This window comes from Vitis riparia, chromosome 3, assembly GCF_004353265.1.
Source record: "Vitis riparia cultivar Riparia Gloire de Montpellier isolate 1030 chromosome 3, EGFV_Vit.rip_1.0, whole genome shotgun sequence".
Classification (NCBI taxonomy): domain Eukaryota; kingdom Viridiplantae; phylum Streptophyta; class Magnoliopsida; order Vitales; family Vitaceae; genus Vitis; species Vitis riparia.
The window spans coordinates 9,801,144-9,873,232 of NC_048433.1; the positions used below are offsets into that span (position 1 = coordinate 9,801,144).

General features: G+C 34.3%; 2 protein-coding genes across 2 annotated transcripts; one reads left to right on the forward strand and one right to left on the reverse strand.

The window, feature by feature from the left end:
• The first annotated feature begins 37,344 nt into the window (after positions 1-37,344).
• On the forward strand, positions 37,345-39,954 carry LOC117911462 (geraniol 8-hydroxylase-like). The gene is made up of 2 exons (XM_034825851.1): positions 37,345-38,652; positions 39,071-39,954. The coding sequence occupies exons 1-2, from the start codon at positions 37,774-37,776 to the stop codon at positions 39,680-39,682; spliced, it is 1,491 nt and encodes a 496-aa protein (XP_034681742.1). The 5' UTR covers positions 37,345-37,773; the 3' UTR covers positions 39,683-39,954.
• An 11,922-nt stretch (positions 39,955-51,876) lies between these two features.
• On the reverse strand, positions 51,877-56,247 carry LOC117911541 (HVA22-like protein a). The gene is made up of 8 exons (XM_034825947.1): positions 56,055-56,247; positions 55,866-55,892; positions 55,573-55,695; positions 54,518-54,767; positions 54,148-54,222; positions 53,804-53,890; positions 53,616-53,696; positions 51,877-52,602 (listed from the first exon to the last, which is right to left on the reverse strand). Exons 1-8 carry the CDS (start codon positions 56,108-56,110, stop codon positions 52,279-52,281), a joined length of 1,023 nt encoding a protein of 340 aa, XP_034681838.1. The 5' UTR covers positions 56,111-56,247; the 3' UTR covers positions 51,877-52,278.
• Positions 56,248-72,089: the final 15,842 nt, after the last annotated feature.

A 72,089-nucleotide genomic window follows, 5' to 3' on the forward strand; every position in this document is an offset into this window, starting at 1 on the left:
CATATACTCTCATACACAATGCACATAAGAAGATCCCTCATCCAATGAAAGAAGTTCCACCAGTTAAAAAGTCATATGAGATGCAACAAAAAAAGGTATGCGTCAATTTGAAAAGGAGAACATGGAAACTAAAATTATTTTGCTCTAATGGCTCGAGAAGTGAATGAATTTAAAGAGAATGATAAGGAATATCCAACAAAAGTATATAATATCCTCAATGGTTTTTTTTTATTTACTTGTGCATGAAAGTATGTCCTCTTATGCATGACATATAACTTACCACAAGCTTGTTGATGACACACAATTATTTTAAGAACCATCAACATTTTTTACAACATCGAGAAATCTTTCAAAGTTTGGTACTCGTTTTGCATGAAATTGAAAAATTTTAAGAGATTTTGAAATCCTATCTTATGGTAATAAAGAATTAGCGAAGAAAAAAAGGGTGGAAGATATTACTCATAATTTCAATTGATTGTTGAGAAATGGTAGACGACATCACTCATGATTTCAATTGACCGTAGAGAAAGGATGGAAGACATTACTCATGATTTCAATTGACCATAGAGAAATCACTAAAACTTGAGATTAAGTTTTTTTTCCAAGTTGGGAAGAATTAGTAAGGATGTGCATTAGTGTTAGTTGGAGTTAAATTAGGATTAACATTTATTTGAGTCAAATTAGAAGTAGCTAATTAGGTTATAAAACAATTAGAATTAAAGTCATAATAGGTTATTAGAATCTTAATAAACTTTGGATTTCTTAAAGAAACATACAAAAAAGGTTAATTGATATAACCAAAGTATTGATCGATGATTACTAATATTACATTTCTTGCATACTTTGTAATTTTTAATGGTAAGATTCTATTGATTTTCTTTTAGGTAAGACTCTTAGAAGGTCTTATTGTGACTCTAAAGGTCTATTTGATTGTTGTTTTTGAAAACTATTTTGAAAAATAATTTTTAAGAAATTTTTTTAGTGTTTTCACAAAAAAAAAATAAAAATAAAAAATAAAAATTGTATTTTCATAACTGAATTCTGGAAAACAGTTTTTGTTATAAAAAAAACATGTTTAGTTAAATTAATAAAAAAGTTTTTTAGAACAAGTAAAATGAAAAAAATGTTTGGAAGTTGTTTTTTTAAACTAAGTGTTTTCTTTAGTTAATTTTATTTTATAAATATAAATAATTTTTATATTTACTCTTCATTAAAATTTAAAGAAATTGTACCAATTTTTAAAGTTATTTGCATGATTTTCAATTTCTTTAAATAATTGTAAATAATGAAAATACATCAAAGGTATATTAGATGTCTCAATAGAGATATGTCAATGGGGACATTCTCAATGTGCAACACATTATTCAAAGTCATGGTTTTGATCATTAACTACATCATTTTCCATGTCTATGATATAGGGTAAAATGCAGAATATGATAATTAAAAAGTTCAAAAAATTATAAAAATATTATTAAATAAAAATAATTATAATTATATAAGTTTAATCATTAAATTTATATCATATTATTAAATCAACATCATGATACAATATCATTAAATTCACATTATTGGGTAACATCATACCATTAGCATATAAAATAATATGTCATTACATATAAAATAATATATTACCAATTCTCTTATTCAAGTTATACAATGTCATTAGAATTTATATAATACACCCCTCTCCCTCCCCCCCCCCCCCCCCCCCCCCCCCCCCACACACACACACACATATCTTTTTTTTTTCTCTCTCTCTCTATAATAATAATAATAATAATAATAAATTTGGCTTTATTTAATATTCATATTGAACATATAAAATAATAAACTATTATTATATAAAATAATACATCGTCGGTTGCTTGCTTGCTTCTCATTCCCCGTTCACAAGCACGATAAGGGCATGCCCACAAAACCCAGATGCAAAGAAGAGATGGGCACACGAATCACCCACATAGAGAGAGAAAGGAGAAGGCAAAATGCATTGATCTTTAATCTCATCGCCAATAAGAGGAATCAGATGCCTCTAACCACAACGACACTATTGGAACCAAGGAATTGTTCTCGATTGGTTGATTATTCGGATTTGTTCATTCTTCATCTTCATCTCATGGGTATTGAAAGGTTTCCTTTTTGAGAGAATCTATGATTTTTCAGAGTTTTTTCTATTCTTTTCTTAGATATTTTTCTTGTTTTTTCCAAAAAAAAAAAAATCTTTGTTTTTTGAGAGATTTTTCTCTTCTTTTTTTTTTTCAAGGATTTTTCTTACTATTTTCAAATATATTTCTTTGTTTTTAAGAGATTTTTCTATATTTTTGTTGTTGGTGGAGATGATCACGATGTAAATTGAAGGTGGAACACTTGAGAACACGAAAAAAAAGAAAAGAAAAACAAGCCCCTTCTTTAGTTCTCTAAATAGTGCAAAAATAGGAAAAACAAGTCAAAGATGTTATCTAAAAATAGGATTTTAAGAACACGGAGAACACCAAGAACAAAACATTACTTAGGTTACCAAACATGTTTTGTGGTGTTTTTTATTCTTGAGAATAGAAAACAATTTTGGGAAACAGTTCCCAAACAGACCTAAGGTTCTATATCTTATTCTCTTTATCTTCTTTTTCTATATTTTATTTTGTTACCATAAACTTTATACCTTATTCCACTCTTTAAACCCTAACAGATAAAAGTCCTAGGCAACCATCCTAGAGTTGTTTTACATCAGAACTTCTTTCAAACAAAAACTAAAATAAAATGACTAAAATTAAATAAATCTTATTATATGTTTATATCATGATTATCACAAACAATGAAGATGAGGTTACCACTAGTTCGTGGGCTCTCTAATGAAAGAATATACATTGCGTCAAAAAGTAAAGGTATCATGAATGCAGGAATTTGAGGCTAAGAGTAAGGAAGAAATCAACCTAAATTAGGTAAACACTTAGAAATGAAAATTGCCAATTCGAATGCTTAAAAAGAAAAATATTGCAACGAATTAATCATTACTAAAGAAAGCATATTCATTCTCATTTAGATTGTTTATAGAAGAGAGCTAAAACTTGCAAAATTCAAGATTTAAGGAAAACTCTCTTTACAAGTGTGCCTTCTACATATCATTATGGTAAACTGTAAATACACCAACTTAAAATGGAAAAACCCTTCTTTATTTTCTCATAAATACAACTTCCATTGTGTGTGTGTGTGTAAGAGAGATAGAGAGCTCAAGAAAAGTGCATAAAAGTCAAATTTAAGACCAACTAACAAATACATTACATATAAAGCATCCCATGGAAGATTATGAATGCACTATAGATGAAGCACAAATATACAATAGTAAATAAAATTAGAGAACAATTGTTGAGAATGGTGAGGTTTCCAAAAAAGAATTCACCCAATGTCTTAGTGTGATCCTTCCTTATAGAAGCAATGCCACAAACAATAGGTTCTTTGATCTACTTGAGTTTTATCACCAAATTCCATGACAACAAAATTCATTCTCAACTTAATTTTCTACAATTGGTTCAAAAACAAGCCAAGGAGAAGAATATAATTTTTTGTATCTTTTTAAGCTTTTGTTGGATAATGATTAACTCCTCATTAGTCAATCTAGGTGACTTTGTGGGTAGATATATACCACATTTTTTAAATCCTTCTTTCCCCCAAGACCAATTTTCATAATAGCAACTTCCACCTCCAAATGGAAACTATTTTCACTGTCACACACACACACACACACACACACACACACACATATATATATATATATATATGAAACAACAAAGAACAATAAAATTAAAGTCACACTCATAGAATTCTTAAGAAAAGAGAACACTAGTGGCACATTCATACCCAGTTTAAAGTGTCACAAAGCTTAAATAAGGTACAATAGCAATTACAAAATACCTAACACACCTCTTCACAAGTAAATATTTTGAATGCCAATACAGTGAGGAATTGGGATAATGAAGGCATCAACGAGTCATTGGTGACATTTTTTGGAAAAAGCTTGCAACATTCATAATCTACTACAACATGTAATTGTCACTCTCATTCCTTCATAACCTGCATCATTCCCTAAAATAACTCCAAATTAGTTTTCACTTCAATTATGGAAAATTTATCTTTTCCACTTTCAATCCATTTTCATTTTAAAGCTATTACGAAGTATTTGAAACCTAAATTAAACATTTGTTCACAAACATTGTATTCCCAGTAAGAAGAGGAGGCCTCATGGTCTTGGAGTTATATGGAATCCAAAGTTTTTTAGGCTTCTTATGGCCAAGAATAGTCCACGGTTCAAGTTCATTCATAGATATAACATTCTTTCAACAACTCCAATTTGTTCAATACTAATCCTCGAGGATGTTTTTCACTTCCCCTAATAGAGTTTGTTGCCTAGTAGTGATAACCACAAGACAGTGACATCCTCTTAGTTAAATCAACTTAACTCAAGTTAATAACAAAAACTCATTTATATGGTGAACTCATTGAGTGACTGTGTGTCTCAGTTTGATAGAGTTCAACAATTGTAGAAACAAATATAAATGACACACAAGCATCATTGGAATAAAAAGATATATATGTTGCAAATTACCCAACCTTCTCAGCTTTGATTGATAACTTCTCTTTGTCAGTGACAATTTCATTATTGACTTCAACAATTTTAGCTTCAATTGGATATTGCTTTGCCATTCTCTTACTTGTCTTAGCCCAAAAGCATCTGAAACACTGTTGACATTTTGAGCATACTCTTCAACTAATAAATTCTTAGCCTTCCTCTTGATGATATATTTTCAATGCAAAATACCAGTTCTACTACTTGAGAACTTTCACATACATACAAGAAACTCTTAAATAATGCAAATTAATACTTACATGAACACCTCTTTTGGTTGCTGAGAGGATGGAGGAATAGAAAAAATAAAAATGAAATTGGAACTTTAGAGTTCTAACTTCGGAGTTCTACCATCTTTGAAAGTAGATAAAGCATAATAAAGCATCATTGAGAATATAAAATGAGATACTAATGGCTTTATTGTCCAAGAAAGATTTCAATGTGGACATAAGATCATGTTTACATAAAATGACAATATAAGTGGTAGCATAGTGTCATTGATTTGGAAGCGCAGAATACAAACCTCATAAGATTTATGAAACTCTGAAACCTTAATAGCACGTTATTCAAGTTCTATCTTTGTGAACTTGGATTTTCTTGACTTTAATTTCATGACTTTCTTTAACAAATGTCTTGTTCACCTTTCCATTTCCTCTCATCAAGGTGGCCACTTAACAATGTAAAATAATGATTGCGCCCACATGAATCCACAACCCAAGGTTTTCTATTCCATTCCCTCCATTTTATTAAACAATAAAAGAAAAGCATTAAATTAAAGGCGAAAATCGAGGAACACAAAATGTAGAATACCTTTATTAGATTTGCCGCCATTATTCTTATATCCCCATAAGTATAGCCAACAATACTAGGGTGTGGCTTTCGAAAGGTATCCACAGAACCCTTAAAAAAGAAGTTCATCTCAAATGATTATCTCTCTTCATCAGTATAGCCAACAACACTAGGGTGTTGCTTTTGAAAGTTATCCACAAAACCCTTAGAGAAGAAGTTCATCTCAAATGATTATCTCTCTTCATCCGTAAATCTAGAATGACTTCTATTCCATGCAGATGGATGGACAATTTAGAGAGTATAAAACTAACAAGGTGAAAAAGAAAAACACAAACTCAAATATGAAAATAAATTCCAAGAAATTTACAAAACAAAGCCTTAGATGGGAAAACTGTAAGAGAATATACAAGAATTATTCACAATATCAAAATGTTGGTCACTTACAGCAGGACTATAAATATCTTGCTCTTGTTGAGCACTAGTCAAAATGACAAGTTTTGACTTTTCAATATTCGATATGAAGCACTAGAAGCGGAAATAAACATTAGCACCCAATTAAAAGAACTCAATATCAACTACTATATTTAAAAATGACATTATCATAAATTTCATAAAGAAGTAGAGAGTTCTTTTTCTTAAAAAGATTTTGCAAATGATTTTGCAACATAGATATATATATATATATAAAATAAAAAATAAAAATAGAAAGAGATCAACAAGAAAATGCTCCAACATGAGAAATAAAAAAATTAAGCTATGAAAAAGAAAACAACCCATAGACAATAGACAAAATAAAAGATAACCAACAAAAGAACAACCACTTTGATATAACTTCCAGGAACCCAGATCCATTGTGCAACCCTATATGACTAGTATAAAAAGAAGCCACTAGTTTAAGAATGGTCTACGTAAACAACAAATAAATAAATTTTAAGAATGCAAAAGTATATACATTTCTCTAAAGAATGACTAAAACAATGCAGGATGTGCAAGGTCAATTACCAGTCCTTTCAAACCATGTCAACAATTGGGAACATATTCACTTAATAAATAAAAAGATTCCAACTCTACTGTCAAGAGTTGTCCTTCACTATAATGATCTGATGCAGTCCTTCAATGAGAATGTTATTTCATCAAAATAACAAGCACCAAATAATGAGAAATTTTTATCATCATTCATAAATCCACCATAATGCATAATCATCACTCTCATTCCTTCATAGTTTGCAACAATTCCCAAAATGAGTATCTTCTATTTTTGAATCTTTCATGCATTCTCAATCATAGAGAATGTGTTCCTATAAAATCCAAAATAGGACATTTGAATTAAACTTACAAAGATAAGCATGCAAAATCATATGAAAATAAATATAACTAATTACCCAACTTTACAATGAGCAATGGAAGGTTGATCTCTAGTGAATTAGATATTGAGTTGGGTATCCAATCCTTCCATGGTTCCCAATTCCATGAGCATAGATCGTTTCTTCCCTATGCTCAAAGTTGCCTAAATCGATAATGAAAACACTTTACTAAATTGGCAGCAGCGTCCCAATAAGACACACATGGAGTACCTTGGAGGATTTGTTGACACAATATTAAACTCCTCAAAGAAAAGAATGTTGAAAGGAAAAAATGGTAGATTTTTAAAGGATTTTGATGCAATGCCACCCAATCAAAGATTGGTACATCACCAACATGGTCTTGAAAAACTCATGATAGGGAATCCACATTTGGAAGAAAATTAATGATGTTGGACCTAATACTCTATACAAGATTAAATTTACAAAGACTGGGTGAGACTCTAGAAACCTTTGATCTTCCCGTAATCTTTTTAGGGCAAGATACATGATTTTGAAGCTCAAGAAGTCAGGAGTTCAATGCTTTAAATGGTGCATAAATCAAAGTTGAAAAACAAAAAAGTTATGACCATTTGAAAACAACTGGTTGTTGAAAGACAATTTCAAATTTGAATGGTGATTTTGAAATTTCAACTTATGATTTTGAAATTCATTTCAAAATTACCTCAATTTGGAAATCACAAGCTATCATTTTGGGATTTCACCTCCTTTATCTCAAGAATTGCATCTTTGGTACTCCACCAACCTTAAGTGGGCCATGCACAACTAAAAATCAAGATTTAGTATTTTTGTTTAGTTATTTTTAGGTAATTATTTGGAAAATAAGTAGATAGGAGCATGCTATGTGTTAGTTTTTTACTTTTCTATAAAACCTCCAATTTTAAATTTTGGAAAGGAGAATAATTAGAGATTTCTTGACGATACTCAAGAGAAATGAAGACATTAAAGGTTTTTCTTGGTTCTTTCTCTTTTATATGATTCAACATAGCATTATTTTAATTTTTAAAAATAAAAAATAATTATTTATTATTCTTTTATAGCTTATTTATATGAGAACATGCCATAAGAGGTTAAAAGGCCATCTTGGGATGAAATATGAAAATATAGGGTTAGATGAAAAAGAAAAGAATGTGTGAAGTTGGACTAATAATGGAATGAAAATAAAGGTTAAGACACTAGTATATATTCAGATCAAAATACCCTTTAAAGTTAGTTTGACTTAATAGATATACAATCACACAATCCTTGATACTAAGGATTCTTGATAATTTTTTAATTGTAGTTATTAGAGACTCAACATTGTTATCTATCCTAAGGTAAATCTACACAGAATGGTAAAAATTTAAAAATTCGAAACTTAAACTTAGATTTTATATTTATTCATGTATTAGGTAATTCAAAATGAAATAAAATAATAAAAGTTATAATACAGGTATGGAACTTAAGTTGATCTAATTAAGTTATATAACCTTGTTTAACCTAATGATTTATACTAAAGTTGTATTGTGGAACCCCCAATCTTGATGAATTGCATTAAGAATCATCGATCATTCTACAATTTTATTAGGTTTGTTTTAGAAAATCATTATTCATATTTTATTCTGAATATTTAAATTAGGTTTTTTTTTTACCTTTAAGAAATAATTAATCCTTCTAATCTAAAAACAATTGAATATATAGAGTTTATCTTAAAGGACAACAACTCAGAATACTATATAGTTATGATAACCTTATATATGGTTTTTCAGGTTATCATATATTTAAGCTTTAATATTTTAATTAAAGTAGAGATTTGTGGTCATTAATACCTACCACAATCAAACAACATTTATTATTTTACAACCTAAAACAAAACATAGAAACTTTCATCCTCAAACAAAGAGATTTGTGGTCATTAATACCTACCACTCCTTAGTAACTCTCATCTATTTTATTTTCATAATATATATTTTTAAAATTTTATTTTCTTAAAGAAGTGTATAGGGTGACCTTATATTAAAGATAATCTACTGTTTTGTTTTTTTTTTCTTTTTCTCTTTTCCGAATCTTTTATGAATTAGATCCAATCTCTATTCCATGGAGTGAAGCAATTCAATTGAAAAAAAAAATTCCGAAATTTATGCCAGACTCTTCGATAGGAAAATTGGTGATATATTGAGCAAATTGAGTGCCAAAAAAAAAAAAAAGATAATTTGGTTTTCATGACTGGACAGATCCCGACTGATATCTCGCACTTTCCTTTCTTAATATGCAAAGACCAAATATAATCCCATATATTATGACTGCATATCTCCATGATTCTATCCTCCAATCAAGGATTTTTAGTCACAATTACCATACCCATATTATAGGATTGTATACTTATACCATTGTAAACTATGTACATAAATCATTCAATATTTTCAATCTGGTTGCTACATTTTCATGGTAGTAAAGCTTATGTAGCTCCAACGAACATCCACCAATTTTTTCCAACCATGTTAGAAGACATTTCATTTAGCATTGCAATACCAGAAATTGTCTCTGCTTCTACCCAACCCTTTGTGCCCTTGCCTCCAAAGCTGCTGGAGTTCTATGGGTTTGCTCTCTTGTAGGTGAACTTGGTGCCTCACTGTCTCACAAACCAACCATTTACTGTGACAATATTGGTGCCACCCATTTGTTAGTCAATCCAATATTTCATTCCAGAATGAAATGCATTGCCCTTGATATTCACTTTGTTTGTGATCATGTTACCTAGGGGCTTCTCAATGTTGCCTACATTTCCACCAAAAATCAATTAGCAGATACCCTCACCAACCCACTTCCTCGCCAACATTTTTCTATTCTTCGATCCAAGATCGATGTTTCCAATGGAAGCACCATCTTACATAGGCATGACAAAACACATCTTGGTTGATATCTCTCACTTCCCTTTCTCAATATGTAAAGACCAAATGTAATTCCATATATTGTGGTTGCATATCTCCATGATTCTATCCTCCAATCAAGTACTTTTAGTTAGTAGTTACCATACCCTTATTATAGGATTGTTTACTTATGACATTGTAAACTATGTACAAAAATCAGAGTGAAAAATGCATTCAATACTTCCAATCCGGCTTTCTTCTTGTTCCTAGTAATATTTACATCTCTTTATTTATATCGATTCATTGGCTATGCTAACTGTTTTTCCCCCCTCACATCACAAGTTAAATATGTACCTTTAATTTGCTATTATTTAAGTTAGCCTCTTGTGCAAATAAAGGTGTTTCCAAAAGGTATTTTACTTTTTATATACATCAAATAAGGATAAAGAAATAATAGCAACAAATTGATCATATGGTGGCTTTTATAAAGAATAATAGGGGTTTAAAAAAAACAAACATAAAAAGTGAAGAATTCAAAGTCCTTTTCTAGTTTCAGTTTTCGAATTACTGAGAATTGCTTTACATTTACGTCTGTTTCTTGTATAAACAAAAGTTTTGAAAAAGACATTTTACTTTTTGTATACAACAAATACATAAGGATAAAGAAACAAGAGCAACAAATTAATAGTGTTTTTTTTTTTTGAATTTTTTTAAAATATTTATTTTAAAAATAAATATAAAAAAAATGATAGTGTTCATCACTTATTTTATTTTTGCATTAAACTTGTTATTTTAGAAGAAGAATTCACTTTTTATATTAAATTCGTCTTTTTAAAAGATGAATTTTGTTTTTATCTTAAAATTTTTTTATATTAAATTTGTCTTTTCAAAATAGGAGTTCACTTTTTTTTTATATTAAACTCGTCTTTTAGAATTAAGATATAGGTTTACTTTTATATTGAATTAATCTTTTTTAACAAGACAATTCTACTTAAAATAGTGTGGACCCCGCATTTCGGCTCAATGCGTTTCCAACTTGATGGTGAGCTCGATTTTGATTTGGAAAAAATGATTTTTATTGATTAAGAAAAATGACTTGGAGTCGCAACTTATTTTTGTTTTATTTTTTAAAGGGTAAACAAAATAAGAAAGAAAAACTCTAAGTGCGACTCCTTATTTTGAAAAAGGTGATCTACGAAAAAAACCAGATCGGACTCGGGGGTCAAGTTACTTATCGGGAAGGTACGGTAGAAGACCATAGCACCCCTCTAAGTCCCTAAAGTCGGGTCTCTACTAATAAAACGAACCTGACATGACAATCAGTAGGAAAAATCAATGGATACTCACCTAAATCATGCACAATATGGGAAACAAAACACGCAATAGAGATTGACTAGAATGAGAGTAGATGCATACCTCGGCCACAAGCCACAATGCGCTATCAAGAAACGGGATTAGTGCAAAATTAATGAATACAAAATATAGCTCATGCATATCGGAGTACAAACGAAACTCAAGCAAAATACATTAAGCACGACAATTTACGATCAACAAGGATCAAACCTAGGGCCCCCACCAAAGCCCAATTTTTCATTCATGAGCTAGTCTCACAAATCCCATGTTTTAGAATTATGAAGAATTCATTATTGCTTACGTAAAATCAAGAAGATCAGAAGATTATTTAGGAACTGAAAGGGGATTAAAACTATTCGAGTGAAAACTGGATCCTTGGAGTTTATTTGAAGATTGGAGTATTTGGAATTAAATTTAAAAGATTTGAGCCCCGGTAACTAAATCGAAATTTGTTAAAGAAAATGAGAAACGGACTTTAGGAAATTGAACTGCGAGAACATAGACTTTTGAAAGTTGAATTTATGATAATGATAATAATAATAATAATAATAATAATAATAATAAGATTTTTTTGAAAGCTTGAATTAATAATAATAATAATAATAATAATAAGATTTCGAAAGTTTGAATTAATGATAATGATAATAATAATAATAAGATTTTGAAAGTTTGAATTAATAATAATACTAATAATAAGATTTTGAAAGTGTGAATTAATAATAATGTTAATAATAATAATAAGATTTTAAAAGTTGAATTAATGATAATAATAATAATAGATTTTTGAAAGTGTGGATTAATAATAATAATAATAATAAGGTTTTGAAAGTTTGAATTAATAATAATGTTAATAATAATAATGATAATAATAATAAGATTTCGAAAGTTTGAATTAATGATAATGATAATAATAATAATAAGATTTTGAAAGTTTGAATTAATAATAATACTAATAATAAGATTTTGAAAGTGTGAATTAATAATAATGTTAATAATAATAATAAGATTTTAAAAGTTGAATTAATAATAATAATAATAATGGTAAGATTTTGAAAGTGTGAATTAATAATAATGATAATAATAAGGTTTTGAGAGTTTGAATTAATAATAATAATAATAATAATGATAATAATAATAAGATTTCGAAAGTTTGAATTAATAATAATAATAATAATGGTAAAATTTTGAAAGTGTGAATTAATAATAATGTTAATAATAATAATAAGATTTTAAAAGTTGAATTAATGATAATAATAATAATAGTAATAATAAAATCACCCTAGCAACCCTATTCCAGTCCAAGTCCATCAGCAAACCTCAAGCCCAAATCCAAACCTCCAAGTCCACCAACAAAGCCCAAACCCAAGCCCATCACCATCACAACCCATTTATTTGAGAAGACATTGACTTCCATCAGCTTGCTTGGGCTGGGCTCCCACTCAAGCCCAAACCCAACACCATGGGCAAGCCCAAGTCCATCACCAACACAACCCTCCTATCCACCTGGGCATCGTCATCTCCACTAGCAGCGACGTAATGGAGGAGGAAGGGGTGGCGGCTATCCAGCAGCATCCATGCAAACGCTGCCGCTGCGATGGCGGGTGCAACTGCCCATGATGGTCGGAGCAGGTCGCTGAACCACGCGCTGCCAATGAAGGCGCCGGAGGCGATGAGGACTATGAGAGCGGAGGTGGTTGAGATGGCGAGGGCAGGAACCACCGCATGCCGCTTCGGATTGGCGTCGATCTTGCTATGCCGGCAGCGCTAGAGAAGAGATGCATGGAGAGGAGGAGAAAGAGGAAGGGAAAGAGAAAGAGAAAAAAAGAGAGGAAAGGTGGTGGCATGCATGGCACGGGAAATGGGTATACGTGAGCAAGGATGACACGGGTGGGAATGGTGATGATGAACTGTGGGTATGATATGGTAATGGGAGTGTGAATGATGGTCTCGGGTGCATGCATGATAATCACGTACACATGGGACTTGAGAAACTGGAAGGGGTGAGATGAGTGATTACATAAAAGAGTGAGAAGACATACATATACACACTCGCTGGAATAGTCACAAATTCCCTTCATTACAGCTAGTGGGTTCGTAACTGGTCTTTACCGGTGAGGGGATCTCAAGCTAGAGTTACAAAAATGCTTGAAAAATAGAGTCTCATTAACCCCAAGCCAAACCATAAGGATAACAACGAGATCAACAACAATAACGAGAAAATAATCCAGAAAAACAACGAGATTCAATATATTATCCAACCCAAACTAATGAGTAATGTGTAGCAAACCGAAACGAGAAGGAGATGAGATGAATATGAATCAAAGTAAGCAAGAGACTCACCTCAAACTCGCCTGCAGCTGCTCGTTTCCCTATTATCTCTGTGACCCTCTACCAAAATACGCTCCATTGCTCTCTAGGTCCTTTCTTGCTCTCTCGCCTCGGTGTCCTCCCCGAGAAAAGAAACTCCTCCAGCTTGCCTCCTGAACCCCCTTCAGCTTCCCACCTTTTCACCAGCAAAACTCCTCTCAAGATATTTTTTCTTTTTCCGCCTTTTTTTTTCCACAGCCCTCACCTACTCTCTGCCTTCTGTCCCATCTGGCCACCATCACCAGCTAGCCCGATCACATCCCATGGCCGCCCAAGGCAGCCTGTTTCCCGGGTGGTCAGCAAATAGTAATAATAGAAATAAGCCAGCTATCCGTCTCTGGGGGGGGTCTACAAATATGCCCCTCTTCGGTAGAGTTCACGAGTGTAAAGAATATGAACACTGGAGTGAAAAACAAGTGTGAATAGTGAGTCTAATGAAGTGAACTCTAGCGAAGAACCAAGGAGACCCCCATAGGGACACTGGTGGAATGCAAAAGTCACTTAGACTAACAGATGAACAACGAGGCTCTAATCCTAAGAGGAAAGGATGTCTCAAAATGTTTCTGAAGCCACATAGAGGACCCAGGCTCCCTCTAAGACATCTCCACAAGTGACCCGGGAGACCATATCAAAGACGAGTAAAGGTCGAACCACCCTAAAGTATAGAAAAGAGTATGCCCAAAGGAAACTGCCCTATGCGAACTACATGAGAATGACAAGTGTAGAGTGCATAACAACATGACCGAAGTATGTGTCATGAACTCAAAAGATCGTGTCATGAGCAATGAAAAGGGGAATCTAGAAGAGTGATGACAAGGAGATAAGCATAGGGTAACAAGGTGAGGAGAACGAGGATAAACACCAACCCATAAAGGCAATATGTGCAATGCTAGTGGATATAAATACCGAGGACTGTGACTCTGCATGATATAGCTGAAGGGGGATGACTCTGAATGTCAAAACACAGAAAGACGGTGACTCGAGGTGCCTGAACGGACAATGTACAACGGCTCTGAACGCCAAACTAAAGAAAGATGACGGCATCGAATGCCTGAATGAGTATGAAAAATGGCTCCGAAAGCCAAAACTAAGAAAGATGGTGACTCAAAATATAGGAATGGGTATGAAAAACGACTCTGAACACCAAGGATGGAGGAAAAAATGCTGATGGCTATGGATGTGGATATGAGACTATGGCTCCGAACGTCGGAATGAATGACGTGATGGCTCTGAACGCCGAACGAGAATACCACTTTGAGCGTCAAACTGAGGAGTAATAACGGCTCTGAACGTCGAAAATGAGAAGCGATAATGATGGTTATGAACGTCGAAGGAAACCGACAATGCGACGAGGATAGCTCTGAACACTAATATTGATGAGTGATGGCTCTGAATGTCGAAACTAAAAAGTGATGGCTTTGAACACCGAAACTGAGGATGCGACTCTGAATGTCGATCTGAAAACCGATAATGGCTCTGAACGCCGAAACTGAGAAAATAATAGCTCTGGAAGCCAAATCAAAAAGCTAACTCTAAACACTAAACTAGAAGAATAATGGCTCTGGAAGCCAAACCAAAAAAATAACTATAAATGCTAAACTGAGAAAATAATATCTCTGGAAGCCAAACCAAAAAGCTAACTCTAAACACTAAACTAGAAGAATAATGGCTCTGGAAGCCAAACCAAAAAAATAACTCTAAATGCTAAACTGAGAAAATAATAGTTTTGGAAGCCAAACCAAAAAGCTAACTCTAAACACTAAACTAGAAGAATAATGGCTCTGGAAGCCAAACCAAAAAACTAACTCTAAATGCTAAACTGAGAAAATAATAGCTCTGGAAGCCAAACCAAAAAGCTAACTCTAAACACTAAACTATAAGGCCCATAGGTGAAGACCTACGGTAATGATAAATATGAAACAAAGGGAGATGCCCTAAGCAAACTGACGATAAGGGAATGCCCTAAACAAACTGAAAATAGGGGGATGCCCTAAACAGACTAAAAATAGGGGGATGCCCTAAACAAGATGACGGTAGGGGGATGCCCTAAACGAAATGACGGTGGGGGGTTGCCCCAAACGAAATGACAGTGGGGGGTTGCCCCAAACGAAATGACAGTAGGGGGATGCCCTAAAGGAAATGACAGTAGGGGGATGCCCTAAACGAAATGACAGTGGGGGGTTGCCCCAAACGAAATGACAGTGGGGGGATGCCCCAAACGAAATGATAGTGGGGGGTTGCCCCAAATGAAATGACAGTGGGGGGTTGCCCCAAACGAAAAGACAATGGGGGGATGCCCCAAACGAAATGACAGTGGGGGGTTGCCCCAAACGAAATGACAGTGGGGGGATGCCCCAAACGAAAAGACAATGGGGGGATGCCCCAAACGAAAAGACAGTGCCCCACACGAAATGACAGTGGGAGGTTGCCCCAAACGAAATGACAGTGGGGGTTGCCCTAAATGAAAAGACAATGGGGGGTTGCCCTGAACGAAATGACAGTGGGGGGATGCCCCAAACGAAATGACAGTGGGGGGTTGCCCCAAACGAAATGACAATGGGGGGTTGCCCCAGTAGAAAAGCGCTAAAGGGGGCATGCCCCAGTATGACGACTCGCAAAGATCAAGAAATGGACTGAGTAGTGAGAAAGATCTGCAAAACATCCGATGAACTCAAAGACGGGGGTATGCCCCAGTGTGGCATGCCGCTGCAAATCTCAATCCGCTGGAAATGGCTGAAAAGGACTCTACGAGTCTCGAACGACGCTCCGCTGAGAGCTCATGAATAATGGTCAGTGAGGCGAATACAATATATCTCGGCCGAGTGATGGAAACTGTAATGGATATGTGAGAGAACGATCGCCTCCAAGGCTAAATGAGGGCAATATGCCCCAGCATGGCATCAAATGTACCCGATCTGTCCTGATGACCCAAGAATAACACCAATGGGACGTGTAACAGATCTGATATGTACCCCACTAAAATGATGATGCGGGAAATCCAGGCACCAGAGACAACTCCATCCAGGACTCACGACTATATCAAAGGGTATGAATCTGGTTGAATGACTCAAGAGAGGCTCCTCGGAGTATCCGGACAAAATGAAATCAAACATCGACCTGACGTGTATTTCATAACCGTGGATGATCATGTAAACCAGTGGGGATCTATAAATCTCGATCAAGATGGGGAATATGCCCCAGTGTGGCATCGAGAATGTTACATGTCGAAAAAATCAGATGAGCTCAGATCATCTATGCCTGCAACTGAATCAAACCCACATATCGAAGAGGTGTCCCTCGGAAGGAAGCATGACGACACCTAAGCATCTAAAAGCGCGGGCCTGGCTAGATGGCTCTCGATAGGCTCCACTAAGGAATCATCGTGAGAATAGCGAATATATCGTCATCTCTGCATACATCTCGCAAATAAGGATAAGCATGCAACTCCCTCATGATTTGTAAATCTCATCCGAACAAAAATATGTCCCTGTATGGCAATCGAAATGTATGATAAGTCGGAGATCAGATAGCATGGAATCATCTATCCTCGAACATGTGACCTCTGCGAAGATCCATAAAGATCCTCCGAAATGGAATATGCCCCAGTATGGCATCAGGTGCGCAACAGGTCCGAAGAACAAATGTCATGAAATCATCCATCGTCGCACATGTGACCTCCATGAAAGTCCGTAAATCTCATCTGAAACGGAAAATATGCCCCAGTATGGGCATCGGATGCACGACAGGTCAGAAATCGAGCGACATGAAATCATCTGTCATCGAACATATAACAATGGTCGTCCGAATCCATAACTGAATCATGCACACATATCCAAGATGTACTTCCCAGATGGAGAGGCATGATGGCATCCAAGTGTCGAGAAGTGCGGACCTGGCTGGGTGGATCTCAGGGGCTCCGTAAGGTAACGATCATGTCCACGTCTCAGTGAGCATCCAGTAAGTGATGATGATTGTGCAAATCTGTGAGGATCCATAAACCTCCGAATGAAATGGGATATGCCGCAGTGTGGCACCAGAGGTACGATAGGTAAAAAAAAAAATCAGGTGACACCAAGTCAATCATCGTCAAACTCACAATCCCGGTAATCCGAACACAACTGAATCAGTCCTACACATCAAAGGGGCGACTCCCAGAAGAAGAAGCATGACAATATCTAAATATCAACTAGATCTCAATCACCTGTCCAAGTAGAGGTTGCCGAAGAGGACATCTGATCCCATGGCCTCAGGGTGGTCTTAAGACACGGGACGTAACGTAGGCCAAGGTGATAGGGTGATAGAAACGAAAGAAAACTAGGCTCAAATACCCAATGATCAAAACTCATGCCCTCATATATGAAATGCAACATGTATAGTGAACCCCATGAGCCATGGACCTAAAGATGCCTACTGTGAATATGATGTCAATAAGGAGACAAATGAAGCAAAATGAACTGATAACGAGATGTATAATGATGACGCGAAGTGAGTATCGAACCCGAGATGGGTTGCTGTAAGGAGAGAATAAGATATGAAGGGAATGAGATGAATCACAAGCAACGATAAAAACGATAGCGAAACAATGAATATGTGAAGAAAAGTGGTGATCGACTCAGATCAAATATGAAGTGAAGTCACATCAATAATGAATGTAATGATGGAAAGGACAACGACTCGGAGTCCTTAGGAGAAGGTTACTCATCTTTCTCACAAATAGATATGACGAAGCAATACAAATAACATGGGATCTCAGAGAGCTCACATACGAACTCCCAATAACGAACATACTCGATAAAAATGACCCCCAAACATCAATATACATACTCAATGATCGAGAACACTATGCACATACACACATGTGCTAATAATAATAATAATTTTTTTTAATTTTTTAATTTTTTAATTTTTATTTATTTTTTTTTTTTTTGCATATATACAAATACGCATACCCTAAACATGAACAAATGAACCCCAAAGGTGATGTCGATAACGGATGAACACCGACCCAAGTGCTAAGGCAACCCAAAACTCTCTCTAACGAGATGACCTTCTCAAACTAAGGGTCTCTAAACCAATGTCCGTGAGATAGATGGTGGAAATGATGTGACTATCCTCCATGTGATGAACTGAGGAGGCTCACCACTCAGGGTGGAGAGAATATGAGACAAACAAATAGTAGATAGGATAAGGAAGAAGAGATGAATAACACAACCAATAAGATGAGATGAAAATGCAGAGGTGTAGTGATAGGAAAAGATGATGAGAAAAACATGCCCCTAGGTCCAAGGCTCATGAAACTCCCAAACAATGCATGCATACATTAAAGGGCCCCTATCCCGGTGTGAAAATGTGAGCAAGGCGATAAGAAAGAAAGGCTATAATACGCATGTGAGGCTCAATGGGCTAGCAACGGACTATGTATCACAAAGGAATAACAAGGTAATGGCTAACCAAAATGATGGCCACCCATCCTGCGACCATGGTCTCAAACATAGTACCTCTTTAGCTGATCCACATTGGTTGGCTCTGAGAATCGGTTTCCGTCTAAATCCATCAGCCATGCAGCGCCCTCTAGGGTCAACTCCCTAATGAAATAAGGTCCGCTCCAGTTGGGTCTGAACTTCCCTCTAGGATCTCTGATCAATCCCCTGATGACTTTCAAGACTAAGTCACCTACATGTAGTGGTCTGGGCTTGACCCGCTTTTTGAAAGCGCGGGCCATCTTCCTCTGATATGCACGAACATGGTCTGCTGCTCTCAATCTCCTCTCATCTAGGAGATTGAGCTGATCAAATCAAGCATGAGCCCAATCTGCCTCCGGAATCTACTGCTCTAGTGCTACCCTCAACGAACCCATCTCAATCTCAACGTGTAGTACCGCCTCCATGCCATATACCAATGAGTAGGGTGTGGCGCCTGTAGAGGTGCGAAAAGAGGTCCGATAAGCCCACAATGCAAATGGGAGCTTCTCTGACCAATCCCGAGAAGTCTCGACCATCCTCCGTAATATCCTCTTGATATTCTTATTCGCGGCCTCTACTGCCCCGTTCGTCTGTGGCCTGTACGCAGACGACCTATGATGTCAGATGCTATATCGCTGCACCAAGGTGTCAACCTCTGCCCTGAAATGTACCCCTCTATCCGAAATCAACTCATGAGGGACTCCATAGCGACATATAATGTGTGATCTGATGAAACTAGCGACTCTAGCTGATGTCAATCTCGCATATGAGGCGGCCTCCACCCACTTGGTGAAGTAATCAATAGCAACAAGGATAAACTCATGGCCACTGGAAGATTTCGATGAAATCTTCCCGATGATGTCAATACCCCATACGGAAAATGGTCATGGCAAAGTAAGTGCATGCAACTCGGAGGGCGGCACGTGAATGAGATCTCCGTGTATCTGACACTCAGGACACCTCTGGACGAACTGGCAACAATCCGTCTCCATAGTCAACCGAAATAGCTGGTCCTCATGATCTTACGGGCCAACATATGCCCTCCCATATATGGTCCGCAGACTCCCGCATGAACCTCTCGCATCACTCTATCAGCAGAAGCTCGGTCCAAGCACAATAATAGCATCCCGTCAGGTGATCGTCTATATAGCGTCTTGCCACAAATCACGAATCGAGCGGCTAACTGTCTCAATGCTCTCCTATCCTTGGCCGTGGCGGCCTCAGGATATACGCCGAGTCTTAAAAAGTGATATATGTCATGGTACCAAGGTAAACCATCGTATATCTCCATATCATCAATCAAACAACAGTACGCAGGAGTAGATCTCGACTCGATCAACAATGGGTGAACAGTGGCATTAGTAGGTATGGCGATCATGGAAGCCAAAGTAGCTAAGGCGTCAACAAACTGGTTTTGCGCTCTAGGCAGATGGGTATATCTCAAATCATCAAATCTCCCAACCAGTAGCTCCAAATATGCATGATAAGGCCTAAGCTTCACATCTCTGGTCTTCCACTCGCCCTGAATCTGTCTCAATACCAGATTAGAGTCACCAAACACCTCCATCTGTCTAATCCTGAGCTCGAGGGCTGTCTCTAATCCCAAGATACAAGCCTCATACTCAACAATGTTGTTCGTGGCAGGATGTTGATCCGAGAATGCCAAACGAACAGATCTGGGAATGTGATCACCATGAGGGGATATCAACAGGACGCCTATCCCGTATCCAGAATGGTTGGCTGCACCATCAAAATACATGCGCCAACCTGACAAACTAGTCACAACAACGACATCCTCGTCCGAGAAGTCATCATCAATGGCTCTACCGTCGGAAACTGGTAAGGATGCTAGGTGATCGGCGACAACGCTCCCTCTGACGGACTTCTGAGTGACATAATGAATGTCAAACTCAGTCAGAAGCACCAACCATCTCATAAGGCGACCAACCAGGGTGGGCCTATCAAACAAATATCTCAGAGGATCTAGACGGGATATCAAGTGCACTGAATACTCGGTCATGTAATGTCTCAGCCGGCGAGTGGCCCAAACCAATGCCAAGCAGTAACGCTCAATCATGACATATCTCATCTCATAGTCTAGCATCCTCTTACTCAGATAATAAATGGCTCAATCCTTGCCCGAATCATCGAGCTGAGCCAGCATGCATCCCAAGGCCACGTCCGAGACGGATAGGTATAGGAGCAGAGGACGACCTGGTGTAGGAGGAGCCAAGACTGGAGGTGACAACAAGTACTCTCGAATCCTCTCGAATGCGCGCTGACACTGATCATCCCAAACAGTAGGTTGACTTTTCCTCAAGAGTTGAAAAATGGGCTCACAGATGTCTGTCAATCTGGCGATGAATATGCTGATGTACTGAAGTCTACCTAAGAAGCCTCTAACCTCTTTCTCTGTCCTCGGTGCAGGCATGTCCAGGATGGCTCTGATCTTATCCGGATCTACCTCTGTGCCTCTCTCACTGACCATATACCCCAAGAGTTTCCCAGAAGTCACTCCGAAAGTGCACTTCTTAGGATTCAGTCTCAACCTGAACTGTCGGATCCTCTCAAAGAACCTTTCCAGAGCTGCTAAATGATCTGATCTACCTCGGGATTTCACTATCATGTCATCTACATAAACCTCGACATCCCGATGCATCATGTCATGGAAGAGGGTGGTCGCTGCTCTCTGATAGGTGGCTCCTGCGTTCTTCAATCCAAATGGCATGACTCTGTAGCAATAAGTACCCCACTCGGTAATGAAGGACGTCTTCTCCATGTCCTCTAGAGCCATCAAGACCTGACTGTACCCGGAAAATCCGTCCATAAAGGACAACATCGAATGACCTGTCGTACTGTCAACTAGCATGTCGATGTGTGGAAGAGGAAAATCATCCTTAGAACTGACCTTGTTGAGATCTTGAAAATCAATGCAGACTCTCACCTTGCCGTCCTTTTTGGGAACAGGGACGACATTTGCCAGCCATTCCGGGTACTCGACCATTGACAAGAATCCTACACTGAGCTGCTTCTGAATCTCCTCCTTGACCTGTAAGCTCCAACGAGGATGCAATCGTCTCAACTTCTACTTAACCGGTCTGGCATGGGGTAGAAGTGGCAAACGATGCTGGACGATAGATGGATCAAGGCCCGACATGTCCTCATAGGACCATGCAAAGACGTCCAAGTATGCTCCAAGCAACTGGATGAGGCTGTCCCTCTCATCTACAGATAAATCTGACCAGATCCTCAACTCCCTAGGCTGATCTGCTATGCCGAAATCAACAATCTCTGTGGTCCCTACAGCAGGTGAAACTCTCTCATCAACGAGACCCGAATCGGAAGCAGAAGACGAGTCATCGTCTGAATCGTGCTGTGCAATCTCATCATCAATATCAAGAATCTGTGATGTGGGTGAAGATGGTGCAGATAAATCAATATCACCAGAGACATGCAAATACTCAAAAATGCTCAAATCCATAGATGAAAAGTCGGAAACATAGTTAGGACGGGAGACAAATCCCGATAAAACATCAAATGAAAGAGGTGAGTCCACAAAGTCGGACACTCCCTCAACAAGGCCAACAGGGCCGTCAATCAAATCAACAACCGCTATAGCATCCTCAACAACCGTCGGAGCAGGGGCAGTCTGGATCTCCTCAATGATCTCGATGAAAGACACCCCAAAAGGTCGAATGGTGAAGCAAGCCCTGGCTGAACAGTCTCCTCAATCTGGCTCAGGCTCATCGCGAGCATCTCATCAATATACTCGTCATGTGGCACGGCTCCGTCCGCTGTGTCGCTGACCTCGGCGAAAGTCCCGTGCTCATCGATCTCATCTGGGAAGCAAAGCGTCATAAGGCTCGTGCGATCCGAAGAGGAATGAGTGATCGACACAGAAGTCGAAGGGCCAGGGGCTCTGTCACTCAACTGTAACTGCTGGACGAGGCGCTGAAGCTCGGCCTCCTGGGTGGTGCTGAGTCCTCCGATGATCCCATCAGATGGTGCATGTGGCTCTGATGCCCTCACAAAGTAATCGGCTAGGCTCATGGTGTATGGGCGGACAGGATAATAAAAGGACGTACGAGTCAAGCGAGCCCTCACCCTCTCCCTGCGCAGCCGCGCCATATGACGATAGTCGGCCTCAGTGGGAATGAATCTGAGCCCGAATGGTGATGAACTCACTAGGCCCGTGCTAACGCCGCCCCAATCCCATGCCTGGAAGATAAGACATACTCCGCATAATATCCAGCACCACCGTGCTGCTGTGCTGATCGAAGGACATGGCCACAAAATCTCGGCAGAAGTCCTCTATCTCCACGGTCTGCACCTCATCGAAGGTGAATCCAGTCAGAAGAAGATCGTCATCAACGTGACTAATCTCGAGCACAGGCTCAGCAGCAATGAACAAGTCTCCCACAGACTACACCACGACGACCTGACCATCGTGAATAAACTTCACCTTCTGATGAAGGGAAGAAGGAATGGCCCCAGCTCTGTGGATCCATGGTCGGCCTAGAAGCAGGTTAAAGGATGTGGGAATCCTCAAAACCTGGAATACGGCAACAAAAGTGGCTGGACCGATCAGCAGCTCGATCTCCAATGTACCCATGACCTCCCTCCGAGTACTGTCGTATGCACGAACGGTCTGAGTGGAGGGACCGAAATCGGAAGGAGCGTATCTAAGGGCGATGGTAGTGGCAAGAGGACATACGTTCAGGGCCGAACCATTGTCCAAAAGGACAGATGGGACTCGGCGGCCTAAACAGCCGACCGATACAAAGAGCGGACGAGTGTGGTCCGAGCCCTCCAGTGGCAAGTCGTCGTCCGAGAATACGATACATGTGGCTCGGTCGGCCGTCATCATGTGAATCAAACCCTCAGGAGTGGTGGTGGTCTCAACTCTGATCTGGCTCAGGGCTCTAATCAATGCATCTCGGTGAGTGCTCGAAGACGCCAACAAACTCCAGATGGAGATACGAGCCTGAGTGCTCTGTAGCTGCCTCAAAATCTCATCATCCTCTGCTCTGACCTCTTCGGAAGAAAATGTACCCTCAACTGGCCTAACTGCCGCGAGAGGTGGTTGTCGCATCACTTTACCCCCTCAGAGAATATACTGGATGTCCGGAGTCTGAGAAATATCAACATGTGGAGCCTGAACCTCCTCAACATTCGGGATCAGAATGTACGTCGCCTTAATGCTATAGCGGGTAAATGTCAAAGGCTCGACAATGGTCGTCTGTACGGATGCCACCTCGGGAACCAGCCTGAATGGAGTGGGCACCTGAGGCCCCAAAGACATGCTGCTCGTCTCATAAATATCTCCCAACTCTATGGGCTATGGATCCATGTCATCCCAGCTCAACATGTGAATGTGATCATCTGAATCAGCAAAATCCAGGAAATGAATACCACCATCTGGTAGAGGAACTGCATGCGTGGTATGGGTCGGTAATGGGTTTTGGGTTACACTCGGCTGACCCAAGTGAACCAAACCCCGATCAATCAAGTCCTGGATGGCGTGCCTCAGTGCGGTACACCTATCTGTCTCGTGCCCTGGCCCTTGATGGTAGACACAATGCAAATCCATCCTGAACTGAGGAGGTAGAGGCTGAGGGGGTGGTCTCGGAGTGAGTGCAGTCAACAAACCGGCCTCTGTGAGCTTTCGAAGAGCCTGGCTCAACGGCATGCCTATCTGTGAGAACTGTCTCTGCGTCCTCAAAGCAAAGGGAATAGAGGCCTGCTGAGCTCCAGGTCGGGGATAAGACGCCGCAGGTCTCGCGATGAACTGAGCAGCATATCATGGCTGCCCTGCGGCCGTGTAGGAGACTGCGGGTCTCTCAATGCCCTGAGCGGCATAATGAGGTAAAACCAATGTCTGTGGCATGTACGTCTGATTGTCAGTTGGACAAGGTGTCTGTGGCCCGTACTGATGAGATGCATAGGACGAATGAGGCTCGGAAAACTGTGGGATCGGCTAATGGCGCCTGAGAGGCCTCTAACTGGAAGAACCGATAGCGCTCACATCTACTGGCCTCGGTCCTACGAAGGGTTTCTTCCCCTTAATATCACTAGGGGAAGAATCTGTCCATAATCCTCTCGAGATGTCGTCCTCGACATCGTATAAAGCCATAACCAATGACCCAAAATCTGCGAACGGTACCCCGACCACATGCCTGGCGATCCTAGGCTGTAAACTCCTCAAGACCATCTGTATCTGATCTCGCTCTAAAGGTCTGTCAATAATCTTGGCAATCTTCCCACGCCAGCGGGAAATGAACGAAGAAACCGACTCGTCCGATCTCTGCCTAAGAGCCTCTAGCTCTCTCCTCGATACATCCACAACAATATTAAATGAAAACTGTATTAGGAACTCTCGGGTCAAGTCACTCCACGTCCGGCGTCGTGAAGACTCCAAGGAAGTGAACCATCGCTGGGCTACCCCACTCAGAGATAGCAAGAATAGAGTAATCATCTAAGACTCGTCCAAACCATGAGCCCTCATCACGGTGCTATAAAGTCTGAGGTGGAGGCGCGGGCAACCAATGCCTGTATATCTCTCGATGTCTGGCATCCTGAACTTAGCCGGCAAACTGGCTACCGGCATACCCTCAAAATCATCCCAAACAACTGCTCTATCTGACACTCTCATCTGCCTCATACACTGCTCGAGGCGGTCCATACGCGCATGAGCGTCATCAGCGACAGTGGTCTGGACAACAGCGGGCGGAGCGATCTCAGAATGCCCATGTAATACATAAGGTGAAGCCTGAGGCGCCGAAGGAATAGGTGGTGGTGGTGGAGGTGGCAACGAGTCATGCGGTGTCTCATCATAAGCCACTGCTGGTGGTCTACCCTGCTGACCACCGATCTCCTGCTTAAGGCTAGCCAAAGCCTCCTGGATAGAAGTCATGGCGGCCGTGAACTGATCCACAGTAACAACCTGCTGATCCATACTCTGTCTCTCTGAATATCGGACTAATCTCCCCTCAACTCTGACCCAAGAAGGTGTATCCAGGCTGTGAACAAAATCCGATCCTGAAAGTCTCCTCCTCTACTCTATCCCACGAAGGTATATCCAAATGAAGAACAAAGGTCCGATCCTGAGAAAGCACGAAGAACGGAATAAGGATATGGCTCTGAGAATGTACAAAAGAAAAGGTAATCCAAGCGGGAACCAGCAAAACATCCAAGTGAATATGAACGGTCCGACCGTACTCAAAACTAACACTGATCTCTATGCATTCTCAACTGGAGACTAAAGAGGGAGTGTCGAATCCAAAATGTGACCACAGAGGTGCCGAAGGCCCTCAGATGCACCCACGTGTAGGGAGGGAGTCCTAATCGGAGGATCTACGGCTCAACCTACAAGGTGAAGGTGGCTCTAAATGGATATGGGTGGACTTTAAAAGATCCCTAGCAGAAGCGATCATACCCTTCAGCGGTACGCAACCTTCTGCATGCCTCAAAAAGAGATGGGGTGCTTCCATGCAAGGTGGTCATCACCTCCACACATGCACTACCTCGACATCCCAGGGGGTTTCCTATGGTGAAACCTCTCAAACTCTCAACGCTCAATGGTCCACTAAAGTGCACAGTGAATGGTGTGGGTGCATCCGAAAACCCTAAGAATCTAGAGCAGAAGAGGAAACACACTGGTCGCATGACTATCCATGAAACCTAGCTCAGGGCTATACAGGTCTTCAATGATCGAACTCCAATCGACATCAAAGTGTCGCTCTCCTCTAGAATGCTCCCGTGCATCGATATAGCTCGTCGCTAGACCCTACTCCTAATCTCTGGCTCGGTCAGAGAGCAAGCACACAGAAGGTCTCACACTTGCAATAGTGAGAACCGAGATGAAAGGAATGACCGAAACCAAGAGAGTTGGAGGTAGGGGGATAGAAGTGAGACCCACATAGACAGAAGACATGCAATCATGCAGAGGGAGGGCAGTCATGCATCATACAGTCAGGCAGAGCAGGATATATCACTCATGTACACACAAGATAAGTGAGAATACGACAATCAAGACGAATAGCGATACAAACATCATGCTCAAAGACGATCAAAATAGTATACAAGTCAGAGAATCAACATGTCAAGCTGAGTGATATACAATGGTGAGTGTATGCATGTGAAGTGATCAGAACAATCATGCCAAAATCAGAATCAATATGCTAAGCAATGCAATAAGATCAATCATCAATAATCCAGCATGTCAAAATCTCAAATGAATACGACATCTAAGCATGCATCAAGAAATCCTCAATGTACAATCAAGAGATGAGCATCCACTAATCGTCCAATCAAATGTCACGTTTGCTTCACTCTAAGTTCAAGCTTGACCCTCTAAAAAATCCCCAGTGGAGTCGCCATTTTGTGGACCCCACATTTCGGCTCAATGCGTTTCCAACTTGATGGCGAGCTCGATTTTGATTTGGAAAAAATGATTTTTATTGATTAAGAAAAATGACTTGGAGTCGCCACTTATTTTTGTTTTATTTTTGAAAGGGTAAACAAAATAAGAAAGAAAAACCCTAAGTGCGACTCCTTATTTTGGAAAAGGTGATCTACGAAAAAAACCAGATCGGGCTCGGGGGCCAGGTTACTTATCGGGAAGGTACGGTAGAAGACCATAGCACCCCTCTAAGTCCCTAAAGTCGGGTCTCTACTAATAAAACGAAGCTGACATGACAATCAGTAGGAAAAATCAATGGATACTCACCTAAATCTTGCACAATATGGGAAACAAAACACGCAATAGAGATTGACCAGAATGAGAGTAGATGCATACCTCGGCCACGAGCCACAATGCGCTATCAAGGAACGGGATTAGTGCAAAATTAATGAATACAAAATATAGCTCATGCATATCGGAGTACAAACGAAACTCAAGCAAAATACATTAAGCACGACAATTTACGATCAACAAAGATCAAACCTAGGGCCCCCACCAAAGCCCAATTTTTCATTCATGAGCTAGTCTCACAAATCCCGTGTTTTAGAATTATGAAGAATTCATTATTGCTTACGTAAAATCAAAAAGATCAGAAGATTATTTAGGAATTGAAAGGGGATTAAAACTATTCGAGTGAAAACTGGATCCTTGGAGTTTATTTGAAGATTGGAGTATTTGGAATTAAATTTAAAAGATTTGAGCCCCGGTAACTAAATCGAAATTTGTTAAAGAAAATGAGAAACGGACTTTAGGAAATTGAACTGCGAGAACATAGACTTTTGAAAGTTGAATTTATGATAATGATAATAATAATAATAACAATAATAATAAGATTTTTTTGAAAGCTTGAATTAATAATAATAATAATAATAATAATAATAATAATAAGATTTCGAAAGTTTGAATTAATGATAATGATAATAATAATAATAAGATTTTGAAAGTTTGAATTAATAATAATACTAATAATAAGATTTTGAAAGTGTGAATTAATAATAATGTTAATAATAATAATAAGATTTTAAAAGTTGAATTAATGATAATAATAATAATAGATTTTTGAAAGTGTGGATTAATAATAATAATAATAATAAGGTTTTAAGAGTTTGAATTAATAATAATGTTAATAATAATAATGATAATAATAATAAGATTTCGAAAGTTTGAATTAATGATAATTATAATAATAATAATAATAAGATTTTGAAAGTTTGAATTAATAATAATACTAATAATAAGATTTTGAAAGTGTGAATTAATAATAATGTTAATAATATTAATAAGATTTTAAAAGTTGAATTAATAATAATAATAATAATGGTAAGATTTTGAAAGTGTGAATTAATAATAATGATAATAATAAGGTTTTGAGGGTTTGAATTAATAATAATAATAATAATAATGATAATAATAATAAGATTTCGAAAGTTTGAATTAATAATAATAATAATAATGGTAAGATTTTGAAAGTGTGAATTAATAATAATGATAATAATAAGGTTTTGAGGGTTTGAATTAATAATAATAATAATAAGGGAGAATTGTGTTTTGGGCCTAGTTAGGCCCAAAAATTAATAAAAGATCCTTCAAACACTTATAATTGATTGTAAGGATATAAGGTTGGAATAGACAAAAATACCCTTTTTTACTTACACCCATCATTTTGTCTTTATACCACCACTCTTTACATGCCCCCATCCATAAAATTCTCCTTTATTTAATCATTTTTTTATTTTTTATTATTTTTTAAACTCTTTTAAAAATAATTGAAAAATCAACATTATTTTCTATTTTTAAATTATAAATAAATAAAAATTATATTAATGATTCAAAAATTATTTTGGAACATACTTTTGAAAAAAAATATTAATTTAAATGAATAAAAATTATTTTTTTACATTTTACAAGTAAATAATTTAATGATTAAAACACTATTTAAAATAAATATATTTACTATTTTTTTCTTTTATACTAAAAAGTATTTTAAAGTTTATTTTTTTATTATTATAAAATAAAAAGTTTAAAGTTTTTTTTTTATCTTTTTCTTTCCATAGTTTAATAATCTTTTGAACATAGACTTTTGTAATAAGTTATATGAATGTTCCAAATTTGTTTATTAAGTCATTTTTTTAATGATTTGAATTAATTGAAAATTTATTGAAATGAGAAAAAAGAAAAAGAGAGAAAGAGGATAGATGAAGAGTTTTTATTTTAAATATCCAACTAAAATGTTTTCGTATTTAGAAATGGATTATATCAATACATAGTATAGTAGAGATTGATTTTTTTCTCATACAAAAGGGTCAAATGATATGTTTACTCATTTTAAATAAAAAAAAAGTAGTTAAAAATTATATAGATTATGTTTAAGTTTGGTTTTAAAATATTTTTTCTAGTTTTTATTATTTTATTATTTTTAAAAATTATTTTTATTTTCTATATTGTCTCTTTTTGAAAATACATTTAATTAAAAAAATGAAAAATATTTTTAAAAATGAAAATTGAAGACCTTGTTTAATACTAAGGTAACAAAAAGAATTAAATTTCATTTATTAATTATTCTTTTTTATTTTTAAAATATAATATGTTCACAATTAAATAAAGGAATTGGTCAATTGTATATTTTTTTCACAAAAATGTAATATGTTCATAAAAAAATTGGATTGAAGTTTTTCATCATTTTTTTAATCAAACTACTAGAATCATGTTTAATACAAATATAGACATATATGCACTACGGGAATATGAAATTTGTGTCACTATACAAGAGTATTTACTAACTGTATAAGGGAAATGTACTAAGTGTACATGCAGTGTATAAGATTACCATTTATAAAAGATTTCAATCTATTTTGAACCACTCCTTTATTTTTCTTGTCACCCACAAATTGCATACTCATGTCATGCACTTTATTTAACTCCCATATGGAAATTCCGATACTTTCCCCAATAATGATGTTTGGGAAAAAAAAAAAACTAACCCTAATTCATCCATCCTTTTATTAGTTAAACCATTAGAAATATGGTTAACACACCTACATGGACATATTACTTAGGATAGATATATTGTACAATGGTATTACACTAATTGTACAAGGGAAATGTACTAAGTGTACAAGGAAAATGTACTAAGTGTACAAGGGTGTACAAGACTACCATCTATAAAAAAATTTAATCGATTTTGAATCACTTTTTCATTTTCCTTGTCACCCATAGATTGCATACCTATGTCATGCAATTTATTTAACTTTCACATGAAAATTTTGATACTTTTCTTAGTAATAATGTTTGGGGAAAAAAAATTTAATCATAATTCATCCACCATTTTGTTAGCCAAACCATTAGAAATAAGATTAATATATCTACGTGGACACACAACTTAAGAGGGATATATTGTATCATTGTACAATGATGTTACACTAACTGTACAAGGGAAATGTACTAAGTGTACAAGGGAAATATACTAAGTGGGTGTACAAGGCTATCATTTGTGAAAGATTTTAGTCGATTTTGAATCATTTCTTTATTTTTTTTGTTACCCATAAATTGTTTATGAAATTTGCACTATTATATAAGGGTGTTACACTAACTATAAAAGAGTATTCCACTCATTGTGTAAGGCAATGTACTAACTATATGGGGTAAATGTACTAATTATACAAGGGTGTACAAGGTTATCTTTTATGCAAGATTTTAATCAATTTTGAACTTTTTTTTTTCTTGTCACCTAAGGATTGAACACTTTTCCCCCACACATTCCTTCACCTAAAAATTGTTTTAATTTGAAATTTTAAATTTCATCATCCAAAATTTGTAATTGCATATTTCATTTAAGTAATTTTAACAATATTTTTTCTTATTACATTTACATCCTATATAAAGGAAAATTAACCATAATATTTAGGTATTACTTTTTTTTTTTTGTGAAATCAAATTAATATAAATGGATAACACATTAATGTCATTGTTTCAAATAACTTAAGACAATATAAACAACATATAATAACTGTTAAGGAAAAATTATGAATATTTTTTTACCAAACTATGTCATTTAGATCTTCTCTACCAAAATTAAAACATAGGAAATAAAATTAAAATTAATCACATTTAAAGTGTTTATTACAAGTAAACCGAATGAAATATATATTTTTACTATTTTACCTTTATAAACATAATGTTAGCAGATATTAAAAAAATCATATTTAAATAGAATTAAAAAGGATAAAAAATTATCTTTGTAACATTTGTAATTTTTTTTTTATAAAAATCATTAATTTAAATTATCAAGTTAATTTAAAATAATTTTTTGTTGTAATTATAGTTTTAAAGATTCTACGATTTTATATTATTACTTTTAATTTATTTTCTTTGATTTTTTATTTTAAATTTCATCTAAACTTGTTTTTTCTTACATTTATATGTTTTCTATTATATCCTTATTTAAAGTGATTTTCATCTAATCTGTATTCCATTATATTCTCTTTTCATTTTTAATGTGTTGTTATACCTCTTTACATAACAAAAGATTTTATTATTTTTCATCTACAAAACTTTATACAAAAGATATCATGTACGGGAAAAAAAAATAAAAAAAGAGAAAATTATGATATAATTTACATACACATCTCTTAATATGATACATTTGCTTGACTTAATGACATCATGCTTTAATAATTTAAATCATGTCAAGTCCACATCTATTTTAGATTTAAAAAGGCATTTGAATATTTTTCAAATTATTAAGTTATAATACATTATTCAATTAAAAATTAATTATCACCATTAGTTAAAAGATGATCATGTTACAAAATAATATATTAAAACAATATCAATGTATTGTCCAAAAAATAGAGAAAATATTCAAATAATTGTCTACAACCTTAAAGATATTTATATATATATTGGATAAAAAAGAATAATAATATTTTTTTAAGGTGTTTAAAAATTATTTATTATATATTTTGTAAGTTTAAAAAAAAATATTTTATGAGGTATTTAAAAAAACTTTATTTTAAAAATATAGTAATAATCATTTTCAACCATTGATTACCAATATTTAATTTATTAGGCATGGTTTTTGGGAGAAAAATAATTGATGAAAATAGTAACACCTTTTTAGAGAAGAATTAATTTACATGTCCCACCTATTAATATGTGAGAGAAAAAGATAAGGTGAATGATGAAAGAGAGAGGGAAAAAAAGAATGAAAGAAAGTGGAAAGTTAGTTGTTTTCTTTTTCTTTTTGACAATAAAGGGCATTTTAGGAAAATTAAATGTTTCATATCCTTCTTTTTAATTTGTAGACTTTCTTTAGGTGTTGGGCTTAAATATGAAACTTATGAGGATCTTTTATCAATTTTTGGACCCAGCTGGGCCCAAAACACAATTCTCCCTAATAATAATAATAATGATAATAATAATAAGATTTTGAAAGTTTGAATTAATAATAATAATAATAATAATGGTAAGATTTTGAAAGTGTGAATTAATAATAATGTTAATAATAATAATAAGATTTTAAAAGTTAAATAATGATAATAATAATAATAGTAATAATAAAATCACCCTAGCAACCCTATTCCAGTCCAAGTCCATCAGCAAACCTCAAGCCCAAATCCAAACCTCCAAGTCCACCAACAAAGCCCAAAGCTAAGCCCATCACCATCACAACCCATTTATTTGAGAAGACATTGACTTCCATCAGCTTGCTTGGGCTGGGCTCCCACTCAAGCCCAAACCCAACATCATGGGCAAGCCCAAGTCCATCACCAACACAACCCTCCTATCCACCTGGGCATCGTCATCTCCACCAGCAGCGACGTAATGGAGGAGGAAGGGGTGGCGGCTATCCAGCAGCATCCATGCAAACGCTGCCGCTGCGGTGGCGGGCGCAACCGCCCATGATGGCCGGAGCAGGTCGCTGAACCACACGCCGCCGATGAAGGCACCGGAGGCGACGAGGACTATGAGAGCGGAGGTGGTTGAGATGGCGAGGGCAGGAACCACTGCATGCCGCTTCGGATTGGCGTCGATCTTGCTATGCCGGCGGCGCTAGAGAAGAGATGCATGGAGAGGAGGAGAAAGAGGAAGGGAAAGAGAAAGAGAAAAAGAGAGAGGAAAGGTGGTGGCATGCATGGCACGGGAAATGGGTATACGTGAGCAAGGATGACCCGGGTGGGAATGGTGATGATGAACTGTGGGTATGATATGGTAATGGGAGTGTGAATGATGGTCTCGGGTGCATGCGTGATAATCACGTACACATGGGACTTGAGAAACTGGAAGGGGTGAGATGAGTGATTACATAAAAGAGTGAGAAGACATGCACATACACACTCGCTGGAATAGTCACAAATTCCCTTCATTACAGCTAGTGGGTTCGTAACTGGTCTTTACCGGTGAGGGGATCTCAAGCTAGAGTTACAAAAATGCTTGAGAAATAGAGTCTCATTAACCCCAAGCCAAACCATAAGGATAACAACGAGATCAACAACAATAACGAGAAAATAATCCAGAAAAACAACGAGATTCAATATATTATCCAACCCAAACTAATGAGTAATGTGAAGCAAACCGAAACGAGAAGGAGATGAGATGAATATGAATCAAAGTAAGTAAAAGACTCACCTCAAACTCGCCTGCAGCTGCTCGTTTCCCTGTTATCTCTGTGACCCTCTACCAAAATACGCTCCACTGCTCTCCAGGTCCTTTCTTGCTCCCTCGCCTCAGTGTCCTCCCCGAGAAAAGAAACTCCTCCAACTTACCTCCTGAACCCCCCTCAGCTTTCCACCTTTTCACCAGCAAAACTCATCTCAAGATATTTTTTCTTTTTCCGCCTTTTTTTTTCCACAGCCCTCACCTACTCTCTGCCTTCTGTCCCATCTGGCCGCCATCACCAGCTAGCCCGATCACATCCCGTGGCCGCCCAAGGCAGCCTGTTTCCCGGGTGGTCAGCAAATAGTAATAATAGAAAAAAGCCAGCTATCCATCTGGGGGGTCTACAAATAGCATAATTTTAAAATTATTTTTTATGTTAGATTTTTTTTTTTTTTTTAAATGTTTTTAAAGAATACACTGCTCCTACATAAAACCCTTTTTATTATGGAGTATGGGATGTATGGGTTTTGGGTCATGAATTTCAGATGGACCCTAGGATGGGCAGGAAGCTTTTTCCACGCTTCTAGTCTTCTATCAATTTTCATTAAATGCGTTATGGCGTATTTGTTTTAATGTGTTGACGATAGTGTGAGTCTTCTGACATTGACATAGAATATAATATTTTTCATTCCAACCCTTCACAACTTGCTAAAATCAAGGTCTCACCTCATACACCATCTTTTATTTTATATGTGTGAAATCCAACCCTATTAAATTTAAGTTATGGAGGGTCAAATAAATTGATTGCGATCTTATCGGCACGTAGCATGCTACATTAATGGTTTGTATTAGAGGAGAAAAATGATGACAAGTAACAATCACAAATAATAAAATTTTGGGGTAATAAATGAGGATAGATACGAAAAAAACACGATTATGTTTTAGGGATAGAAAAGTACGATGATAACGAGGCGCGTTCGGATGGGTCCGCACTATCTCATTTATATAAAATTATTCTCAACTTCATAGTAAGAAAAATTAAACTAGTGGGACAAGACGGGGTGAAATAGGTATTAAAAATTCTCATATCAACCTTGTTTAATTTTTCTTAAAAAATTTATATATATATTTTTATTTTTTAATTACATTAAAATAAATATATTTTATAAATAATTGAAATATTATAAATTTGTTATAACTTATTTTATTAAAAAATATTTTTTTATTATTATTATAATATATATTAAAAATAAAAAAATAAAAAATTAAATTAAATTAATTTTATATATAATCAGGTAGGACAGGACGAGACAAGATAATACTTGAACCAATTTATTTAAATTTTAAACTCGTCGTATTAGGGGTGAGTAAAAAAAAAACCTACCACATTGTCATAGACAAGATTAATATTGAACTTGATTTTCTTGTAATGCAAAAAATACCCAATCATAAAAAATTATATAAAATGAATTTATATTGTGTGAATATGTTGTATCATTTACTATGCTTTAAACTTTTAATCCTCTAGTGATTTTCTAAAGATATATATTTTTTAAATAATAAAAATAAATAAGTTAAATTGTAAAATTTTGATTTGAAAAAAAGCTTATTTCGATATCTAACTTTAAATTATTATTTTACATGATCTTAACATGATTTTTTTTATATCATATAATAATAATACATATTGTATGAAAATCTAAAATATATCCAAGAATTCTAAAAAAAAAACGGTTAGTCCTCCCTTTTTAGCATATGAAAATTATATTTTAAAAATATTATTAATATTACATTTTAATGAAACTTTCATTAATTACTTGTAACAACCTTAGTTATATTATTAATAATATAAAACAAAAAAAGACAAAAAATAATTTTAAATTATAAAAAATATTAGTTTTTATTTAAAATTTAACTCATTCAATTATAAAATATAAAAATTGAATTAAATTAAAAAAAAACAAAAAAAAAGTTTTAAAAAATATATACCTAAAAGTCTATTAATATGTAGATTGTATTTTTTTTTTTACTTTTTTTTAACTAAAAAAGAAACGAAAAAATAAATAAAATATTTTAAAAATGAAATTAAAGAGGTAGAATAAACGTGTCACTTGAATATCAAAAGGACGAGTAAAAAGGAAAAAGTGGAGAAAGAGAGAAAGATTTATATAAAAGAATGAGAAGTACGACACCCACAAATACATTCACATTTTATTTTCTTTAATGGTATTTTTATCTTTTATATTTTATATTCTTAATATTAATTATGTCGAATATGCGAAATTCAGATCCATTATTTAGTTTGATTGCCCCTATGAAAAAATCTTGAGAGATGACTCAAAAGCCCGCACAGGGCCAAACTGGAGCCCAGAAAAGGGGAGTTCCCCATAAACCCTGATTGGTGGGGCGGCTATATATGTCCAGGGGCAGATAATGTCTATAAATAGAGAATTGACTAGCATTAGTTTCTTGCTGCATAGCCATTAATTCGTGAGAGACACATGGATGCAGATAGGAAGCACGTGCATGCAGATACGAAGCTGAGATATTATGTAACATATATAGGAAGGTAGACTGAGTAGGGATGGGTCCATCACTTGCATTTCTAAATGGTAAGAAAATTCCACCACGCCACTCGGTTCAGAGCCACTTGAATGCACTGCAGATAGGAGCAGAGGAAGCTAGCTGGCGAACATCGTTATACTTACATCATGTAACTGTTGCGCCAGAGGACAAAAATATATATACAATATCTACGACTCATGAAACTTCTAGAGAAAATTCCATTGAAAAGTTTTGCATATATAAGATTTAGGCTATGTTTAGTTATTAGAAATTACGAAGGAAAGAAAAAAAATATTAAAGAAAATAATTTTTTCATATTTGATTGTATAATAAAAAATATTAAAGAAAATAAAATATAATTAAAACTAATTAAAACTTATGTATTTTTAAATTATTTAATTTTATATTGATGAGTTAAAATAAATAAAATGAATTTGAAGTAATAAAAAAAATGATTTATTAACTTTTAATCTATTTTTTTATTTTTCTTCATTTTTTTCTTTCCTTCTACTTTTCCTTTGTATTTTCTTTTCCTCGCATTTTCCCTCAAATTTTCCGAAAACCAAACATAGCCTTACGGTATATCCTATCTGCCATAAAAGGGCCAAACCATAATAAATGAGAAGCTATACGACTCAACTCCAACATAATTACTCTAATGTAGTTGGCTCTTTTAGGTACTTGAATATTTCCCAATTGCTCTGGTGCATTTACGGTTATTGCTTCTATGAACATAGTAGCTAAATAATTCCAACGTGTTACATAAGACAAATATTGTATAATTTTCGATTTTCTGTAATTTGATCCATCCCTTTGTGTAAATAACCTAGTATTGATTCACAGTCAATAACATTTTCACCATCTAAAGTAACGGTGAGTTGAAGAACACCGTGCATTGATGGGTGATGAGGACCCATATTGACTATCAGGAGAGAAAGTGACAATTAGCATCAATTTCTCTTAGGGACCTTACCTTTCTCGGAGGACTTGAAGACGACGGAGAACTTGTGTATGATGAAGATGGGCTTGAGCTTGAAGAAGAGGGACTGCTTTTTCAGCGGAGCATACACGTTGACGCTGACTTTTTTGCTCTTTCTGTCTCGGTTACTTTTGCGTGTAATGGGAGGAACATGAGTCATTTTACTTCATGATGTATTTCTCACTCTAGTTTTTTTCTCGAATCTTTATCTTATTTGTCTTTCATAACTTTTTCTGTGTCCTAAAATCTCTTCTCTATTATTCTTTTTAGAAAAAGAAATGTATTCTAAATTGGAATTTGAGATATCTCCCCCAAACCATCGCTTATATACTCCCGTTGGCCATTGGCTCATAGGCCATAAGGCCATAGAAGATGGAACTCAACACCTTCCTCTTGCTTTGCATGCCACTGGTCCTGTGCCTCTTCTTCCTTCAATTTCTGCGCCCATCATCCCACGCTACCAAGCTACCGCCTGGCCCGACTGGCCTCCCCATTTTGGGCTCCCTACTCCAAATTGGCAAACTTCCTCATCACTCACTTGCAAGATTGGCGAAAATCCACGGCCCTCTCATCACCCTCCGCCTTGGGTCCATCACCACCGTCGTCGCCTCCTCTCCCCAGACAGCCAAACTAATTCTCCAAACACATGGCCAGAACTTCCTGGACCGTCCTGTTCCCGAGGCCATCGACAGTCCTCAAGGCACAATCGGATGGACTCCTGTGGACCATGTATGGCGCAGCCGCCGCCGTGTTTGCAACAACCACTTGTTCACATCCCAGAGCCTGGACTCACTCCAACACCTTCGATACAAAAAGGTGGAACAACTTCTCCAACATATCCGTAAGCATTGTGTTTCCGGTACACCAGTGGATATCGGCCTACTCGCCTCTGCCACCAACTTGAACGTGCTATCAAACGCCATTTTCTCTGTTGACCTTGTTGATCCAGGATTTGAGTCGGCTCAGGATTTCAGGGATCTGGTGTGGGGAATCATGGAGGGCGCTGGCAAGTTTAATATTTCAGATTATTTTCCCATGTTTCGAAGGTTCGATTTGCTAGGTGTGAAGCGTGACACTTTTTCATCTTATAGAAGGTTTTATGAAATAGTTGGTGATATAATCAAAAGCCGTATCAAGTGTAGAGCCTCCAATCCGGTGAGCAGGAATGACGACTTCTTGGATGTGATTCTTGATCAGTGCCAAGAAGATGGCTCTTATTTCGATTCTGAAAATATCCAGGTTTTGATTGTGGTAAGACCCATTAATTAATTCACATCTCTAATTTTAATTAAACTCAATCTAATGTTATTTTTTGTAAACTTAATGAGTTGGCGCTTAGTACCAGTCCGCTGCTACAGAGAAATTTATTGTAGAATGTTGGTAGAGTGTTTGTCTGCGTGTGAGTGTTTTAAAGTGAAAAAAGAAAGTCCCACGTTGGAAAGTCATAAGAAATTGTAGTTGGTATTTATACCACCACCTCCTTCGGCTTCATTTGCTTGTGCAAACGGTAAGAGGAGTCTTGTGCCCCTAGGCGGCCCAAGTTCACCCTAAAATTCGGGTGGCTCAGGCCGAAAAACCTATGATGCCTTACGTGTCTGTGTCCGCTCGCGCTACTTGGCCTCTTGGACTTGGATGCATGTGCATGTTAACAATTTTCACTTTTTGGCAGGAACTGTTTTATGCTGGAAGTGATACATCTACCATAACAACTGAATGGGCAATGACTGAATTTCTTCGAAATCCAGGGGTGATGCAAAAGGTTCGGCAGGAACTTAACGAAGTAATCGGGGCAGGTCAAATGGTTAGAGAATCAGATATGGATCGACTTCCATATTTTCAAGCTGTTGTGAAAGAGACACTCAGACTCCACCCGGCTGGGCCCCTTCTCTTACCTTTTAAAGCAAAGAATGATGTGGAATTATGCGGTTTCACCATACCCAGTAACAGTCATGTCCTTGTGAATATGTGGGCTATTGCAAGAGATCCAAGTTATTGGGAGGATCCTTTATCCTTCCTTCCTGAAAGATTCTTGGGCTCTAAGATAGATTATAGAGGCCAAGATTTTGAATATATACCATTTGGAGCTGGTAGGCGAATCTGCCCAGGCATGCCTCTTGCCGTCAGAATGGTTCAACTAGTGTTAGCTTCCATTATCCACTCCTTCAACTGGAAGCTTCCTGAAGGAACAACCCCACTGACCATTGACATGCAAGAACATTGCGGAGCTACCTTGAAGAAGGCCATTCCTCTTTCTGCCATTCCATTTATAGAAGAAAATTAAGATCGACTCATCATGAGTCCATCTTTCTTCCTTTAATATGGGACTGTTGTGGCTACCTATCTTTCTATCTATGCATACACATAACTAGAATGCCTTGTGCATTGCAGTCACCGTGATATTATAGCTAGCTCACTTGACTTGATATATCATCGTAGTGGCCAGCCAGTGTGCTCTTGCATGGTGGTGCATAGCCTTAGTCTTATACAAGAGTTTGTGGTTCTTAATTACTTCTAAACTAAAAATTAATTTAGTGAACAATCTTTTTTGGTCAATTGCAATTGTATAATTGCTATATTATGCAACGTGACTAAATTCAGTCATTTAAGCTCACAACTTACACATTGGGACTTATTGTGTAGAAGGGATTGCTAGCTAAATAATTTTGTTAAATGACTAATAAAGTGTTGGAGAATAAATGCTTTTAATTTTGAAAGAATTAATGGATTCAATGTTCCTACATTATATGCTTTCATTTTCTCATGTGTGTGATCCTATGATTTAGGAAAGCAATTGGTTTATAGTATATTGGACTAAGTAAATTCCCTTATGCAACTCAAGAATCTATGTAAAAAATATACTATTTGTTATATCTAAGGGATTTTATCTAAAAAAAAAAATGATTTGTAAAATCTTTATTATTATTATTATTATAAAAGGAATATGCTTTGTCAAAAGGATTTTTGTACCTTTTTAGTGACTCATCATACATGAATGAGCAAATGAACCGAGGAGTATGGATGGTAAATCAATAAAGTGGACAGGTACTATCTTAGTTAAAAACAAAAAGCAACAACAAAAAAAAAAAAGCAAAGATAAGATGACCAAGGCTTCTATCAAATCTTAAAATTAATTTCTATCTAGAACTTGGATATTTAATTACTTTGGAAAACAGATGTCTCAAATCTATCAAACATCTTAGTTAATTTAGTTTTCAATTTATGCATTTACAACCTTGATAAGTATCTTCTATATCTTGTCTAAGTCAAACCATACATGGGATTTATTTCTACTGATTTAAACACAAAAACATAACAAAACCAATCAATACCTTATTGTGTTATTGCTACTTCTCTTTCATATTCTTCACCTTCATGCTATCTTTTCTGAATCACACAAAATTACCTAAATATGGTGAAGGATTCTTTCTCAAGACTTTATTTGGTTGCCAAAAAATTAGAATAGAGAAGAAAAGGAAAACTAAAACTTTGTTAAGAATTTGTCAAAAGCAAAATCTTGATGTGTAAAAATCTACCTAAAATGTTGAGCATTCGGAAGCTTGGATACTTCTTGTTATGAAAAATCATAACACCTAAACACAACAAGAAAAAATAAATAAAATAAAGAAGATAAAATATTTACGTGGTCCAGTATATCCATTGGAAAGGGAGATCAAATTTATTATAAATATCAAGATTACACATTTCAAACTCTTTCAACCTTTTTCTACTCAAAACCCAATACACCATTTATTTTTCTTACTTTTTTCTTCTCTCTATATATCTCTCTCTCTAACACTATAAATCTATCATAGAACAACAAATTTATAAAGTTCTATGCATTAACCTTAAACCAATAGTTTTCTAATCCTAGTTAAACTTTAAAAAAGTAATTTACTAAAACAAAACCCTATAAATATTGACTTTCCTAAAAATAAAAAATTAAATAATTTGAGTCAAATTTCAACAATCTCCATCTTGACTCAAATTCCCTCAATACTGCATGACCAATGAGAATAAACAAGTGTCAAGTTTAAACTTGACTCCATAAATCATCTTTATCTTCTTCATAACTTCATTCCTTTTGCAATTACTCTCATTCTTATACCAATGAGTACTCTTAGATGAAAATGGAGTCTTGATCAACTTGTTGCACTTTTCTACTTTGAAAACTTTTTTAACACTAGCAAAAGATTCATGGCTTAGCTCTACCTTCATAGCTCTACCTAAAATTGTTTTTTCAATTAAAATGTATAAATTTTTCACCTTTTTCCCTTTCGTCATTGTCAAAGCATCTTTATTGATACTCATAATACCATTTTTTTTGCATAAAAAATCATAAATCAGAATGTCGAAAGCCCCTAAAGAAATCAAACTCCTCTTCAACTTAGGAATATGCTTAACATCAATTAATGGCCTCACAATATTATCAAACATTCTCACCTTTATAGTACCAACCCCAATTACTTTAGAGCATGAATCATTGCTCATTCAAATAATAGTAATATCACATTTCTTATAAGTATTAGACTACTCCTTATATGAACACATATGAAAGGAATATCAAAAAATCTAAAATCCAAGAGTTAGCAAAATTTTCATCAACTATAACAAAAAGAACATTACTTTTATCAAACTTTTCACCAACAATATTAGTAGAATTTGAAGTCTCTTGGGATTCTAATTTTTCCTTACTTCTAAATGCTTGTCAATTCTTCACAATATCTTCTGATATGTCCCTTTTTGTAGTAATAATAACACTCTATGTCCCTTCAAAAGCGTGATTGGGAACGATCATCTCTCCTATCTTGATTCCTACTTTGTGATTTACTCTTACCATGATGTGGTTCAAAATTCATTAAAAGAGTTTGTCTAATATGAGATGAACTACTTGACTGCTTAATGTTTTCAGTTCCTAAAAGAGTAGTTGACACCTCATCCACCATCAACATTCTTTCCAACTAAGAGTATAGTCACCATTGTCTCATATGATTTTGGTAGTGATGCCAATAAAAAAATGGTTTGATCTTTCTCATCAATCTTAACCTTTAAACTTAACAATAGGGTGACACATTTATTAAATTTATTTATATGATTCCTAACATTCATTTCTTCATTCATATCGTTAACCCAAATAGTTGTTTTTTCAAATATATGTGATTTGTAGGGATTTTGACATAAATTTTTTTAACTTCTCCCATAAATCAAAAGGAGACTTCTCATCCGAAACACTATACTTTATTTCGAAAGCTAGACTTAAATGAATGCTACTTACCATTCTTACTTCTAATTCTTCCCAATCTTCATCTATCATACTCAATGTTTTTTTGCATTGTAATGCTCGGAGAAGTTCTTGTTGCACCAAAACATCTTTAATGGTGATCTACCAAATACTGAAATTACTTTTTCCATCAAAGGCTCAATATTATATTTTAAGTCCAACATTATCTTGAAAATAATTTTTCCATGATCTTCACACCATGACTTTGATACCACTTGTTGAGTATGCAGAAGTTCTGATACTTTTGTTGGAAATAATCACAACACCCAAATGTAACAAGAAAAAATAAAATATAGAAGACAAAATATTTGCATGACTCAGTGTAATAATAGGAAATGAAGATAAAATTTATTATAAACATCAAGATTACAAATTTCAAATTCTCAACCTTTATCTACTCAAAGCCCAATATGCTCTTTGCCTATCTTTCTTAACTATCTTCTTACTTTTTTTTCTTCTCTCTCTATCTCTCTCACTATAAATATATCATAAAACCACATTTTATAGAGTTCCATGAATTAACCCTAAACCAACCATTTCGTAATCCTAGTCAAACTTTAAAAAGTAATTTACTAAAACACAAATTCTATAAATATTGTTTTTCCTAAAAGTAAAAAATTAAATAATTTGAGTCAAATCTCAACACTAAAAACATTAATAATGAGAGTTTATATAAGTTCCTAACTTTAAAAAGAGGTGATGTATTTCTATAGGTCACTTATTATAAGCCTTCTCCACTTCATTTTGGAATAGTACTTCAAAATTCTAGATCATGCAATGGTTTCCATATTTTGCTACTTTTGACCTCCATTTTGGCTTTTCATCACTTGTATCGAACTCCAAGTCTCTCCCACTACTTTTAAACTTGCTTCAACAAAATATTTTCTCACTCAAAAATCATCTAAATCATAATTTTTATTTTTCTATTGCATTCTTCACCAGATTGAGTCATCAACCCTTAAATACAAACTTAGCACAAATTTAAGTTGAGATGAACTAACACACACTCAAAATACATTTAAAATCCTTATCTTAAGTATGTTAAAATCTCATTTTGAATGTTAATCACCAATTATTGTTATGAAGTGGTAGGCATACTTAGAAGTTGTCTAAGAAGTTTTATGTTTTGACTTTATGTTATACTTTTTGAAGTACTGTAGTATCATGACATTGTAATAGGATATATTTAAGCTTTATCAACATTAATTAGATCATAAAGATTGATTGGAATATTGATATTTTGATAGGAAACCAATAATTAAAATGACCATTCAATCCTAATAATACATATTATACTTTGGTTATGGAAAATGATTTGCAATTAAAGATGGGCTTAAAGAATTAACCAAAGTAATTTGGGAATCTATTGGAATAAAGAATGGGGTTTTTACAATATATGTGAAAATTTTGCCCTATGGGCATTTTCAATATTTCATGTGTTCAAATATTTTCATAGAGGAATATGGGATGCATTTGGATATGTTAGTTTCATCTTGATTTTATTTATGGGGTTTACTAATTTTTTTGGCATGGGAAATGATTTTAAAGTAATGCAAAACTTAAGTCCGTTATTGTTGTATTATATAACGAAGGTGTTAGAACTTATAACTTTTTGAATATTTAATAATTTAATTCATACTTAGAAATAAATTAAATATGCACTTTTATTAGAAGCCCTGTTAAGGTATTTTCAAATTTATAATATGAGAATGTTTTAAAATTTATATGAAAGACATCGTAGAATAATAATATAATTAGAAACCATTAACCTAAATGAAAGAAACTAACATTTTTTTTGTTCTATTCCATAAGGAGGGTTGTTGGGAAAAGAAAAATAGAGAAAAAAAAAAAAATATTATTTATAAAATAAGAAAAGTTCTTCTATAGAATATATGGATATATATATATATATATAAACAAAAACAAAAACAAAAAATAAAACCCTCAAGTAGCCCCCTTTTCTTTGATTGCTATTTTTTCAACACATCTTTAAAAAATGCTTGTAAAGAATCTATGTCCTCGAGGACAGAAAAATTGAGAAGGATATTGTTGAAAATTCTTTGGCGGGAAATTTCAAAAAGTTATGAATTAATTTGTAATAAATTCAACAATATTGAATGTAAGAATCAAAAAAATGTTAGGATATTGTCTTTTAATTTTGTATATTTTTTGCTAATACTTGGAATAAAGAAATTCTTTATTCAAATTTACTTTTGGAAAAAAATAATTCAAAAGGTCAAAATTTTAAAATTTTCATAAAAATCTTTGGCTTTAAGTTGCCCTCGGACCGTTATTGCTAATATGGCAAAAATTGTAACTTTAAAGTCTAGCACAATTTGTGCTTTTTGATGTGCAATTAATTTCAAACTAGTGTTTTTGAGTAATTAATTTTCATTAAATTTTCTATTTTGAATAATCCTCCTCTACTTGACGTAGCAACCCTACAACAATAAATCACTAGCTCTATTTGTGAGAAACAAGAGTAAACTAACATAAAAAAAAAAAATAATAGATATGACAAAGCAAAACTAAATACTATTCAAGATAACAACAAAAGCATAAAAAGTAATAATTTAGGCCTTAAGATTAAATATAACCCAAAAGTAACAAAATGTCATAAAAGAAAAGTGACAACATACCCCACATGACTAAGGATAACTAACTATGTCATCATGTTATGGACCTTGAGACTACCTCTTAGGACTAACTTTAGCTCATGCCCAACTTCAAATAGACCTATAGGCTTCTTATTTGAAAAGAAAAAATTGATTAAATGGAGTAAATAAAAGTCCAGTAAATGTTTATGATACACTAGTGTAGGATGGTCAATCTAATGACTTAAACCCAAATTAGGCTTGGATCACCTAATCCAACCTACTTGGCTCCTAATTAATCAATTAGTCCTATAATTAATTAGCCCATTCCAAAAAGATCATTCATAAGATCTAGTGCAACCTTACATTTTTACCAAAACGCCCTTATGTACACTTATGAATTACAAACCCAAAATATCCTCAAAGCATGTCGCCATAAAACACGAGCTCGAATAGGGACCATTGAGACCCATAGGAAAGTAATGGCTTTCTTAGAATCCAATTCTAAAGTTGATTCAATACTCCACTAAAGAGAGTCAACTTTAGTATAGAGAGATGACTTGAATCTATAGCAGATTATTCTTTCTACGATGTCCTTAAAAATAAGACATGATGTAACAAAGTCAGACTTGACTACCCCTTGCTATCCCTTTTATGTATTAACATTAATTTAAGTATTCAATTCATCTCTTACATTGTACATGACTTGGGTGCATTAAGAGTTGCATAAAGGTTACTAGTTATAGGTTCTTTGTAAGTAAATAAATTGTTCCTAGTCAGTTAATGGATTTGGGCAATCCAGTAGAGACTATAGAGCACCACCTTCTAATTAGAAGGATGATTTGTCTTGGTCGTTGGGATAGGTTTCGTATGTTTTGGGAACTAGTGTATGTGATGCACATTTGACAGGACTTATAGTGAATCATGACGCAAGACTATCAATTATCCCGATTCACCAAGCTACTATACTGTATGGACTCTTAACCTTGATAGGATATTGAGTTTGTGTCAAAATCAACAAGAGACTTTAACTTGTGGGTAAGACCCTAAAGTGACCATATATCTCTATAGATTAGGTCACTGTTGATAGAGACTGGTGGCAACAGGTATTCTCAATAAAGACATCATGATATCTCATGGGTTTGAGACAATGTGTCCCATTGAATGATAAAAAAGACATGTGATACTGAAATATATGGTTGTAGTAATTCCTTTAATGGAATTTGACATATGCTCTTTAGAGTTAAAGTACGTCAGTTGATCACATAATAAGTGAGATATGTAACTCAATTATTAGAGAGGTAATCTTGATAGGTGATATCACTACCTTATTAGATTACAAACACCAATTCATGGGAAGTTTGCATGTAGTGGATAATAGGTCACATACCTGAGCTTTGTTTCGTTGTTATTTACATAGGATATTAAAGTGCAATTGATTTTCTATAGTGGGATGTTGAATCAACTTCAGAATTGAATTTTAAGAGAGCCAATACTCCTATGGGTCCCAATGGTCCTCGTTGTGAGCTCATATACCATTATGACACGATTTATGAGGATTTGATTGGTTATACGTTCATTCTTGTGCATAAAGTCGTTTTTGTAATTACGTAAGGTTGCATAAGGGATAGTCAATAAGTTCTCTAGATTGGGATAATTAATTAATTGGGTGACTTTGTGTGATTAATTAATTAATTAGCACCCATTTTAGGCTAGATTAAGCGACTCAAGCCTTGGTGGGTTCAAGTCACTTAAGCCCAATAGGGGAACCCTATAAATACCCCTTAAGGGTTACAGTTTCCATTACTTTATGGTGTATAGTAAAATGTCTCGACTTTGACACAACACAAACATGACCCACTTACACAAATTGTCATCTCCAGCATTAGATCTTCATCTTTTTTTTTTTTTTTTCCTTTTTTCTTTTTTAATAGGATCTTTAAATTAATTATAAATTAAAAAAATTTGCAATACTTTTTAATTCAATTATTCATATCTTAGTCATATTATCTTGTCTTAATCATTTTTTTTTAAAAAAAAAGTTGTATCTAATATTATTATTTGTGTTTAGTTAAATTTTCTAGATGGAAATTGGACTAGGAGATGTAACAAATAAGGTAAATAATAAGATATCAAATTGATGGCTAATAAACTCTTGATCTCCAATATTGGATGTGTATGATGAAATTTATGTATTAAATAAGAGTACAAATGAATAAGATCAAGGTGTAAAGGTATAAAAACGAATGAGATTTGGATAAAAGTCTTAAGATTCAACCAAAAAGTGTGTAGGTGACACCACTCTTTTCGATGTCTAATGAAAAGTAACTTTCAGTTGACAACAAATTAAATGAGTTATTGAAACAAAGCTGAGAATTGAGCATCTGTTGAAGTAAGTTTGGATTCATATCACAAATTAAATGAGTACAATTGAGATGGGACTTGGGCATATGTAAAAATAACTTTGAGTTATGAAAACAAATGGAAATTTTCTTCATTTGGACCATGTTGACTTAGTTGATCTTCACCTTGAGGTTCCATTGTATTTGTAGCAGTTCCAATATTCAGCACTTGAGTAGATGAATTAGTTCTTTCCAACGTCCCCTTAGAATTTCGTTCCTAATGGAGCATACAAGGGTTCACCTACACAGCAAACAAAGGAAAACCAAAACACAACAAAAAAAAAAAAGAAAAGAGAAAAAGAAAAAGAAAAATGAAATCTGGAAGAAAAATAAGATGAAAGTGGAGAATTGGTAAAGAGAACTTCACCAATCTTGTGATGTGGATCACAAGGGTTAATTCTCACCAAAGAAAATGCCTCAATCACCTTGGCACCATCCCCGGAAACGGCGCCATTTTTTATCGCTCGGATTTTGTCGTTTATTGGATCAAAACAAAATTTATAACCTAATTCACTATTCTATAGCAATTTGTACCCGATCAAAAAGTGGCTTTTAGTACAAACTACTGTAGTATAGTGGTATTTAGGTATTGTCCACAAGGATGGATTATTCTCGGTAATTAAGACTTGAACGAGATGATAAGAAATGATGGTGATCAAGTGAAATTTACTTGAAATTGCATGATAAAATTCCAAAATAACAATGTATTCAAATTGAGAGGAAAATGAAGTGTAAAAGAGAAGAAAATTAATAAGATGTGAGATTCTCGGAGTTAGGATTTTCTAGAGAGCAATTTCCATGGTGAATAGGTGTTGAGATCTAATTTCATCAAGTGAGATTGAAAACCTAAATTTTCATCTAAACCGATTTTTGATTTAGCTTTAGGTCTAGATCTAATTTCTCTCCAAATTAGGTAATCTAATCCAAGAGATCAATTTAAATCATATATTCAATTCATCTTAAATTATCTTCCGATGATTCACATAATGCAACTATTCAATCTCATTAAATCTAGAGAATTTGATGAATCTACCTAGCTTGCATTGTAGTGATCATCCAAGACAATTTGAAGAGAAAAATCCCCAAATTTCAATTAATCAATCAATTGGATCAAATTACCTTAGCAATTCAAGCTCAATTCTCCAATTTACCATAGATCTTGCCTCTATATCCTCCCTCCTCTGAGAAAAACGAGATTTAGCCACTCATGCTTGGAGATTTGATCTCACAAGACATGTTTGGCTACCGAGAAAATAAGAGAAACTGAAGGAAAATGGAGAATTATATAGAGAGAAGAAGTATGAAAAGTTCTACAATTAGAAAATGTATCAAAGGTAAAAAAAAGTTCTTAAATGAGTCCATCTCGTTTCTATTTATAGGCCAAGGTAAAAAGGACACTTGGCAACATTTTAGAGGTCTTCCGGATGCTTCTTCATCAAGGAATCTGGAGAAAATGCATTTTCGCACGAGCCCCTAGCAATCTCGCATGATGATGCGAAGTGGAAAATCCATCAGCTTCAATTTCGTTCTTCTGGAGTGTTTCACATGATTGTGCGAAAATTTCGCATGGTCATGCGAAATCACTTTTTCACAATTTCCTTATGTGCTGCAGCCAACATCCTTCCTGTTTCATTTCGCATGACTATGCGAATGCGAAAATTTCGCATGGTCATGCGAAATTGAAAATCATGCTATTCCGACTCCTCTTTGCAATTTCTCTCATTTCTTCATTTTTAATCCATCTCCACCACCTTCAATTAAGCTCCAAAGCTTGGTCCAAGTGCATTTCCTCTTCCTCCTCATCCAAATTATGCACCCTCCTCCATTCCATTTTCCATTTGTCACTTTATGCTTCAAAAAATCACCTTAAAATATCTCCAAAACTCAACAAAGAACCATTAGTATCTCTAGCAAGGGTAGCAATGTATTATTTGGGCATATTAGGCATAATTACTACTCAAAAGGTGTGAAACTCATGAAAGTTAGTATCTAAAATGTGTGGTTTTTGAGTAGTAATCAGCTAATAAACTCTTGATCTCCAATATTGGATGTGTATGATGAAATTTATGTATTAAATAAGAGTACAAATGAATAAGATCAAGGTGTAAAGGTATAAAAACGAATGAGATTTGGATAAAAGTCTTAAGATTCAACCAAAAAGTGTGTAGGTGACACCACTCTTTTCGATGTTTAGTGAAAAGTAACTTTTAGTTGACAACAAATTAAATGAGTTATTGAAACAAAGTTGAGAATTGAGCATCTGTTGAAGTAAGTTTGGATTCATATCACAAATTAAATGAGTACAATTGAGATGGGACTTGGGCATATGTAAAAATAACTTTGAGTTATGAAAACAAATTAAACCAGTGAAAACTACAATTTCAATGATATGATTGAGATGAGATTAAGGTATATGTCAAAATAACTTTCAATTTTGACAATAGATCGAATAAGTGAGAAATATAATTTCAATGATATGATTAGATGATACAACTAGAATTTCTATATTGTATGTTCATATATCTTTAAAATTTAACTAAAAACATTCTTTCTTATTCTAATTAATGGTAGAAGATAAAAATAATAATAATATATTTCCTATCTTTTAAAACGAAAATTCAATCAACTTTCTAGCACAACATTTAAACAAAAGTAACACAAATTTAAAAAAATAATAATTAAAATTTTATCAAAAGTGATTTTGAGAGAGATAAAAGCATCTTCTAAAATTTATAAGTATTTCTTTATATAAATCTAATATTTATCAAAATTTTAAAAATCCAAGATTAAAAGTGATATATGAAATTTTTTGACGTTATGTGATCCTTTCAAAAAATGCATTTTATTACATAAAGCTTTATTAAAAACTTTGGATCCTCAATTATTGTAGTGTTTCCAACTTTAACACAACTCTGGCAGGTCAGCTGCAAGTTATCTGTGTCATGCCCGTGAGACTACAGAGAAAAAGAAATTGGCAATACAAGGAAACAAGTAGGATATTTAGGATCCAAAGTTTTTATTTCATTTGTTCATGTTTCTGGTCATGTGTTGCATAGACCCAAAGTTAATTTTCTATTTGGTATAAAAAAGGGTGGTGTCATGTGTACACTTTTGGTCCGAGTACTTTGAAGGTATACCTAAATCTTATTCATTTATATTTTTATATCTTAATTACATTTATTTGTATTATCATTCAACTATCTAAATTTCATCATACACATTCATATAAAGAGTGGACATCCTTTTACAAGCTCGGGCAAATGGGCAATCATGTTCACAACCAAGACAACTTATGGAAGTGTTGGATCGTGAAGTCTCAACCAGTTTTGTTGTAAGAAATTAGATTTAACCCTTTTATATTTTAGAGTTTTTTTTTTTTGTTTTTTTAGTGTGTGCGACTGCAATTAATTGAAAGGATGGTGAGAGTTTTACATTGTGTTCAAGGCAATATTATGACCTTGAATCCAAAATTTTGAGACCTAATTTGCCAAAGTTGAAGTAGTTTGTTTATACCCAATTTTACTTTATTTGATCAGCACTTTAAAAAAATAAAAATAAAAATTTTAAGAAGGAAAGAAAAAAAAGATATGAAAATAACTTAGCATCCACCTACTGTACCAAGTGTACTTTTAGTAGGTATCAAAAATCATCTTCAATTAGATGACAACACATATACATTTTCAAATTCTATTGTTTATACCTTAAATTCCATTTATCTATAACATTTTACATTGATCCCATTCATTTGTACAGTCGTTCAATTATCTAATCTAATCTATATATTCAATGTCTACATTTAGAGTTCAATAGGTACTACTATGGTACCTTAGCATTATCGAATAAGTTGAAATGGGGCTTCCTAATTTGAATTCATTCCACCTCTTCCTAACACAACCTTAGCATAATCTTACATTCTTCTGTTTTAACTTATCACTCCCTGCTGCTCTTACTCCTTGATCTCTGCTACCTCATTCCTCAATTAGGTTTAATTTTCAACCAGCCATGCATCAACTAAACAAGTGGTTGGTTTTTGGGTATTTTCAAGATTTTTGTAATGTAAGTAAAATCTTTTACTATATTTATTATATGCTTCTCAAAGAAAGATGTCACCTTGGGAAGATGGAGCAGAAATGTCAGTGCATGAACTAAAGCTTTATATGACCGGAGACCCACAAGGATTCCTATCCATTATTGTTCACAGCATAGTTTTGATCTGATCCAATAGACTAATGTTCAAGGGGTAGAATTTTGAACTGATCCTCCATAGCTGGATTAGACATCCCTCTTACCAAGAATCCTATACTGAACATGGAAATACTGTTTTTAATTCATAAAACAAAAATAGAGGCATCAGTGAACACCCTCCAATGGCCTGTATATTTCTATCTAAAACCATTTGTACGTATCAATAGTCTGAAGAAACATCCAGTCAGACAGCTGCGTTATAGTTTATCCTATTAAAGTGCCTCCTTCCATTAAGATGAGAGGCCATGTCAAGCTCACTAGTGCGGCTCACATTACAGATATTGCACCATGATCCCCAGTCTTTCATTCTACCACCACTTTGCTTTGGTTCTTCTGATGGCCTTGCAAGTCTCAGGGACTAGCGCCTTCTCCTCCTGATTTTGTTATTCTTCTGCTCCAGTCCATTGCTAGATGCACACTTGTGTTGCTCACCAGGTCTCTTCACTGTCGAAGAAGCTGAGATTCCATTGTTTTTGGTCTGATCAGATTTGTTTTCCATTGAAGCAGATGGGGAACCATTGGTTTTGGTTGCCTGGTTTTTGGCTTTCAGCTGCTCAGAAGTGGCCTTATGTCTCTCCCCTTGAAGATGGGAATTCAACAGTCCAGCTGCCCTTTCTGCTATCTCCTCAGCACAGGTTGTAGTACTTTTAGTTTCACCAAGATTTAACTCTGTTCGTTTAACCTGAAAATGTAGCAGTTTGTAAAAGTTTAACATAATGCTGTTTGTTGGTTTGCCCTGATTTTGGACTCTAAAAGACATAATCTCAGCAGAGCATAGTTTTGATAAGAGGCAAGAAATTAATGGGAAAAGGGTACTTACGACCATAATCAGTCCCTCATTTTGGTAAGCCATATATCTGGTAAACAAACATGGGCATGATACTTAAAATCCTATGGTATATTGACTAAACATCAAGAACCGTATGCAATAATTAGAGTTCCAACCTCCATGGTTCTAAAGATAACCAGAGTGATGATGTCTTATGCCAAGGAAGGGGGGTGTTATAGCCCTGTAGATGCTGATGTCATGGATGGAAGCTCGATCTTCCTGGTTAACCATGAGACATCAATGCATGACTAAGATGGATGCAAAAAAATGGATTTGAGTACTTCAATCCTTTGAATTAAAGAGGCTGACCATGGCATAGGTCCCTATGATTTGAAGCAGAAGGGAATCCTTCCACTCAGCCCAATGAGCCAGAATTGCATGGTCATGATGGACTCAGAGGAAAGAGTATTACCACTTCACTCTTTCAAGATGAAGAGGATACTACATGACATTTATCCTATGATCAAGGGAATAATGGGGTTGACAAAAGTCAGACACATGTCAAGGCATCCTTGTCAAAGGTCGACTTAGGTACAAGACAGTAATGCTGATATGCCTCACCCAGTTGTGAATACACTGAATTACTGAAGGGACTGCGCTTTCCATTCATAAAGGATGACAAAAATTACTGAAGTTGTTGAGGTAACTACAAAACAATATTAGGCCATTTTTCATCTTAGCTATTTTCCACTCTCATTGCATTTCACACAAGAGTTGTGCATGTTTCTAAGGTCATTCATTACTCATGTCTAAATTTTATCGATATCTGGAAATTTGTCTTCAACTTGTATCCGAATATGTTTGTAGGGGCAAAATTAATCCTAGTGAAATATGAGGTTCCATTTAAATATATCAAGAAACCTTACCCACTTTGCCGTACCACCAAATGTTCTCTGTGCTACTTTTGTAACTTTGATCTCCTCCTTAGCAACATTAGGACCTTCACACTTCACATGATTTGAGCAAAAATCCAAAACCATTCAACACCCATGTCTCAATAATAATAATCCTAGTGTAAAGACAGGCTTCTTTGTAAATAAAAAGGAAAACTTACCCGCTTTGCTCCATCCCCATTTTTTTTTATCTCTGTTACTTCAACTTGGATCTCCTTTTGAGCAACATTGAGCTCTTCACACTGCCACTGCAGTGAGAAAAAGGTGAGAATGATCAATCATCAAAGGAATTCATGAATTGCAAAAACATGCATCAATATATTATTATTTTGAAAATTATGGATTAGTTTACTATCAAAATATCCTTTAATCACAGAAACATACATAAAGTCGTTTTCTATGAAAACCAAGGCCATTGAGTCAAATGGATTAGTAATCTACATGAGCAACATTTCTCTGGGGACCTAACTCCATAGAAATGAAATAGCCACATCAGACTACTTGCCTGTTCCACTTTTTTCTCCGGTGCTACAGGTTCTTTGATCTCTTTCACTTCAACATTAGGCTTCGTGCTCTTCAACTGAAGCATAAGTCATGTATAAAGAAGAGGACAGTGGGAGAGAAACCACAGCCAACATGTTTCCAGAAGACATGATTTTACCAGGCTATCACATTTGAATCTGATTATGCATGTATGATTACATAAATCTAAATGCACATGCATATGTGCAAAAAGGAGAACATAAGTCCATATAGACATGTACATGAATTTAGATCAAACAATGCTAGACAACCTGCTATATTCATTTTTACCTGAACATCTCAAACAAAACTCTCTGTTTGACTTGTTGATAAGCCTACATATAATGGCATACCTTACTAGCAAGGAGTTTCTCCAAAGCTTCAGCTCCATTCTCTTTAATATATTGATCTGCTGCAACAAGAAAGTTTTCTCTGCTAGGAGACAACTTTTTTGATTCATTGAAGAGCCAATTCACGACAACTTGTGGGTCCATGGACAAGCATGGATGAACAAGGTGTTGATAGACATAATATGAACCATCAAAATGAGGCATCACCAGGCAGCAGATGATCATCAGCTTTATGTAAGGCCAGAATGGTATCCTGACATGCATTATATAAGAAAATAACATGGTCAAAAAAATACATAATCTCATGATGATAAGGCAAGTAGAAAAAATGATCATGTAATCATCTTATCTTCCAAGAAAAAGCAAACTACACACCGATTTTTTAGACACCAGTTACAAAAAGGAAACAAAGAATCCAGTTTTATCATTAGAATTGTGAACAGATTAGAGCTTTCAATGGGTCCAAAGATGATCTGCATTTGCCCCAATTAAGCTTGAACTGAGAGATTAAATCCAGTTGCCATACACAAACCTGTCAGATTCTGAATTTTTTTTTTTCCATTTATTTCTTAGCATCCAAATGATGCATAAAGCTTAATTTAATTTCAAGGCAGACAAATTCCATGGAAATAAGTTCATCCATGCTTTCAAACAGGACAGTAAGTCCCATTTCATCGTTTATATTTCATCAATTTCTACAATATCTACAATTATCTTGAAATCAAGAATAAATCCCATATTAGCTTAGAAAATTCCATGAATTCAGCCAAACATCAATACCCCTTTAGACCATTTGTCCAAATGAAAATTATCGTCCTTAAAAAAACCAAAATAAACCACTTGTTTTTCAGATGTTATAACCTGTCTGCTAATCAGATTGTGGGCATTTGTCAAAGCAGAGAAATGAGGGAAATAGAATACATGGAGGCCTGTAACATTAAGCGTCTCCATTATTGTCACAGGGAAGCAAAGTGAAAAAAGCAACTCCAAATTCCCAATAGGCAAAGAAATGAACCACACAGGGTTACATATAGTATAATGCAGTTGAGCAAAATTACCATTCAAGGAGCTTGGCAAAAGCTTGATCAAAGAGTGAAATCAAGGAAAATAGAACCCAATACGTCACCAACTTCCGAAAGTCTGAGATTGAGTTAGTCTCAATTACCCAAATTGAAGAATATCTGTGAAGAACCAAGATGATGTTGATGATTATTATGGTAGTAACTAATAATCCTTTGCTTTTTCAGTTTCTCAACACAATTAATAAACATATATGACCGAACTAGGAATTCATAGGACAAGAAAAGAGTAAACAAATTATCATATCTTGAGTCTTAAGACGAACACTTACAGAGGATAACCCAGTGCAAAGAGAGGCCTGCAAGTAGAAATCCAAACAAATTAACAAACAATAATCACAAGAATGTGGGCAATTCAAACAAAAGAGATAATCAAAGCAAATCCCAGTTTTGTACTCAAACACAGAATTCCACTTCATTTCCAAAATTTTCCATGGCGAGAAAATGCGTGGACACCATACCAGCCAAGAAGATCAAAGCATGCAGCTGAGAATTTGAGAACATTCATAACACCCATCTTGGAATTGAAGAATGAGCTGGGCTTTCTCAGCTTATCCGTGAAGAGAAAGGGAAGGAGAAAAACGAAGAAGATTCTTGAAGTGTGCTCTTTTGGAGTACTTTTTAGTGTTTATAAGAGACCGAAAAGAAGACTGGGAGCAACAAGATACCAAGAAGAATTCTGTGGACGTGTTTGTTACGCGGAATGAAGAGTGGCATCACCTCATTCCTTTCCTATTCCTTTTCTCCTTCCTCTTCTCTTTCATTCCCCTCCAACAATTTCATTCCCTCTAACAATGGGAATAGAATGAAAAGTGTTTCCAATCAAAATAAAATCTCACTTGTAAATAAAATTTTAAACCATGAGATATTTTGATTCTTTAATATAAATTATTTTTAAAATTTTTAAAATTAAAGATTTGTTTAGATAAGTTGTTTTCAAAAATAATTTTGTAAAAAGCACAAATTGTAAATTCAATTTATATAATATAAATTAAATTTAATTCAAATATTTTTTTTAAATAAAAACTATTTTTAATTACAAATAAATTTTAAAAATAAATATTTTTAATAAAATGTGAATATTAATAATATAATAAAATCATAAATTATATTTTTTATAAATATTATAAAAATATAAATACTAACATTAATTGATTTATTTTATTAAAAATAAATAATAATAGTTAAAAGTTAATAATTTTTAAGACTATTTATATGATTTTATAGATGTTATAAAAATATAGGTATTACCATCTTATAAAAACAAAATTAATTTATTTTCTTTCTTGTTTTATTGTAATTTACATTGTATATTGTAATTAGAAACTATTAACTACAACAAAATAATACAACATACCAAAAATCAACACAATTAAACACCCCAAGAACAAGGCAAAAGGAGGAACACATCAAGTTTATTTGAAAAATTAGGATTTGTTTGACAGTATTTTTTAAAAGAAAGAAAATAAAGTATTAAAGAAAATCATTTTCCCATTTTTGGTTATCCTACAAAAAATACCAAAGAAAATAAATATAATTAAAAATAATTAGAAATTTATGTATTTTTAAATTATTTTATATCGATATCAAAAAATTAAAATAAATTAAATGAGTTTGAAGTAACTTATAAAATTAATTTATTGAATTGAAAGATTAATTAATAGGGCATTTAAGAGTATTTAAGAGTATTAGTCACATTTAAGAGTTCTACCTAAACATCCTTACAAACTATGTTTAACCTTTAAAAACAATTTTTAATGTTTAATAATCTATTTCTCATAACTATCAAGCAATTGTATAACACTTAAACCCTTACTTGAATTGGCTTCTAAAAAATTAAATGATTTTTTTTAAAAAAAAATTAATAAACTCCTTTTGCTTATTATTTGTTATTTAGTTTAAATAGAAGTAAAAAAAACTTTAATATAAAAGTTTTATTAAATATAAAATAGCTTCTTACATTTATTAAAATAAAGCTTTTATAATAAGAGGTTTTTTGTAAAATATAAATTTCAAATAGTCATTTCAAAATAATTAGTATTTTATATGCTTTTTGGTTTGACCATTCAAATACTACACTCTAATAATATAGGTACTATCTTTAATCATTCTAGGTACTACATTTAATCGATGAGTATATGAAATTTGAATTATTTTTAAAGGATTCCTATTTTGTGACTATTTTAATATAAGGGTACAAAAACACACTCTTTTTTTTCCTTATATTAATGTCTTACCTAAATAATAAGCTTTTTTAATTAACTTACCCAATTAAATGTAGAAACTATTATTTAGTTAAATTTGTTTTTAGTTTGATAAAATCCACTTCAATAAAGAATTAAGATCTATAGATCCCAAAATTTGTCTCAATTTTATTTTTATATTAATTTTGAGCCCAATTTTGTCATTAGATTTTAAATCCCGATTACATGTGATATTTTTTACCCACTCACCCTTTAATTCTTAATTTTTATTATTTTGTAAATTGTTTTACTTTTATTTTTATTTGTTATTATTATTATATTATATTATATTATATTATATTATATATTTATATTTATATTTCATTTATTTATTTATTTTCTCTCTCCTCTCTCCTCTCTCCTCTCTCTTTCTCTTTCTCCTCACCCTACCTACCCTCACCTACCCTCCATACCCCCCATGTTCAAGGCCCTCCAATATGCACTCTTCATCATTTTTTCTTTCCTTTTTTTTATTTCTTTTCCCCTATTCCCAAGGCATGGTGCCCCCTCAATTTTTTTTGTCCCCTTTCCCTCTCCATTCGAACTCTTCTTCCTCCCCTTCTCTCCTTTCCATGGCTAGCATTCCCAATCGGCAGCCCATTTCTTCTCCCCATTTTTTTTTTTTTCTTTTCTCACACAGGTCAATACCCATTTTTTCTTGCATTTTTTTTTCTTCTCCCTGCAGCTCTCCGCCCCAACACCCATTCCCGTCGACTCCTTTTCCGACATCCCTCCATCCCCATTTTCTTCCTCCCATTCTATTTTTTATTTTTATTTTATTTTGTTTCCCAAAACCTGTCAACCCTCACTGTCACCAGTAGGGTCATCGGCCAGTCATCACTGGCGAGCCACTACCGCCCAGTGACCCCCTCCCCTTTTCTCTCATTCTCTCACTTTACCATTACACTCATTTTCTATTATTATTGTTGTTGTTGTTGTTGTTATTATTATTATTATTTCTTTATTTTTCTTGATTTAATTTTAATAGTAATTGTTGTTGAAATTGAGTTTGTGCATTTATGTTTGTTTGTGGGCCTTATGTTTGGGCTTTGTTAATTAGTATGGAATTTAGGTTAATTTGTTATTGGTAAATTAATATGAAATTTGGGATAATTTATTATTGGTGAATTAATTTAGAATTAGCTAATTTGGGTTCGATTAATTGATAATTTATATGATTGTGCTCATTTTAATTATTTAATTTGGATATGATATAATATTGTAGTATATTTTGGATGTGGGTTTGCATATTAAATAGGGTTGATTTTGATTATGGATTTAATTTTGCGTATTAAATTAGGCTTGGATTATGGGATATTAATTTTAATTTATCATGTTTTGGATTTGATTAATTGAGCTTATATTTTGGCTATTAATTTGAAAACTTTATATTAGGGTCTATGACATGTGAGATATTTTTGTTGGATTATATTTGTTAATTTGAGCCCATTTTTAATTGGTGAAATTCATTGGGCTAATTTGAAGTTTGAATTTGGGATTGAATAATTATTTTGAAATCTACATATTTTTAGATATTTACATTTGAACTATTTTGTTTTTGCATGGACCTATTCTACAATTTTGTTGGCCGAGTACGAATTTGTGACACGTGGAGCACGAAATTTTATGGAAGAAAGTGAGACTCGAAAAACTGTAAGAAAATATTGGGCTTATAGTAAGTTTATTTTGGTACATATTTTATTTCCCACTTTTATTTGATTTGATTTTTATTAGTTTTGTAAATATTCATTTATATATATTTATTGAGTGTGTACAAAATTCAATATTGAACAAATTAGAATTTTTTTTTTAAATAAGAGGAATAATTCAGTAAATATGTTTTAATAAAATAATAATTTTAAAATATTTTTCTTAATAAAAGAATTTTTTTTTATTAATAAACATTCAGAAAAATCCAAGAACAAATTGTTTTTAATAGAATTTGAATTTTTTTAATAATAATTGTTCAAAAATTTCTTTGTTTAATAAAAATTGTCCAAAAATTGTTTTGTAAATAAAGTTGTCCCCAAAAATTATTTTTTTAATTAAAAATTCTTTTGCAAATAAAGTTATAGTTTTTAATAATTTTTATCAATCACTTTTCTTAAATGAATATATTGAAATAATTTTTTTAAAAATAAAATTGTAAAAATTCATTTTTTTCTAGTAAAAGCAAGTAAAAAAAAAAAATGTGTACCCAAATTGAAATTTTGTAATAAATTCTTTTAATAAAATAAGTGTAAATAACATTTTTGAAAATTGAATCAAATCACTTGAAGAAAATATTTTGTAAATAAATAAATTGAAATCACTCATTCAAAATTGTTTTTAATAAAATCCTTTAAAATTTTTGGAAAACTAATTTTTTTTAATATATTTTTTTATTTAGTTCAATAAATCATTTTGCATAATTCTCTTATTATTTATTTTGCATATTCTTGTAATTAGATTTCATCATTATTTTTGTGTATATTGATTTTTACCATAACTTGTACATACTCATTTGCATGATTATTTTTCTTGGTATCCATAATTAATTAATTAATTGCCACAATTCCTTTAATTCGTTTAGTAGAGGTGGTATATATACGGGCTTAGAGGAATGCTACGGCTCATCATCGTACCTTCTCAATAAGTAACCTAACTCTTAGACCTAGACTTGGTTTTTCACAAACCTGTTTTTCCTTCAGGAGTCACACTTAGGGTTTTTTCTTTCTTATTTTGTTTTTCCCTTCAAAAATAAAATAAAAATAAGTGGCAACTCCAAGTCTTGTTCTAAAAATCAATTTTTCATAAATAAATAAAAAAAAGTGAGTCACGTCATCGAGTGGGAACACATCAAGCGAAAATGTGGGGTCCAAAAAATGGCGACTCCGCTGGGGATAAGTAGAGGGTCAAACTTGAACTCAAGTTAAGGCAAATGTGGAATTTGATTAGTCTATTGATGGATACCTTCCCTTTGTGCTTCTCTATGCTTGAGTGATCATAGCACATTGAGGATTTTGATGTGGTGATTTTGTATGCTTGATTGCTATATCCATTTGTGACATTAGCATGCTAATGATATTGATTGATTCTACTCTTGCCATGATTATTCTGTTCACCTTGACATGTACATTCTTCTTCTTTCTTATCTCATTCATCTTGACATGATGGATTCTCTTGGTTGTATATTATCTTGATTATCATGGAGCATGCTATCCTTGCTAGATATTCATCTCGATTATCATATTCTTGCCTAGCTTATGTGTAGATATGAGTGATATACATATGCTTTGCATGACTGTTTGTTGCATGACTTCTCTCCTTCCGTGTGATTGCATGAGTTGCTTGTCTATGTGGGACACACACCTATCCCCTTATCTCCAAGTTCCTAGTCTCGGTCGACCTTGTTTTCCTTGATCTCATATTTGATATGAGACTTGTTGCTTTGTTTTCTCTTCAACTGAGCTAGTGATTATGAGTAGGGTCTAACGATGGACCATATCTATGTTTGGGAGCGTTTTGGAGGTGGCCGACACATTGATGCTGATTGGAGTCCAACCTTTGAAGACTTGTATAGCCCAAAGCTAGATTTTATGGATATTTGTGTGATCAATGTGTTTCTTTTTTTTTTGCTTTAGCTTCATAGGATTTTCGGATGCACCTACACTATTCACTGTGCACTTTAGTCGACTACTAAGTGTTGAGAGTTGTGAGAGCTTTCACCATAGGAAACCCCCTGGGATGTCGAGGTCGTGCATGTGTGGAGATGATGAACACCTTGCATGGAAGCGCCCCATCTCTTCGGAGGCGTGTAGAGGATTGCGTACCGTCGGAGGGTACAATCGCTTCTGCTAGGGGTCCTTTAAAGTCCATCATTTTTCTTTTTAGAGTCACCTAGACCTTGTAGGTTGAGCCTTAGATCCTTCCATTAGGACCTCCTTCCCTACACGTGAGTGCATCTAAAGGCCTTCAAAGCCTCTTTAGTTACAGTTTGGATCCAATCCTCCCTTTATTTTTTGGTCTTCAATTATGAGATACGCCAGCCATTAAGAGAGCCTTCACCATAAGAAACCCCTTGGGATGTCGAGGTAGTGCATGTGTGGAGGTGATGACCACCTTGCATGAAAGCGCCTCATCTTTTCGGAGATGAAAAGGTTGCGTACCGTTGGAGGGTATGATCGCTTCTACTAGGGATCCTTTAAAGTCCACCATTTTTCTTTTTAGAGCCACCTTGAACTTGTAGGTTGAGCCTACGATCATTCAATCAAGACTTTCTTCCCTACACATGGGTATATCTAAGGGCCTTCAAAGCCTCTTTAGTTACAATTCTGATCCAATACTCCCTCTTTTGATCTCTAATAAAGAGTGCTTACATATCAATGCGAGTTTGAGTATCAGTTAGACCACCCCTTATTGTATGGTTTTGGTTTCTTCTTGTCTCTCATTAAGTCTAGCACACTTTCTCCCTAGGGCTTCAGATACTTTTCTTTTCTTGAGTCGACACATTCTTTCTATTTGTTGTCACTTTCTGCTTAACATTTTGGGATATGCTCATTGATCATGCTCACTTTTTTTACATTCTTCACCTGTCATGGACTCGGTACTTTATTTTTTAGTCAATTTGCCTAATTTTATTTTCAACCAAATATTTTTATTACAAGAAGGTGAAAGCCATGTTTTCACATTCACACATTTTTTTTTTTTTAGAGATCTGTCTTAATCACCTTATCATTTTTCTTTATGGAGCTCGGGTTGAAAGTGAATTAGGGATATTTTGTTATAAATGGAGTATCAATCTTATGACAGTGTTGTTTTTCACACCCCATTCATTATCTGGATCATTGATAGAAACTCTTTAGTCACATTTGTAGTCATCTCATAGTGGACACTTTTATGACTTTAGAGTCTTTGTCATACATCGAAATTTTGATTATCATCACATGACCACACACCATGTGTTATGTTAGCGTTTTTTATTTTGAGGCGTCTCTTCACTTACACATTGTGGTCTTGAGGCCTAACTTATCATGGAGGATATTGTACCTATTAGCCTAGGATAAGAGATTTGACCTAGAGAGTTTGAGATTGTGACCCATCTTCTTATGATCAAAGCAGTATCTCACTCACACATTGACTTTGCTTTGACCTACATCCACCCATTGTGAGCTTTGCACAACATCACCCTTGACACCATTATATGACCTTTCCATTCTCAGCTTTTCTAGCTTTGCACATCCCCTTTCTGCTTCGACTAGGTAGAGTGTGAGGATTTTGAGCCCATGGTTGATCTCCCATGGTGAGGGATGGCTTATGATCTTTGGGTGGCTTACGATATGTGGATTGGTTGATTGCCTGATGAGACTGTCACTTATTTTTCCATAAGTATAAAGATTGATCTTGTATGATGAGAGTTGGCTTGTGATGAGCAGTTATGCCTGATGAAATTGTCACTTACTTTGCTTTGAGAAGATTATCTTTGAGATTATTATGGAGCATTTGGAGTGCAGTTTGGTGCACAATTCTAGAAGGCTGATGTGGTTATATCAGATGGACATTGATATTCAGTATTGATCATTTAAGGGTTTGAAAGCACGATGTTTGAGACTATGGTTACAAGATGGGTGGCCTTCATTTTGGTTAGCTCACACCCTATTACCTTTATTGACATTTGAACCATTGTTAGCCCTTTTAGCCTCGCATAAGCATCATAGTCTTTTATTTCTTATAGCATTGCTCACCTTTTACACCAGGATAAGGGTCATTTGGTGTACATATGCTTTATTCAAGAGTCTCGTGAGCCATGGACTTATTGACTCATCTTTTTCATTATTTTTTTGTTTTTTTGTTGTCTTACCATCATTTCTTATCATAACTCATTGTTTATATCCTTTGTTCTATAATTTTTTTTTTTTTTTTTATCATCACGTTTCTTTCTATGCCATGAGTGATGATTTTTCACATTTCAATGCATGGAGGACGATCATGTCCCATTCCACTCCTATCTCATGGACATCAGTTCGGAGATTGTTACTTGAGAAGGTTCTTGTCAGAGAGAGTTCGCCTACATCTTTGTTTGAGAGTATATCCATTTCATTATATATTCTTAGAGGAGTTCATTTATTGATATTTAGAGTATGCGCAAATAAAAAAAATAAAAATAAAAAAGGTAATAAACGCATGTATTTATGTATGTATACAATACCATTCTCCATTGAGTGTAGATATTGGTCATTGATAGCTATTCTTTTGAGTTAGTTGCTTATGAAAGTTCGTATGTGAACTTTCAGGAGGCTTTAACCTCCTTGTGCCTATTTCGTTATGTATTTTACTTGTGAGAGACAAGTGACCTTTTCCTAAGGACTCCAGATCATTGTCATCTCCATTTTTACATACATTGGTGAATTGACTGTTCTCTATGGCTTGATTTGAGTGTATTAGTGCTCATTCATTTTCCTTCAATCTATTTGTTCATCTAATGGTATTTCATTCGCCTTGCTTACATTGTTCTTCATCCATATCGATTTACATTCCGTGTTCAATATTTTCCACACATCACTCTTGTACATCCCATCAACAGTTCGATATTATTCATTTCCTCTCTTTCATCATTGATATATTCATCTTGGATTCTTTCTTCATCACTGATACATTCTATTGGACGTCCTCAGATTCATAGTTTATGAGACTCTCTGCACATATTGCATTTTATACACGAGGGTATGGGGTTTTATCATTGACTATTTGAGTCTAGTTTCCTTTCATTTCTTTCACCCTATTACCTTAGCCGACGTTACGTCCTGAGTCTTAAGACCACCTTGAGGCCATGACATCACACATTGTGTTTGGTAGCTCTTATGTGGGCGATACTTGGGATTGGTTCGAGAGCATTCTGATTGTGATGGACCAGGAGTTATGATATGACCCTACATTGGGGCATAGCCACCTTAGAGAGTTTTTTTTATTGGATATGCGACCATTCAGCTTGATACACCGTATTGGGGCACACCTTTCTTGGTCGGGGGTTAATTTTTTTTAGATGACCATTATGCCGGGGCATACTCTTCTCAACCGATGATGGATTTTGAGTCATGGATATCCCTCGAAGGAGATCAGACGTCCTTTTTCACATTGGAGCATGAGACATGATTGACATATTTCATCTGGTGTACTTTACACAAGGGCATATTTCTCAGCTGATGATGGATTTTGGGGTGTAGCCATTTTTTGGAGGTGGTCAGATTTTCTTTTCACATTGGAGCATGAGACATGATTAGCATATTTCATCTAGTGTACTTTACACAGGGGCATATTTCTCAATCGATGATGGATTTTGGGGCATAGCCATTTTTCGGAGGTGATCAGATTTTCCTTTCACATTGGAATACAAGATATGGCTGGGTGATTTCCTTGATGTGATTACAGGAGCATAGCCCTCTCATTGTATTCACGAATTTTTGATTGCTTGTATCATGAAGCACACTTGTGAGAGCTCTATTGGTTCCTGAGCATTTCAGAGATTGCCCTATACTAGGGCATAACCCTTTCATTGGTGATTAGTCTTTTTCTAAAAATCAATTTTTCATAAATAAAAAAAAAATTGAGTCACGCCATCGAGTGGGAACACATCGAGCAAAAATGCGAGGTCCACAAGACCTTATATGTATCATCTAAACTCAATTTTAAAAGTAAAATCATAATTTAAAAATTAAATTAAATTAAATTAATAAAATAGAAAAGGTATTAAGACCTCTTCAAGTTAAAACCTCAAGATATAAATTGGATTTCCAACTTTTATGTACAAAAATATTTGGGGATTGCAATTCACAACATCTCTTTTGCTAAACGTAACACTTTTTTGTCATATTTTTTCCACAGAAACCCTTTTTAATAAAGAACTCTCTCTAACCTCCTCTCAACATATTAAACAAATATTCTAGTTGATTAAGGTTGCGAATCACATACGAAATACAATGAATGACGAAATTCAATCATCTTATGACAATTTTCAAGTAAGATTTATAACTTTCATTTTTGTTTATAATATATATATATATATATATTATAAACCCGCGACCTAAGTGGGGCTCCGAGGTCCTGGGAGGCAGCAACAACGGCGACGGTTAGGGTTTGGAGTAGGGATGAAAGTCGACGACGACCGACGACGGTGGTTGGGCTAAATTTTTTGCTTATAATAATTATAAAAATCGAAATTTTTTTTTAAGCTCTTGATTACATACTTTATTTATGAGTCTTTACTTCGCATACACAAATAATTATTACATTGCTCATATTTTGAATCAATCTCTAGTTATATGCAATATTTTTGTTTGGGTTACAAAAAAAATCATATTGAACACAATAAAAAATACATTTTTTTAAAAACCATTCCAATTAAATATTGTTTATTTTAAAATTTTAATAATAATTTTTATTTAAAAAAATTGATTTATGAATTTCACATTAAAACATTGAATGTAATAAAATCATTTTACATAATATACTTTTGGTGAAAAAATCATTTTATAATCTATTACTTAAAGAAATTGTTTTGTTTTAAAATATAAGAAAAATATGAAAAACAATTGAGTGTGAAAAAATAAAAGAAAAAAAAAAGAAAAAAAAACAAAGTTTACGTGGGGTGGGGGGTTGGGTGGGTAGAGATGAAAAGGAAGATAAAAATAACAAAAAAGGAATGCTAAAATGTGAGGTGGGGGTTGGGAAAAAAAAAAAATCAAAAAGAGGTGCAATTGGGACGCGAGGTTGGGGAGGAAAGAGGGGAAATGAGAGACGAGAGAGGAGAGAGGAGAGAGGGGGGGAAGGGAAGGAATAAAAGAGGGTAGTTTAAAAATGTAAAATGCTGCATTATTAAAAATGTTGTTGCGAATAGCAATTGGGAAATCTTTTTTTACATAGATAGAGAATATTAAGCTAATTATTTGGAAACTTAAAAGGAAAAAAAAAATCATGACTTGAAAAGAAAAACGAGTCTCTCTCTCTCAATCAAAATCGTATGTTAAGGAATAATAAGAAATATATAATAGAGCAGCTTTCTCAATGTCGAGAACAAATCTAAAACTTAAAAGATGAAGATTTGTCATCTCTCGTACTGCTTTTGCATGTAGGAGCATGAGCTTCCAATCATAAGTAGTTTCAGGATAAGACTTCTTGGATAGGGACACAAGGAACTCAATCCCCACCTTGATCCCTTTACACAATGACAACATATCTAATTGCTTCTGTCCTTGTTGGGACTTATTTCATTCTTCCATTTTATAAGTCATGAATAATAAGGCTTCTCGATTACCTTTTGAAATGCCCCAAGATCCAGATTGGTTATTTCACTTGTAAAATTTATCACCTCAAGTCATGAATAGAACTACGAATATGAGAATTATTCGTTTCTCACAATATAAGAACCTTGACCTCCGTTTCACGGAGAAAACTAGGAATAACTTCAAGATAAAAGACTTTTTGTTTCTTCAAAATAATTGTAGTCTTTCTTGTTTATTTCAAGAGAAAAGAAAATGCATTTTTCATTTTCGTTTTCCAAGAGAAGAGAAAACATATTCTTCCTCTGATTTTTTTAGGAGAGAGAAGAGAAACTTCTCACCAAGAGAATAAAAAAAATTATTTATTTTTAATAGTGACAATTTTTGGGTAGTTTTAAACTCTAAGAAACTGTTTTCCCATTTTCTCATTTATTTAGGTCAGGTCGGGTCAACCCAACCCACACCCAACTCCAACAATAAGAATAAGCTCAAACCATATCATGTTGAGACTCATCAAAACCCACTTCAATCTAATGACGTCCATTCCCTACCATGCTTCTCCCGGTGAGCTCTCGCGGTTTCTTCCAACCTTACGAAAACCTCTTATTTCAGCATCATCATCCTCCTCCAACTCATAAACAAGTAAATAATTGAATACCAAATTAAGTTAGCCATAAGTTTATATATGAGAGAGAGAGAGAGAGAGAGAGAGAGAGAGAGAGAGAATGCCTGTATAGAGGATGTAGTGGAGGAGGAAGTATAGTTTTTGAAATCTTCGGGAGTAAAGCTTTGAAAATATATATCTTATTTAACACATCGTTTGGAAGACACTTAACTGGATCAGAAGCCATTATGAAGATGACAACAAAACCAACTTCAATCTAATGTTTGTGGATGATTCTTCTATTATATATACTACTCCCTCCTTTTTCTTCTATTATATATTCTTCAATCTAATGTATATGAAAAGCGTTGTCACCACTCATACCCACTCCCCCTGGCACCACCACCATCGCTGACTACCGCCAGCCTCCGACGTCTCTCCGGCGATTACCACTACTGGACGCCACCGAACCCACCCACCCACCCACTGCCCTCTCTCTCTCTCTCTCTCTCTCTCTCTCTCTCTCTCTCCCTTCTTCCTTTATCCCACTGCCCTACCGCCAGCCGCCACACCTCCTCCGTTTACCGTCGACCACTTGCCCTACTTGCTTCATGCCCGACACCATGCCAGGTCTCCGTGGCCACTTTCTGGTTCCTAGCAGTCCCACATGACACCATCTCCAGCTTTACAACCTAATGCACCAACCATGCCCTCCATTTCGAACTGTAACACCACACAAATAGTTCGAAATCGCCATTGCAGCCTTCAGTTCTATCTCGAAGTTTCAAATTTGGCTAAATTCTTTGCTTTGATTTGCACGGGACCGGCTTAGGAGATTTGGGCTTGTTTTGTGGGCTTTGGGTTGTAGGCCTGATATTGTTTAAATAATGAATTATTGGCTTTGGGCTTTGGGCTTTGCATGTAGGCTTGTGCCATGGATTATTAGTTTCATATATATTATGGGCCTCACATAATTGATCCAATTATTTTGGGCTTGTAAGTATTGATTTGAATTAGTTTTGTTGGGCCTTCAATATTCTTGGTTTGAGCTTGCTGCTCTTTTGTTGGGGCATTGCACTCTACTAAGGTTTCCAGGAGGCAGAGAAAATGAAGGAAACTCATGAAGAAGAACAGTTAAGAAGCATTGGGATGGTGGACATGTGACCGAGAAAAAAGGCAAGTGGCGAGAGAAAGGCCGAGAAAAATGAGGCCTCTAGTTTAAAGAGGACTTCTTTTGGAGAGGGGAATTGTTTGGGAACACTAATTTTATAAATTAATTTTATCCTCTTCAATTTAAAAATATTTTTAAAATATATATATTTTTTCATAATTCAGATAATCATTTTTTGAAATAAATCATTTACTTGTACAATTAATCATTTTTTTTTACCGAGAACTTAATGAAATAAGAAATTTTAAAATTTTAAAATATAATTAAAACTAAAAATAACTTTGAAACTAAAAATATAAAAATAAAATATCAATTTTCATTTCACTAAAGCACACTAATATACGTATCAAGAAAGAGTTGGAAATACAATGAGAATTAATATTTTATTTTTATTTTTAATTTTAAAGTATTTTAAAACAAAACTACTTTTTTGTAGTTATTAATGATAGTTAATTTTAAAGTATTTAAAAACAAAAACTAATTTTTTTCCTTAAAAAACTAAAATCATTTCTTTAGCAATTTTATTTTTTTATTTACTTATTTTTATTTTTTAAATCATTTTCTAATAATAAATGAAATCATGTTGTAAATAAAATTTACTTGCAATATCATAATTCTTGTAAATAAACTTGTAATTTTTTTCTACCAAAAGTAAATAAAAAAAACCATTTCCTTGTAAAATGAATAATTTGAAGCATCTTTTGTAAATAAAAATAAATAAAATGTTTTATAATAAATTAAATTTTTCTTTCGTAGGTAAAATAATCAAACTCATTTTTCTAATTAGTTTAATAAATCAACTTGTGCGATCCTCTCATTTATTATTTTGTATATTTTTTTAATTTGTTATTATCATATTGTTGGTATACGGGTTTAGAACCAAGATTTATTTATAGTCCGATGACACATGAGTACAAGAAGGCATGAGTACAAGAAGGCATATTGACTTTCGAAACCTAGGGTGCCATGGTTTATCCTCATGTTACAAAGAGTTTTCTTTCTTATTTTGTCTTCCTTTTAAAATAAAATAAAATAAGGAGCAAATTCAACTTTTCAATTTGTTTCAAAAATTAGTTTTTCATAAATAAAAAGGTTTGAGTTTAAAAATAAATAAAATAAGTTGTTTTAACTTTTCAAAAATTATTTTTTCACAAATAAAAAAGAGTTTTGTCATTGAGTAAAGAGAGTTTCCCCATTTAGTGGAAACAAAAAAAGAGTTATTTTGTACCTTAATTGAAATTGCAATTGCATCACCCTCTACACATCAAGAAACAAAAAATAAAAATTTCATATTAAAAAAAATTCAAGGAAATTGAAAAAATGTTGGAAGAGGTGGAAGACTTTTAGAGATCATGATGAGATCGGTCACACTTTGATAAAGTAATACATAACTAGTATCCAATATTTTATTTTAAATTTTTTAATCCAAATTAATTAATTTCTAAATTAATTATTTTTTTGGCCATTTTTCATATAATGTCAAGTTTATATTTTCTACATTTTTAATAGTTGATATTGGATTTAAAAAATAAATAAAAATGGAATAATTCTTGTAATAAAGGATAATAAACATTAATGCATCCTAATGTTAATTTTTTAATGTATAAAAATTATATATGATCGTGTTAGTTTCATATTTACTTTAAGTTTTTTTATAAAACATTTTTGTAAATCTTTTCAACACATTATGTTTTTCGATCAATTTTTATGGATTAATTTCAAAAAAAAAATAATAATAATCCAACTTGATACTAGCATTGAAAATAGCCTAACTCAATGGGTTAGGTTTATAGCAAAGGGTTATGGTTAGAAACTAATTAGTTTCGACCATGAGGAGACCCTCTCTCCAGTAACCAAGCTCAAGTCCATCAAAATACTTTTGTCTATGGTGACACATCTCAACTATAAGATATAACAAATGGATGTCAAGATTGCATTCTTAAATAACAATCTTGATGAAAACATCTACATGATGCAACCAGACGAATTCATAGCAAAGGTTCAAGAGCATTATGGTATTTAAATTGCATAAATCTATATGTAGATTAAAACAAACATCTCACTTGTGGAACAAATGTTTTGATTGGGCAATCAAGACCTTTGACTTTGTTCAAAGTAAGGATGAACCTTGTGTATACATAAAGGCGCAAGGAAACATGGCAGTCTTTATAATCTTGTATGTTGATGACATTCTACTCATTGGCAAATATGCAAGGTTATCGTCATTAGTCAAAATTTGGTTGTCTACTTAGTTCCAAATGAAGGATTTGTGAGAAGCGTAATATATTCCTAGGATTAAGGTCCTATAAGACTGCAAGAATAGGAGAAAGACATTGTCTAAAGCGACCTATATTGTTGGGATACCCTAGATCATAGGTGCTTGCTCTCTAACAACCTGGAGATATTAGATCTAATCACAACACAAGAAAAATGTGATAAAATAGATCTGGGCTAAAAAAATTAAAAAAAAAAACTTTACCTTTGATCTAGATGTTCCTAAATCAAGTTTCACTTGTTGAAGAAGTTCGCCATCACTTGACAATCTTCCACCTAATCATTCATTCTTTGAACCTTGACATGTGTAAAGTGACTACATAACTTTCTTAAGAAAGAAATAAATGGAGGCTCTCTAGAAGACAATAGTCAAGTGTGTTTAACATTAAACTCTTAAAAGGGTTTATATTAATCCCTTTGTGTGCTTAAATGACTTTGACCCAACTTAAGCTTAAGTCACTTAATCTAGCTCATTGAGTTCTAATTAATTAATTAACCTTACTGGGTCTTAATTAATTAAGTAGTCAAATCCAAAAAACAAAAAATAATTAATCATAAAATCATGTGCAACCTTGTGCTTTTAGCAAAACGCCCTTATGCACATAAATGATTAATTTATCATAAACTTTAAGACTTTGTACCAACAAAGAATATAAGTTCAAGTAGGGACCATGAGGACCCATAAGAAAATACTACTCCCTCAAAATCCAATTTCGAAGTTGACTTATCACTCCACCAAAATGACTCAATTGCACTCCAATATCATATGAAATTTCATTAAGATTAATTAAATTTATTTTAATCAATTTCTCTATTTTATGACCTACTATCTACTGCATCTAGACTCCCCATGAACTAGTATTTATAATCTAATAAGAAAGATGATATCAAACTCTCAAAGTTACTTCTACAATCCTTGAGTCTTATATTATCCTATTTTATAATCAATT

What these genes read in the sequence shown, in the direction of transcription:
- LOC117911462 (XM_034825851.1), top strand. Translation starts at nt 37,774, where the DNA reads ATGGAACTCAACACCTTCCTCTTGCTTTGCATGCCACTGGTCCTGTGC. An exon ending in ATATCCAGGTTTTGATTGTG is followed by an intron (nt 38,653 to 39,070) that starts GTAAGACCCATT and finishes ACTTTTTGGCAG; the next exon opens with GAACTGTTTTATGCTGGAAG.
- LOC117911541 (XM_034825947.1), bottom strand. Translation starts at nt 56,110, where the DNA reads ATGGGTGTTATGAATGTTCTCAAATTCTCAGCTGCATGCTTTGATCTT. An exon ending in TTTGCACTGGGTTATCCTCT is followed by an intron (nt 55,696 to 55,865) that starts GTAAGTGTTCGT and finishes GGTTCTTCACAG; the next exon opens with ATATTCTTCAATTTGGGTAA. An exon ending in AGAAACTCCTTGCTAGTAAG is followed by an intron (nt 54,223 to 54,517) that starts GTATGCCATTAT and finishes CTTATGCTTCAG; the next exon opens with TTGAAGAGCACGAAGCCTAA.